At 35.3% G+C, this 72,089-nt stretch overlaps 2 protein-coding genes and 1 pseudogene across 5 annotated transcripts; 2 read left to right on the top strand and 1 right to left on the bottom strand.

Annotated features, from left to right (window-relative positions):
* The first annotated feature begins 3,715 nt into the window (after window positions 1–3,715).
* LOC114383244 (protein CELLULOSE SYNTHASE INTERACTIVE 3-like) lies at window positions 3,716–14,694 on the top strand. Of its 2 annotated transcripts, none has more exons than XM_028342869.1 (8): window positions 3,716–3,899; window positions 4,092–4,206; window positions 4,802–4,898; window positions 5,122–8,191; window positions 9,136–11,680; window positions 12,424–12,878; window positions 13,436–13,552; window positions 13,962–14,694. In XM_028342869.1, exons 3-8 carry the CDS (start codon window positions 4,840–4,842, stop codon window positions 14,121–14,123), a joined length of 6,408 nt encoding a protein of 2,135 aa, XP_028198670.1. In that variant the 5' UTR covers window positions 3,716–3,899; window positions 4,092–4,206; window positions 4,802–4,839; the 3' UTR covers window positions 14,124–14,694. The 2 variants fall into 2 exon arrangements, with proteins under 2 accessions (XP_028198670.1, XP_028198669.1); XM_028342868.1 differs by having other exon boundaries at window positions 3,991–4,206.
* A 5,630-nt stretch (window positions 14,695–20,324) lies between these two features.
* LOC114383979 lies at window positions 20,325–57,263 on the top strand (annotated as a pseudogene).
* Window positions 57,264–58,536: 1,273 nt separating this feature from the next.
* On the bottom strand, window positions 58,537–62,227 carry LOC114385470 (aspartic proteinase Asp1-like). 3 transcript variants are annotated; one of them, XR_003660879.1, is made up of 10 exons: window positions 61,865–62,227; window positions 61,168–61,285; window positions 60,853–61,079; window positions 60,122–60,355; window positions 59,878–60,016; window positions 59,569–59,763; window positions 59,415–59,487; window positions 59,226–59,313; window positions 58,715–59,142; window positions 58,537–58,632 (listed from the first exon to the last, which is right to left on the bottom strand). XR_003660879.1 is itself a non-coding variant. In XM_028345567.1 (9 exons), the coding sequence occupies exons 1-9, from the start codon at window positions 62,047–62,049 to the stop codon at window positions 59,043–59,045; spliced, it is 1,359 nt and encodes a 452-aa protein (XP_028201368.1). In that variant the 5' UTR covers window positions 62,050–62,227; the 3' UTR covers window positions 58,654–59,042. The 3 variants fall into 3 exon arrangements, 1 of the variants encoding a protein (XP_028201368.1); XR_003660878.1 differs by having other exon boundaries at window positions 58,739–59,142; XM_028345567.1 differs by lacking the exon at window positions 58,537–58,632 and having other exon boundaries at window positions 58,654–59,142.
* Window positions 62,228–72,089: the final 9,862 nt, after the last annotated feature.

The raw sequence follows: 72,089 nt of genomic DNA, 5'->3' as shown, positions 1-72,089 counted from the left end.
TCAATTTTTAAAAAGTAAGCAAATAGGTAGTAAAAAATTAAAGACATAAAAATTTTAAAGTTGAAGAAATTATAAAAATAAAAAATTTGAATTAACACACCTTTTTTACATTATTGTGTATTAAAATTCAAATTTTAGAAAGGAAAAATATATTTTTGTACCATGTTTTATCTTGATTTTTAGTTTTAGTCTCTCATAAATTATTCAGTTTCGTTTTTAGTTCCTGAAATTAATTTCAATATAGTTAAGTGATGTAGCGAGCCAAAATTGTGTGTCAATTTTTTTTATTTAAGTTTCTGGCAACTTTTAAGTGCTACAAAATTTTTGGCAGTCTTAATGTTTATTTTGTAGCACTTCTAGTGGTTTTCAAAAGATCTGATGTTCAAGATTGATTTTGTTTTGTTTCTAATTTTTGTAACATTTCTGGAAGTTTTAGTCTGGCAGAAAATTTGCAATAGTTAAAAATAGTGAGAAACTAAACAAAATCTTTTCCTTTAAACAAAAAAACTTAAACAAAATTTTTCAAGCACAAATTTTGCTCACCACACGTCACTTAATAGTTGAAATTAACTTCAGAGGAGTAAAAATAAAATGGAACGACTTATGAGGAACTAAAAACAGTAAAAAAAAATTGAGCAACTAAAAACTAAAATCCAAGATAAAGAAAGACCAAAAATGTATTTTACATTTTTAAAAATTAACTTTAAAATAGAAATGACTATATTTAAGAACTAATATTTGAGAAGAATAAAAATATAAAAAATAATATAAAACGTGAGGGACTTTTTTAATCAGAAATTACATTTCCCATTAATGAAAAAGAAACAGTATAGTTATACCAAAAAGAAAAAAGAGAAAAATATAGCTTCTACATATCAAAATTCTATAGTCCAATTTAATATACAAATGTTGATTAACTAATGTACTGTATAAAAATGTATAAAAGTTCTAGATATCATACACTTTCGGTATATAGAAATTAATAATATGATGTAAACTTTATTAAAAAAAATACAGTATGATGTAAAACTAATAATTAATAGAGTTTAATTATTATGTATAGTGTATATTTGTTAATTAATTAGAAATTATAATAAATATAATTTTTAAATTAGTTATTATAAAAATTAATAAATTTATTATATAGAACCATTTGTAATTGGATGCAAAGACTGCTTATGCAAAGACTATTTTTTTCTTCTAATTAATAGTATCAATATTAATTTAAAAATATATAGCGATTAAGTCATATATATATATATATATATAGAATTAAAGCACATAGATAAAGAAGATTTGGTGTAAACTATATGTATTATTTAATAAAGATAGTCTTGTTTAAATTGAATAAAATTATTGATGTCATAGAAATTTTATATATATGAAAATTAATGTTTTACGTAAAATGGTAGTAATTAACATTCTACGTGGAGTATTAAATATTGGATTGGGGATGTAAATATTACTAGTATTTACTATAATAAAGGTCTTTAATTCTTATAATCTGATTTTTTTCCTTTTAGTTCCTCCATAATTATTTTTTATTTTTAGTTCTTATAAATTATGTTTAATTTGTTTTGTTTTTTGTCTTTATGATGTTTTAGATAATATTATTTTTACTATTCAAAATATTACCAAAAGTACTTTAAGGATTAAAAACAAAATTAACATAATGACTAACGATAAAAAAATATGAAATTATGATAACAAAAAATATATTTAAACTGCTAGTGAATTATAAAAATTACCACGGTACCATCTAACTAAATTTAGATAGCGGCAGTGAATTTTGACAGTAAAAGTTGAAAGTGAAAGGAAAGAATAGCATTTTGTTGGTTGCCATAGCCAAGTACCTTTTTTTTTCTCCTTTTGTCAGAAATACTTGTTCCAATACCGACAGCAAGCATCTCATAATCGTGGAATGAAACTTTGACCGAAAAGGGATTCAGATCGCATACGATTTCAGACAAGCAGAGCTGCGTTTGAACCCACACATGCTTCTGGGTACAATTGTGGTATAATAGCTTATGTGACTTTTGCATGTTACAATCCAGTGCTACGTGCTACTATCTTTCTAAAGTGGGCTTCAATGTATGGTTGTGAATGTTGAAAATTTGAATAATCTCAATAAATAATCTAGATCTAAAAAACACGGGTGCATTTGTAATATGTACAAAATATAAGGGGTGTGTATGCAATTATGTAGGGATAATTTTGGGTTTCAACTTTTAAAGCTAAATTAACTTAACATTGTTACAGAGGGGTGCCAAAGAAATTGTTTCAAATGAAAGGGGTCCTTGTGTAATTCGAGTAAAATATAAGGTGCGTCGTTATAATTTGTTCTAAAAAAGGTTTTGTCAACTCACATATAAGTAAATTTTTAATTATTTTTTATCTTATTTAATAATGATATTATCTCAAAAATAATTTTCAATTAATTGATTTTCTATTTTCAATAATTATTTTTTATTCTTAATAATAAATTTTAATGAAAGACACTTTAGAAACAAATTATTATTTAAAATTTATTAATAAAATTAATTAGTATGTGCTCTCCCTAATCTCGATTATAAGCAAACAAAGAATCACTTTTATGCTTATTAAAAAAGTTACTTAAACGCCGTTTAACTGAACTAGCCTCATTAAAAAATATTTTTTTTTATATTATCTTTCATTTCATTGAAACTTGATGTTAAGAGTAAAAAAATGATAACTGAAAATACAACCTTAATTAAATGAAGGATATTTAAAAATAATATCACTAAATAAGATGAAATTAGTTAAAATTTGTCAATATTTAAAACAAAACAAACATGTGATTTTTTTTACTTGTATTCAAGATGGAGAAAGTATAAAATTTAGTTAATTTTACTTATATTTTAGTACAAAGGATTCTTACTTTTAATTTTAGACTTAAATATATTTTTGGTATTTTACTTATATTTTAGTACAAAGGATTCTTATTTTTAATTTTAGACTCAAATATATTTTGTCTCTTTTTTTAGATATTATTTTTTATTATATCCATGACATTGAGTGAAATATTTATTAATTTTATAAATGATTAATTCGTTGAAAAATATGATAAATCACTTTTAGTGTAATTTCTCTTTTAAAAGGATCTCTCTAACACTATTTGTACCAACAGTTAGTGGTTGAGTTATTATTGTTTGAGGTACATAAATTTTAAGTCTCCTTTTCTTTTAATTTAAAAACATGTTTTTTTTAAGTCTATCTTGATTGATGTTTTACGGTTTAAAAGTATAACTTATAACATTTTTTTATGCAGAAATGATTAAAAAAGAATATTTTTTGAAATTGAGAGAGAAAGAAAAAAAAACAAATTAAAATTTCGATAACAAAAAATAAACTTAAATTTTAAGAAAAAAATATTCGAATCTTAATTTTAATTGATGAATCTTGAATTATGTTCGTTCACACCCTGTCACTCTGATGTCTAAACCAATGAGGAAAAACACGAAGCAAATACTGAAAGTAAAAACCAAAAAACGCACAAATCCCAAGCAAGAAAAAAAAATGGTTAAAATTGGACTGATAGTCATAGATGCAATGCAAGGCGCAACAATAACATGGGCGAAGAAGCAACTGTCATTCAGACTTTCAGTACAACCAGATTCGGACACGTATTTTACCCCCCCAAAATGCTACACGCCGTCAAAAATATTATAATAAATAAATAATCCTCCATTCACAAACAAGGAGGAAGAAGAAAAACAAAAACCATGGAAAGGAAAGGAAAAGACTGAGACACACACTCACTCACTCTTGCGACGCACTCTTCTCACTCTCTCTCTCTCCGTTTTCCTCTGTTTCCATTGTGCCTCCATTTCGCGTTGCTCTCATTCATTCAGCTCCTTCTCCGCGTTCTGAATTTCCAGGTATAAATGTGTCGTGTGTGTGCCTATGCGTAGTTAATTTTCTAGTTTTCTAATTTCGATTTGTTCCTCTCTCTCTCTCGCTGTGCCCTAGCTTCTGCAACCGATCTCTGCTCGTTGGATCTGATTTTTTCCAATTGTTCTTCGCGAAGATCTGAACTCGGTCCCGTGTTTGATCCGGTGTCGGTTTCGCAGGGTTTTTCGCTCGGTCGGATCGGTTTCGCGGGAAATTCGAAGTGAATTGAGGATGCGGCGGCATTGGAGGTAGTGCGAGGAGGAAGGAGCTCTGCGGCATTTGCATTCCGGCGAGGTAGCTTCTTTTGGATCAGTTGATTTTTTTATTTTTTTTTTAACGTGTTCCTCTGTAGTATGATGAGTTGCGAAATGTGGCATTTCAACCAAGGTTTTAAGTTCTGGTCGCCGTCTGTCGCGCTTTTTGATATTGTGGGAACTTTCGAACAAATCAGCGTATACGGCCACAATTGTGGTCGTGGACACTAAAAAATCCTTGAATTTGCAGCCAAAATCACGGTTGTGGACTGTTTTCTAAAACCTTGACTTCAATGTAATGTGTGGAACTTAGGAATTGAGATATTGGTTGGTTGCTTTGGATTTTGGATCACTTAGCCTTAGCGTAAAATATTGTAGATTGTTGATTGCATCTTGATATGGCGCTATCTAGACAAATATTGTTGTTGTTGCAATTGGTAGCATGTGATTTGTTTTACTATAGTAGGTTTCGCTCAGGTATAAATGTTTTTTAAACAGCGGTTCTGTCAACTGGTCTTGCACGAGGAACTGAATGCATCTCCGTCTGATGTCTATGTGGCTTCTTTTTTTTTTTTGGAATTTTTGGTTGTATGTCAATTTGGGATGGTTAATTTTTAGAGTGTGTAAATTTTCAGGTGTCCTGCAAGGAAGGTAAACTGGCGAATTGGTGCAAATGTCAAAGTCTCCCTCTCATGAACAACGGCAGTCCAATTATTCTGCCTCCCAGATTGGGTCAGTAATTTAGTTTTTTTTTTTTTTTCTCGTTAGTTAGGAATTTATTGTTGATGTAAGTCTGATATAAAAACTAGAAATAACATTAGTGATGAATGAATGCTAAACATTTTAGCAAGTAGTTTATGGTTGGTTATGTCTTAGCTGAGTTTGATTGTACATCCTTCGCTTGCAAATGTGAAAGTAGTAAAAATACTAACTAGTGGAAGTTAAATATATGCAGGGAGTTTAACGAGGCAACAGGAATGGATGATCCAGAATCTACAATGGCAACGGTTGCTAATTTTGTGGAGCAACTGCATGCCAACTTGTCATCACCTGTTGAGAAAGAAATTATTACAGCACACTTGCTAGGTATGGCCAGGAGAAGAAAGGATGCTAGAGCACTCATCGGTTCTCATGCCCAAGCCATGCCATTGTTCATAAGCATTCTCAGAAATGGAACCCCTCTTGCAAAAGTTAACGTTGCTTCCACTCTCAGTGTCCTGTGCAAAGATGAAGACCTGAGGTTAAAAGTACTTCTTGGTGGCTGTATCCCACCATTATTGTCACTTTTAAATTATGAATCCACCGATGCCAGGAAGGCAGCAGCTGAAGCGATATATGAAGTTTCCTCGGGTGGTCTTTCTGATGATCATGTTGGTATGAAAATTTTTGTTACAGAAGGTGTAGTTCCAACCTTATGGAATCAACTAAATCCAAAGAACAAGGAAGACAAAATTGTGGAGGGTTTTATTACTGGAGCATTAAGAAATCTTTGTGGGGACAAGGACGGCTACTGGAAAGCTACATTAGAAGCTGGAGGCGTGGATATCATAGTAGGGCTCTTGTCTTCAGATAATGCTGTTTCTCAGTCAAATGCAGCTTCTCTATTGGCACGTTTAATGCTGGCATTCAGTGATAGCATCCCCAAAGTAATAGACTCTGGAGCAGTCAAAGCTTTACTTCAGCTTGTTGGTCAGGAAAATGACATTTCTGTAAGAGCTAGTGCTGCTGATGCCCTAGAGGCCCTCTCTTCACAGTCTACCAAGGCTAAAAAGGTCATTGTTAATGCAGATGGTATTCCAATCCTTATTGCAGCTATAGTTGCTCCTTCTAATGAGTGTATGCAAGGTGATGGCGGCCAGGCTCTGCAGGAGCATGCAACTCGAGCTTTAGCCAATATCTGTGGTGGCATGTCTGCTTTAATACTATATCTTGGAGAACTTTCACGTTCTCCTCGCCCTGATTCACCAGTTGGTGATATAATTGGCGCTCTTGCTTATACACTCATGGTCTTTGAGGAAAAAGTTGATGTTGATGAGAAACATTTTGGTGCAACTCAGATAGAGGATATTCTAGTAACTCTTTTAAAGCCTTGGGACAACAATTTAATTCAAGAGCGTGTCCTCGAGGCTATGGCTAGCCTATATGGAAATGTCTGTCTCTCAAAGTGGCTCATTCAGGCAGATTCAAAGAAGGTTCTGATTGGACTTATAACCATGGCTGCCACTGATGTGCAAGAGTATCTGATACTTTCATTGACAAGCTTGTGTTGTGATAAGATTGGATTATGGGAGGCCATTAAAAAAAGGGAAGGCATCCAATTACTAATATCATTGCTTGGATTATCCAGTGAGCAGCATCAAGAGTACTCAGTTCAGTTGCTAGCAATCTTAACTGACCAGGTCGATGACAGCAAGTGGGCAATCACTGCTGCTGGAGGGATTCCACCATTGGTGCAGTTGTTGGAGACAGGATCACAGAAAGCAAGAGAGGAAGCAGCAAATGTTCTGTGGAGTTTGTGCTGTCACAGTGAAGATATTCGTGCTTGTGTTGAAAGTGCTGGAGCCATCCCAGCATTTTTGTGGCTTCTTAAGAGTGGTGGACCAAGAGGACAGGAAGCTTCTGCAATGGCACTCACAAAGCTTGTCCGAGTAGCTGATTCTGCCACAATTAATCAGCTATTAGCATTGCTCCTAGGGCATTCTCCAAGCTCAAAAACCCACATAATCCGAGTTTTAGGTCATGTTCTTACTATGGCTTCGCAGAATGATCTCCTTGAAAAGGGTTCTGCAGCTAATAAAGGCTTGAGATCTCTAGTTCAAGTCCTCAATTCATCAAATGAGGAAACCCAAGAATATGCAGCTTCAGTTCTAGCTGATTTATTTATTACAAGACAAGACATCTGTGATAGTCTTGCAACTGATGAGATTGTACTTCCTTGCGTGAAGCTTTTGACTAGCAAAACTCAAGTTGTTGCCACTCAATCAGCTCGAGCCTTAAGTGCTCTGTCTCGTCCAACAAAGAACAAGGCTGCTAATAAAATGTCTTATATTGTAGAGGGTGACGTCAAGCCACTAATCAAGTTAGCTAAAACATCCTCTGTTGATGCGGCTGAAACTGCTGTTGCTGCATTGGCCAATCTTCTCTTTGATCCTTTTATTGCTGCTGAGGCTCTAGCAGAAGATGTTGTTTCAGCTTTAACAAGAGTTCTGGCAGAAGGGACCTTGGAAGGTAAACGAAATGCATCTCGTGCACTTCATCAATTATTGAAGCATTTTCCAGTAGGTGATGTTCTCAAGGGTAATGCTCAATGCTGTTTCACTGTGCTTGCACTTGTTGATTCCTTAAGAGCTATGGATATGGACGGAACTGATGCAGCAGATGCTTTAGAAGTAATTGCACTGCTAGCCAGAACTAAACAGGGTGTCAACTTCACTTACCCTCCATGGTCAGCTCTGGCTGAAATACCATCAAGCTTAGAACTTCTTGTCTGCTTCCTGGCTGAGGGGCATTCCCTTGTCCAAGACAAGGCAATTAAAATTCTATCTAGACTTTGTGGGGATCAGCCAGTTGTTCTCGGTGAATTGTTATCTGCTAGTTCCAAATCCATTGGTTCATTGGCTAATAGAATAATGAACTCCTCCAGTCTAGAAGTAAAAATTGGAGGTTCTTCCTTATTAATTTGTGCTGCAAAGGAGAAGAAAGAGTTTTCAATGGATTCACTTGATGCTTCTGGGTATCTAAAACCATTAATATATTCTTTAGTTGAAATGATAAAGCAGAATTGTAGCTATTCTTCATTAGAAATTGAAGTTGTCACTTCTAAAGGTTTTATGGAGAGAAATTCTTTTCAAGAAGTTGATGAATTTGATATTCCTGATCCAGCCACTTCCTTGGGAAGCACTATTGCCATGTGGTTGCTTTCAGTTATTGCTTCTTTCCATATAAAGAGCAAGCTCACAATTATGGAAGCTGGTGGACTTGAAGCTCTCTTTGACAAACTTGCAAGACATACTTCAAATCCACAGGTACATTACATTTAAGCTTATTATTAAAGCTGCCTTTATCAATTCTCTTTGTCTTCTGGCTAGCCTTTTCTTTACTGTAGGTACTCACATCTATACCTGTAAGTAGCAAATACTGAAATGTGCCATCTCAGGCTGTGTGATGGCATTGCTTATGCTTTCTGGAAACTGTCTATTTGCAAATGTACAAGCAACAATAACTTGGAGGCTATATGATTTTGCAATTTAGAATTCATTATCAGTGTATCAAATTTTGGATAGTGTGTAATAAAGAAGCAGATTTGGGAAGAAAGAGGAGAACAATGAAGAAAAATTGTTGTTTTTAATTGAACATCTTTGATGAATGGCATATTGAAGCATTAATTTAAAGTCATTCAGAAAACTTCAGTGCAAAGAAATAAATAAAGTTTTCACCAAAGAAAAAGAAAACTTAGAATTGGAGATTCACGAGCCAGTTTTTAGCAGGAAAAAGATTCCAAGCTAAGCCTAGCTTGACATGAATCAACAAAAATATGTACTGATTTTAGATTTTTTATTAATATGAATTTAAATTTTAATATAGAAGTTCCTTATCTCATATAATTTAACATTTGTGCTTTCTAAACTGTGTATTTTCTTTTAAATGCCTTTTTAGAGAATTCGTTTCCCTCCTTTTGAATTTCATTATAACTAATTTTATTTTAACTTGGACTTCAGGTCCTCTTATTTCTATTAAGCCTGAGCTAAGACTGAATTTTGAAATGACTAGTAAAGAGTGAAAAGATTAAAGGCTCAATTAATGTACGTTGTACATTCTGTTTTTTCCAAATACTAGATTTATGTCGTATGGTTGTTGATTTGTGTTGCTGATCTACATATCTGGATTGCACAGTTGCTTTTGTTTGTTTGATCATGGGATGAGTTAAGTTGATGAATTGAATAGATTTCCTGCCTACCGCTTTTGACAGGCAGAATACGAGGATACAGAAGGAATATGGATCAATGCCTTGCTCTTGGCCATTTTATTTCAAGATGAAAATGTCATTCTATCTCCTGTCACAATGCGCATAATACCTTCTATCACTCTTCTGCTAAGATCTGATGAAGTAATTGATAAATATTTTGCTGCCCAAACTATGGCTAGTCTTGTTTGTAATGGTAATAAGGGAATAGATCTTGCCATTGCGAATTCTGGTGCTGTTGCTGGATTGATAACTATTATTGGGCATGTAGAGTCAGATATGCCTAATCTCATGGCTTTATCAGAAGAATTTTCTTTGGTACAAAACCCTGATCAAGTTGTTTTGGATCACCTTTTTGAAATTGAAGATGTAAAAGTGGGGTCTACCGCCAGGAAATCTATACCCCTCTTAGTGGATCTCCTGAGACCAATACCAGAAAGGCCTAGTGCTCCACCAGTTGCTGTTAGACTCTTGTTATCCATTGCAGATGGAAGTGATAGCAATAAATTAATCCTGGCTGAAGCTGGAGCTCTGGAAGCTTTGAACAAATACCTGTCCTTGAGTCCTCAAGACTCAACTGAGGCAGCTATTTCTGAGTTATTGAGAATATTATTTTGCAATTCTGACCTTATTAAACATGAAGCATCAACTAATTCATTGAACCAACTCATAGCAGTTTTGCGTCTCGGATCAAGAAATGCTAGATATAGTGCAGCAAGAGCACTTCATGAACTTTTTGATGCTGGCAACATTAGAGACTCAGAATTAGCTAAACAGGCCATTCAACCATTGGTTGACATGCTTAACACAACATCAGGTAATGAGCAGGAGGCTGCTCTCATGGCCTTGATCAAGTTAACTTCAGGAAATTCTTCAAAAGTATCTCTTCTTACTGATGTGGAAGGAAACCCACTTAAATGTTTATACAAAATACTGTCTTCTGCTTCATCCTTGGAACTGAAGAGCCATGCTGCGCAACTCTGCTTTGCTCTTTTTGGCAATAGCAAGATCAGAGCAGATCCAGTTGCCTCAGAATGCCTAGAACCCTTTATATCACTGATGCAATCTAATTCTGAGACTGCAATAGTATCTGGGGTTTGTGCTTTTGAGAGATTATTGGAAGATGAACAACAAGTAGAGCTTGCAGCAGCCTACAATGTTGTGGATCTCCTTGTGAGCTTGGTTTCTGGTACAAACTATCAGCTTATAGAGGCCGCCATATCTACTCTTATCAAATTGGGCAAAGACAGGACTCCAATTAAACTAGACATGGTGAAAGCTGGCATTATTAATAATTGTCTCAATCTACTACAATTAGCACCTAGCTCTCTATGCTCCACAATAGCTGAGCTGTTTCGCATTTTAACTAATAGCAGTGCAATTGCGAGAAGTTCAGATGCTGCAGAAATTGTAGAACCACTTTTCCATGTTTTGCTCCGCCGAGATTTCAACTTATGGGGACAGCATAGCGCCTTACAAGCACTTGTAAATATATTGGAGAAACCGCAAAGTCTTGCAACCTTGAAGCTTACTCCAAGCCAAGTTATTGAGCCCTTGATTTCTTTTCTGGAATCCCCATCCCAAGCTATTCAACAGCTTGGCACAGAACTGTTATCTCATCTTCTTGCACAGGAACATTTTCAGCAAGATATTACAACAAAGAATGCAGTTGTGCCCCTCGTACAGCTTGCAGGAATTGGAATATTAAACTTACAGCAAACAGCAATAAAAGCATTGGAAAAAATTTCCACAAGTTGGCCAAAGGCAGTTGCTGATGCGGGAGGTATTTTTGAGCTTGCAAAGGTTATTATTCAAGATGAGCCTCAGCCACCACATGCGCTCTGGGAATCAGCTGCTTTAGTTCTCTCTAATGTATTACATTCCAATGCCGATTACTATTTTAAAGTTCCTGTAGTGGTTCTTGTGAAACTTTTGCACTCAACACTTGAGAGTACAATTAGCATAGCCCTTAATGCTTTAATAGTTCATGACAGAAGCGATGCTTCAAGTGCTGAGCAGATGATGGAAGCTGGAGTTATAGATGCTCTGTTGGAACTTTTAAGATCTCATCATTGTGAAGAAGCATCTGGTAGATTACTAGAAGCTTTATTTAACAATGTGAGAGTACGAGAGATGAAGGTGTCTAAGTATGCTATAGCACCTTTATCCCAGTATCTATTGGATCCGCAAACCAGATCACAGTCTGGCAAGCTTCTTGCTGCTTTAGCTTTGGGAGATCTTTCCCAGCATGAAGGACATGCTAGATCTAGCGCCTCTGTTTCCGCATGTCGTGCATTGATAAGTTTACTTGAAGATCAGCCAACTGAAGAAATGAAGGTGGTGGCTATATGTGCATTGCAAAACTTTGTCATGAACAGCAGGACCAATAGACGAGCTGTTGCAGAAGCTGGGGGCATATTGGTGATTCAGGAATTGCTTCTGTCTCCAAACACAGAAGTTTCTGCACAAGCTGCTTTACTGATCAAATTTTTGTTTTCTACCCATACACTGCAAGAATACGTGTCAAATGAGTTGATCAGGTCTTTGACAGGTACATCAAAATTGTCCGTATTGACAGTGTTCCCTGCTTTACACTTATGCATACTTTAGAGCAACTACTTTTGGCATGTCTCATAGCTCTAATCATGTCTGTTTTACATTCTATTAGTAGTCTTCTGTTTAACTGATTACACACAAATTCATTTAATTGCACATTTTTTAATGGATCAAGCTCATTCTTGTATGAAAGCTTCATGTTGATGTTTATTTAAAATTTACTAGGATCAGGTTTTGAGAAATAATTGTAGTTGTTAATTATGGGAAATGTTTTTTATTTTATTTTAAATGCTTCATTTAATCTTCTGTTTGAACCAATATTATTAGAATTTGAAAAGATGTCTTCAACTTGTGATTCGGCATCTGTTTCATTTTGGACTTTTCGGTAGTAGAAAGAAAAACAACCAAGTTTTGATTTGATGAGCTTTTCATTTTTCAGAGTAATTGGAAATTGTCAACGTGTACAAATAAATTAGTCTCCTTCCTGTTTTCTTTTCTCTCCTAGTATAAATCTTTAATTGAATGTATATTTCTGTTAGTTTCATTTTAGAAAAATGGAGGATGTCTAAAGATTTTCTGGTGTGTGACAGCAAGTCAAATAATTTTTTGTACCATATCAATCTTAAATTTATATTAATTAGAAAAATAATCACATATAGATTGGGGTGTAATTGTGACGCTTCTCTTTTACATCTATTAAAATTTTTTATTTCATTGAAAAATCATTTTGTTATGCAGCTGCACTGGAAAGAGAGTTATGGTCAACTGCCACAATCAATGAGGAGGTTTTGAGAACTCTACATGTGATATTCATGAACTTCCCTAAGCTCCACACATCTGAAGCAGCAACTCTTTGCATTCCTCATTTGGTAGGGGCACTTAAATCTGGTGGTGAAGCGGCTCAGGACTCTGTACTTGACACGTTTTGCTTGCTAAGACAATCTTGGTCAACTATGCCTATAGATATAGCTAAGTCTCAAGCTATGATTGCTGCAGAAGCCATCCCCATATTGCAAATGCTCATGAAAACCTGCCCGCCTAGTTTCCATGAGAGGGCAGATACTCTTCTGCACTGCTTACCAGGTTGTTTGACTGTCACCATTAAGCGTGGAAACAACCTCAAACAAACTATGGGAAGCACAAATGCGTTCTGCCGGTTAACAATAGGCAATGGTCCTCCAAAACAAACCAAGGTATTCTCATGAATAATTTTTGAAATCTGCAAAAGCACTAATATTATTTCTTCTGTTCTTTGCAGTCCTCTTTTCTTTTTATTTGAAACTATTTTTCTATTAATTAGAAGCTTCATGTTTCTACTATTCCTAGTTTTCATGTAAGTACCATACTGATTACAAATTGCATTTGATGACAACAACAACAACAACAACGCCTTATCCCACTAGGTGGGGTGCATTTGATGACAACCAAAATTTTAAAATCATCTTACTTAAAATATTCATAGATCAAGGAACCCTACTCTTAGCATTCCTGTCATAATTTTCAACTTCTCAAATTTCTGACAACTTAAAAAGGAGTCAGTTTTGATTATACAATTCCACTTAATTGAATATATGGGATGTAATTTAACCGTGAATCTTTCCAGTTTTACATATGAGAAAATTGCAGATGTAATTTTCATTGTCCAAAATTATTTATGAACTTATAAATTGATTTGTTTGCTATCTCTAGCGAGGATTAAATTTTCTTATACAAGATTACAGACACCGTTTATGGTTTTTGCTTCTATTAGGTAGTGAATCATAGTACTTCTCCAGAATGGAAAGAAGGATTCACTTGGGCATTTGATGTACCTCCGAAGGGCCAAAAGCTACATATCATATGCAAAAGCAAGAATACTTTTGGAAAGGTAACTGGATATTCATTCCGCAAGTGATTTACTCATTCTCTATTTTATGTGTGGTAAGTCGTGAGGGCTTACCTATTCCTTTTCTGAAAGGATGAATGATTACATTTCTTTGTATGATGGATACTAGTGTTATTTTGATGAAAACTGAAAAAGACCCCCCTGTCTATTTCTGTCAATAATAATTCTACCTTATTCTTTAATCTTATTGCCTTTGATGGTGACATACTAGTCTGTGCTCGTTTAAGTACGTGAAAATTGAGGTGGAAAATAAAATGTACTTCACTCTTTGTTAAAAAAAAAATTCACTCTCTCTCTCTTTTTTTATTCTCCTTCCCACTTACTCAATCAAGCATATGCTAAATCTGCATTGCTTTAAATACTGACTGCAAGTGTTGTGCTTTTTCTCCAGACAACACTTGGAAGAGTCACTATCCAAATTGATAAAGTTGTATCAGAGGGGGTTTATAGTGGATTATTCAGTCTTAATCATGATGGTAATAAAGATGGTTCTTCCCGAACACTTGAAATTGAGATTATATGGTCCAACAGGATTTCCAATGATGACATTTGAAAAGTATAGCAAGCTACTTTTTGGGTGGAAGCATAGAAAGGTAATCTGCAACATGCATGAGATGTTGGAAATGGTTTTGCTTGTAATTATCAGCACATTTGAATGATCCAATTTTGTAGTCTGGCAGATTAAGTTGCTCCTGTTGTAAGTGTAAATTAAATTATAAATGTCTAGAGGCAGCAAGCGTTTGAAAAGGATGCTCCCACGGTAAAGTCAAAAAATGTTTGCAATTGTACAGGTCAGTCCACAGGTATATTAGAAACTTGAATCATAGGGAAAAAATGGCATTTTAATTAAATTTGTCAAAAGTTTTTATTTTTTATTTTTTTATTTGTATTAGTCTCTGATGTTGGGATGTACACTAGCATCTGCTGTAAAGTGGCTTTGTTTTATGTTTGTAAGCCACAAGAGATGATAAACTGACAATATGTCATTGTCCCCTTGTGTCGGGAACATGCTCATTTTTCACCACCTTGGCCCCCACCCAATAAACAATTCCCTGTTTTTTCTAATTGATCCATGTAATTGTTGTAGGTCTAAATTCCATTTGAATATTTTTTCTTAGGGTTAAGCATAATTGTTTATTTTATTTTATTTTTTCATTTTCTTAAATCAATGGTTCGCATCCTCTTGCATTTCCTCTTATCATTTATCTCTCAACTTATGAGCCCCATACCCTGGCCATCATTATCTGTTGTCAAATTTTCATGCAAGACTTCAGCTACTATTATGGTTATGTGGTGTGAGGAAACGAAAAAAAAAGAATTAGTTATCTTTTCATACCGAAGGATCATAACTCTTTATAGCAGTTGTTTGATGCATACCCGTTTAATTATGATAGTATTGTTTTAAAATTGAATCAATCATTGAATTCGTCAAGACATTTATTAAAGGTCTAATGATTGAATCATAGTCAAGTTGTGGCCCGAATCGGTATGAACAAGAATTAGATAATGCATACAAGTAATATTAAAGAAACTTAATATCATAACTTTACATTACTAAAAACTATAAATAAAACACTATTATATAAGTTTTAAACATCCAAAGTACATACCTAGAAAATAATGTCTGGTAGCAATAGTAATAAGTTTATATCTAATATAATAAAAAAAATTGACAAATATTAATGGTATTTCATAAGGGTGATATCACTTTTAATAAATTATTATAAAAATCAATAATATTATCATATATAATATTTATAATTAGATGATAATATAAAATTATTATATACTATCAAATGTCAAATGTAATGTATAACTTGTTTTTAATTAGAATATCATGAATATGTGAAAGTATGTTTGCAATACGCATTTTACACTATTTTATAGTGTCAATGTAAGTGGTTAAAAGAAACTGAGACATTGAAGTATTGAATCACTACGCATCAATCGAAATGACAAACTTAATTTCCAATGCAATAGCTTTGATTCACGAGTTAAATATTAGAATTAGTATATTTGAGAAACTAAAAAGCATATGAATTGTTGATTTAGATATAAAGAAGAAAATAGAACGTGAAGAAGTATTGAACCACTCTTTGACACATAAATCAAAATGTTAATGTGGCAAAAAAAATTTAACTCAATTGTGAATGTAATAGTTTTTCAGGGTATGAAATTGCACATGTCCTAAAGGCAAGAGGAAACAGCACCCGAACGGAAGAAAGAGTGGGGCAAGAGGACAGTGGCAGACGGGGGCCAAGGCATTGTAATAATAACTAGAGTCCCATATTGCAGATCTACTACCACCTAATGGGTACCTTGCAGCATGAAAATGACAAAGCATAAATAAGTAGGTAGAGGAGACACATCACTGGTCATTTTGGCGTAATCATTCACAAGGAGAAAATAAAGAACTCCTGAACGAATTCAGCATTGAAAAGACTTAAATATCATCATGCATGGGGAGCAAATCTGAATAGATCTTCTCACTTCCTGTCATTTTTTTTTTTCAATTTATGAACAGGATACAGCTACTTATATCATATGTTTATTTACACAATCAAAACAATATGAAATTCAGTATCTTAGAAAATAGGCAGGGGAAGACAAGTTTAGCCAACTTATTGATTCCTCCTTTAATGTGCACAGGGCCACAGGCACAGCCATAAATACAAGATTGTAGTTCTCATAAATAGATTAAATTTACGAGATGCTTTAATTTAAATCAATGGATAATGGTGAATATACTCTTGTTTTCTCACTTTAGAGGAGTTCAATCCATAAATATGACCCATTGCCAGCACATCAATCAATGATTTATCACTTTATGTTCTTACCTTTATTGTTTTCATCGTCTATTTGAGGATCCTTTCTCTATATTTCTAATCCACATTAAATTTCACTGCAGATGCTGCTCCAATTGCAATGTAACCTTATCCTATCAGCATATTTTTTTTAACACGATTAAAATTTATTTAAAACTACAAAATGATAAAATCATAAATGAGATTCATTAATTAAGAAGTGAAACCCATAAAGTCGTAAATGAAATTCATTAATTAAAAAGTGAAATCCGTAAAGTTATGATCTTAAGTAAATTTCAGCCCATAGTAAAAAATGTTTAAAAAAGTGTGGTAAATAATATATTACTATCATTTCTCTATCATGCATTTATAAACAGATTGAAACAAGTTCTTCCAAATCAGCCAAATTAATTTATATGAGGATGTGAAGTTGATTAAAAATTGAAACACTATGAGTCTGTGAGGACTGAACGCCAATTTGTCTCAATTATTACTACTCACAAATTCCATTCCAAAGCTTCAGCTTAAGAATATAATTATTTGTGCACACTTATTTCTTACAGTAACATGCATAATTATTTATGCATTTATCCCCAATGCAAAAAAAAAATGTATAGATTTTTATTCCACATTTGAATATTAAATTAGTTATTAACTAGTTATTATTGTGAGAGCTTATACCCCAACATGCATATAAATAAAAAAAACATATAAAATATGAAATTTAATTAAATCAATTTTATTCAATAAAATCATATGTAAATTCACATAAGTAAAAGGTTCACATTCACTCCACTGTTATCAAATAAAACTTCTCAGAAACATCTTCGATTCAAAATAAGGTCATTCAAGTTTACAAAAGAATTCAAGTTAAACAACAAAATAAAATAAAATAACATGTTTAAAGCATCATGCAATTTAAAACAAAAACTGTGACACCCTCTACCCCTCACATATATATTAATAAAGGAATAAAAATTCAAATATTAATTAAAAGTATTTTTAAAACATTTTTAAATACAAGCCGTTCAAATGGGTAAAAGGCTCACATTCACTTTCTTCTACATCATATTCAAACTTGTCCAAATAAATAATAAAGTCATTTCAGCTCAAAGAAGGTCATCTAAGTTTCGTACAATTGATATAGAACTTATATCCTAATGTCACATCCTATCAGAGCGTGGTGTTCCCGTGTCCTCTAGCATGAGGTTCTTCATAGTCATCCACCTATTCATCTGCTCCCCCGAACACAAAGTTCAAGATCATCACAGGATCCAAACACAAACAACAAACCGGGAGTGAGTTATCACATTGCTAACTACTAGAGAGAAACAACACAACATATAGTAGTCAAATACAATTTACTTAGCATATCTCACATTATTTCATCACTTTGTCATTCATCAATCACACTTTTCATCCATCAATCACACATTTCAATCATCAATCATTATACACAGGAATCACACACTCCGATCAAGACATAATAACACATCAATTTCATAATAAACAATTAGCAAGCGTATGCGACAGTTATTGTAAGACTCAAGCCTATATGCAATTTGGTACCATGTCAGTGAAAAACCATCCTGGGGCGCTTAGGAGTACATAACAAGACACACCACACAATGGGTTTGTCAGGTCACTCTCACTAAGTAAGATCATAGGGAGACCAGTCAGGGTCACGATGTTTTGCGAGAATGCTCCAACCATATGGGATCAACATAGGCCTAAAGGAGCACTCAAACCCGGTGACCCCCAAGGCCTACACTCCGAAGAGTCCGTCAGGGCCTCTCCCTCCTGATTCAGGTCCAACCCCTAAAATTATTTTAGCACACAGACTCTATCTATGAACTGTACAAAACACACGACTCCTCAATTGTTCTTAAAATAATTTTAACTCGTCGCCCTTTAAGGGTCTTATCATTAACTCGTCGCCCTTAAAGGGACTTAACATTAACTCGTCGCCCAAAAAGGGACTTAACATCAACTCGTCGCCCTAAAAGGGACTTAACATCAACTCGTCGCCCTAAAAGGAACTTAGCATTAACTCGTCGCCCTTGAAAGGACTTATGATCGTGTGATAGTACAATTCATAGTTCACAACTCAATGCACATATATATCTCAATCATATACATACTCAATTTATCACATACACTTAATCCCAATCACAATGGTATAATCTCAATTTAACATGTTATCACACCTCATGAATCATATACACTTTACCTATGAACTATGCAATACACACATCTACTCAATTATTTTCAAAATCATTTTAACTCGTCGGGTTCCCACAGTGAATCCCATCACAATACTTGTCACCCTTAAAGGGTCTTACAATTGTGTGATTGCACAGTTCATAGTTCACAACTCAATACACATATCTCATCTCAATACACATGTATTTCATCATCCGTCACATGTTCAATTTATCACATACTCACAGTTTGAATCATCATTTCATAACCTCAACATAACAATTTATACAAAAGATTTTATCACAACATGGAATGTAAAACCTCTGAAATAGTTCCTCACAATTGTATCAAAATCAATTAATCAAAATCATGGGTTAACACAAAGACATCAAGAGCACTCAAGTTTATCAATCAATTCTCATCAGGACATCAATTGGTACATAGAACACAATAATATTGTATTCATAATCATAAAGAAAAATTATAATTCAATAAACATCCCAAAAAAAACCCAAATTTAGTCCTCTAAGGATCCCTACACATGTTTATTCTAACCCCCAATTGCGATAAACTCATCCCTTACCTCTAAGCGGACTCACGTGTCTTCCCATAGCGATAACGTCATCTCTAGCAGTTCCCTAAGATTTCTCCAGTTTTTCCTCCGACTGCTCCGGTAGAGTACCAAACGTCAGAGAAACGGAGAAAGGATTAAAACCTCCATTTGGACTATCTTCATGCGATTCCTTTTTCTTCCTCAACGAACATTATATCACAAATCCCAACGGTCAAAGCGTTTGCAATTGAATTTCGAACAACATATCCAAAATTCACGACAATCCAACGGTTAACGAAACCGGGATCATAGTTTTACCAAAACAGCTCTGGGTTTCTGCGGGAAAGAAAAATGCTACAATGCGAGGGATATTTCTCTTAGATCAGACGTGGTATCGAAATTCCCAACGGTTAACGTGCTCGGAAATGGGTTTTGAACATGCTGTTTAAATTTCACGACGATCCAACGGTGAATGAGTCCGAGATCGTGCTTTTTCTGAGACAGGTTTGGTGGCCTGCGGGAAAAAAGAGAGGGTTTTGGGAGGAGAAGGAGAAAAACGGAAATGAGGGAAAGAAGAGGCACCATCAGTGTGAAAACTGACCTAACGCTATTTATAGCTAGGTTTACTCTATTTATTTATTTATTATTTTATAAAAACAAACTTTATTTTATTTTCTAACAAACAAATAAATAAAATACCATTTTTATTTTCTCTCAAATAATTATTTTAATTAATAATTATATCTCTTTATTTATTTATTTATAAAATCTCACCATTTTTTTTAAACTCTATTTATTTATAAATAATAATCCTTTTTAATCTAGTTTACGAAAATTGGGATGTTACAAAAACTCATGTCCCAATATTCCATAATGAAAATTCACACTGTTGGAGAGTGATATGTAAGTACCAAGTAACTAACTATGAGTTATGTGGGCTAATTATATGCATCACCATGGACTAGGAGAGTAGGAATTAGGAGTTTAAGAAAACTATAAGTCATAAAATGAACACTATATGAACAAGAGCCAAAAACATACAATCACGGCAATAAACTCAAATTATGACGAGATATGTCTATTTTTGAACCAAATATTCCGCATCAAACAAAATGGTACATCTTCCATGGACAATGAACTTTTGTCAAATGATCCATTACTGGGAAGCAATATTGTTCAAAGCATATCTAAGTAGATGTCAGAAACAGAAATGTTAGGGATTAAAGATAGAGGTCAGGTCATACATATGGCAAGATAGTGCTAAATCATTAGTTACTTAATCTTGCCTCTTACTCTTACTCTTGTAAAACATAATGTCTTGTTCAAGTTTTCTTCTAGAATTTAGCATGAAGCTGTTTCCCTAGCAAAAAAGAAAAAATAAAAAACTTCTTTCAATTAAGGTGATCATTCTGCGGATCAATAGTCCTCCTTTGTCTTTAAGGACTATTGTTGGTATACTTCCTAAATTTGCTATATATTTTTCCCAGGGGGAGCAAAAATCACCTGGAATTATCCCACTTGCAGTGAAGGATGTCTTTAGTATTATACAGGAGGTAAAAAGTTAAGTTTTCCAAACTGGACTTGAGATCCATTCATATCCTTGACAGGTTGTGTTTGTCATTTCAGACTCCTGGACGAGAATTCTTGTTACGTGTCTCATATCTTGAGATATACAATGAGGTTAGCATCATGTAGTAATGCTATGTTTTATTGAGCTCTCTCATCTTTATTTACCTATATTGGGGGGATTCATCTTTGGATAAACAAGATTGATGACCAGATTAACTCCACTGTTGTCTGAGAATAGTCCCGGCAGAATGAGGGAAACAATCTAGATTAGTTATGACATCAAAAAGGATAAAAAGATGAAGTTTGTTTAAATGCAGGAATGACATAAACTCAATATGAAAAGATTGCAAGTGACAGTGGATGGCGGCCGTTGTCATCAAACACTTTCAGTGGAACATTATGTGAGAGTGATCCCATTATACAAGTAGAAGCGTGGAAGTTTGAAAACAGATTTTTAACAGTATGAATAGTATTAGTATAGTTATTTAGTGCTTGTTTGTTTAACGGATGAAATGGAAATTACATGTTTTCCTGCACGTAAAACCTCTGTTGGAACTTGGAACCCAGTTTTCCCAAAGCAAAAAAGAAAAATAAAATAAAATAAAATTGCTTTGCACAAACTCCATTGCAAATGGAGATGCAATCCGGCTCCTTGCGGTGGACTGAAAATAGTTTTGGCTAAGATTTATCTTGGTTGCATCAGTTGTTACTTGTTAGGGAATATAAGTGTTAGAATTGGTTTTACCTTAAACAATTGTTTCTGTTTTCTCCTTGTATTTTTGGAAAGGGCCGGGAGAAGTTGTTAGGAGTTAAGTAATTCTATTACTTCTCATAACAAAATTCCCTATCTGATTAGTGGAAGTGTAGTAGCCTTTATAAGACTTGTAACTAACACCATTGACAATGAAACAATACAGAAAAAGCTTCTCTCCCAATAATTCTCTCATTTTCTCTAAACACTATTGATTAGCCTAGGTGTTCCTTTCTTTTCAATATTCTGAAGTATCTGTTTAATTCATAACAGATTGGTATCAGTGCCCTGGTTGGGTTTTCTGGGGAAGTTGTTCTAGGTAAAATCAAGAATGTGTTATGCAAAGTTTGATATTGAGAATTTTACCGGCAAGAATGATTTCGGGCTATGGAGGATGAAGATGAGGGTGTTGCTGGTTCATCATGGACTAGAGCAGGCTCTTGAAAGAGAAAAGGGGTTGCCTGCAACAATGTCAGAAAGGGAGAATAAGGAGGTTCTTGACAAGGCTCATAGTGCTTTGATCCTGTCTCTTGGAGATAAAGTATTGAGGGAAGTTTCAAAGGAGAAATCAGCTGTTGTGATTTGGAACAAGTTGGAAAACCTGTACAAGACCAAATCGTTGGCCAACAAGTTATACTTGAAGCATAAATTGTACACCCTCAAGATGACAATAGGGAAGTCGCTGGAAGATCATTTGGATGACTTCAATAAAATCATTCTTGATCTGGAAAATATTGAAATCACCCTAGAAGATGAAGACCAAACACTCTTGCTCTTGAGATCATTACCGAACGAGTTTGACAACCTCTCTGATACTCTCATCTATGGCAGGGATACTCTTTCACTAGAAGAAGTATAGGCAGCTTTGTTTACAAAGGAGTTGAGGAGGAAGTCAGAAAGTAAGGGTGATCAAGATGCAGAGGGATTGTTCACTAGAGGGAGGCCTGGAAAGAAAGAATTTAAGGGCAAGAAAGGTATAAGATCCAAATCGAAAGAAGGCAAGAAGAGGTGATGTTTCATCTATGGAAGTGAAGAACACTTCAAGAAAGAATGTCCTAAGTACAAGAAGAAAAAGAAATAGAGGGATCAGAACAATCACAGTGGTGATGCAGACGCTGCCCCAGAAGGGTATGAAAGTGTTGATGTCTTGTGTGTTTCAGAGGCACTAGTCAAGCTAGATTGGGTTCTTGACTTGAGTTGCTCATTTCACATGTGTCCTACAATGGAACAGTTTAGTTCTTATAAGAAGATTGGTGGAGGGAAGGTTTTACTTGGCAACAATGAAACTTGCAAAGTAGTGGGAATTGGTAATGTTACTCTGAAACTTAATGGAGTAACTAGGACACTGCACGGGGTTAGGCATGTGCTAGAATTGAGGAGGAATCTGATCTCTATAGGGACGCTTGACAAGCAAGGTTTTGTGCCCAGGGTTGAGGGTGGAGTTATCAAGATCACCAAAGGTTCCATCGTGTTCATGAGGGGCAAGCTAGAAAATGGCCTGTATCTTCTGGCAGGAAATGTTCAAAAAGGGATTGTGGCAATTGTGACTGAGGAAACTGATTCACATGCAAACAAGAGGCTTGGACACATGAGTGAAGGAGGGTTGAAGGAGCTCAACAAGCAGAAGCTACTAGGAAAAAATAGTGTTGAGTCACTAGAATTTTGTGAACTCTGTATTCTTGGCAAGGCAAAGAGGTCAAAGTTTGCCACTATTGTGCATCACTCCAAAGGTACACTTGAATACATCCACAGTGATGTATGGGGTCCAACAAGAGTACCATCACACAGTGGAGCAAGGTATTTCCTTTCTATGATTGATGACTTATCTAGGAAGGTATGGATCTATATACTCAAGTAGAAGAATAAAAGCCTTTGAGAAGTTCAAGGAGTGGAAGGTACTGGTTGAAACTCAAACCAACAAAAAAGTCAGGAAACTCAAAACTGATAATGGTTTAGAGTTCTACTCAGAAGAATTCAATCAGTTTTGCAGAAAACAAGGGATTGAGAGGCACAAGACAGTAAGAGGCACTCTGTAATATCCTATTTTTCGTAAACTAATTTAAAAAAGATTGTTATTTATAAATAAATAGAGTAAATAATAAGTTGTAAGTAACCTAACTATAAATAGAGACATGTTAGGTCAGTTTTCAAATTGACGATGCCTCCTCTTCCTCTCAATTTCGTTTTCCCCTCTCCTCCTCCCAAAACCTTCTCTTTTTCCCGTATACCACCAAACCTATCTTAGAAACTCGATGATCTTCGAATTATTCACCGTTAGATCGTCGTGAAATTTGAGCAACAGGTTTGGAAATCATTTTCGAACATTCTCACCATTAGGAAATACGAAATCATGTCGGAGCTGAGAGAAATACCCTTTGCATCGTAGCTTTTTCTTTTCCCGCAGAAACCCAAAACAATCTCAGTAAAACTATGGCGCCAAACTCTTTAACCGTTGGATTGTTGTGAAATTTTGATATTTGGTTCATGATTCAATTTCGCACACCTCCACCCTTGGGATTTGGGAAATAATATTCATGGAGAGAGAAAACTGAATCGCTCGAAGACAGTACAAAATTGAGGCTTCAATCCTTTTTCCTCCTCTCTAATGTTTGGGAACCCTATCAGAGTGGTAAGTGGAAAAACTTTGAGGAATCTGAAGAAATTTCTAGAGATGACACTATCGTTGTCGGAACACACATGAACTCGCTTAGAGGTAAGGGATGGGTTATTCACAATTGGGGAGTAGTGAGAACATGTGTAGAGATCCTTAAAGTATCAACTAAAATGAGTTTTGGGGTGTTTCTGCAAATTTTGATTCTACCCTTACAATTATAACTGTGAATTATATATGTTTGACAAACCAGTTGATGTCCCAATGAGAAGTTGCTATGAAATTGATGTGTTCATGTGTTGAGTGTAAACCCTTAAAAAAATTGAGTTCTTTTTATTAACATGAATTATATTCTAAATAATATTCTTTAATGACTTGTTTTATACAAATTATCATCTTGTTCTAATTTTCCCAGATGATGATCAACATGTTATTTGTATGTATGTGTATATATATATATATATATATATATGTCATGTCATGTAAATATTATTTCTGTGTGATGCGTATATGAGTTATGAAGCGTGATAAATTATTAAATGAGATTATATTATTGTTATGAAGATTGAGTAGTGCAAAGTGAAATGTGTCAATTTGTGAGATACATGTAAACATGATATGGTTGATTGTGACATAATGAGATGTGAAATTGTGAACATGAGTTTTAGTTGTGAGTAAGTGTGTGGTTAACACTTGATGTGATATTACTTGTATTGAGAGCTGTGAATTATACAATAACCCGACCAGTGTTTAATTTGAGAAAAGTTTTGATGCGCAATATTAAAGGGAAAGTGTAGGTTTCTTATTTAGAAACCAGTGTTAAATTGTAGCACAATGTGTTAAACGTGTTTGAAATACGAGTGTGAGGTCCTGGGTATTGTATAATTCATGAGCAGTGTCTATAAATTGAATATGTGATGAATTATGGAATAACATGTTTGTGAATGTATGAATACATGAATTTTGATGATGTCAAAGAAGAATCAAACAAGGCCGCTTCAAAGGATAAACATTTGCTTCAAGATTAATTTAAGATTGCTTCAACAAACAAAGCCTTGTTTCAAGATTCACTAATGATCAAGCATTGCCTCAAAACAAAGGGTTTCAAAGTCATGCAAGGCTCTAGTAATCGATTACCAGAAGGGGAGAATGAAAAAGAGTTGTTGAAAAGGGTTTTGAATTTGAATTTTGAACATGTAATCGATTACCATATGTCTGTAATTGATTATCAGCAACAAAACTCTTGAAATTCAAATTCAAAGGTCATGACCCTTCAAATTATAACTGTGTAATCGATTACATAAACATTGTAATCGATTACCAGTGGAGAGTTTTCAGAAAATCTGTCAACAGTCACATCTTTTGATTGAATTTGTGAATGACCATCAAAGGCCTATAAATAGGTGACTTGGGCACGAATTTTGAAGAGAGAGTTTTGTTTGTTCAAAATGTCTTATCCTCTCAAAAGGAAATGAGAGAGATTCCAAGAGAACTTCATTGTCAAATGCTCTCTCAAAAGAAACTCTTGGACAAACACTTGCAAATCCATTAAGAGTTTCTCCATGGACTTCAATTGTGTTGGATCAAGTGGCCTTGGAATAATTAAGAAGGGGGGGTTGAATTAATTATTAATGTGTCTTGACTAATTAAAAACTTATCCTTCTTAATGTTACTAGATTCAATTAGGATTTACTACTAAGTTATTAGAAAGTAAAGAACAAAATCAATAACTTAGACAAAAGTAAAGCGGAAATAAAAAGTACACAACAGAAATTAAAGAGTGTAGGGAAGAAGAAGACAAACACAAGATTTATACTGGTTTGGCAACAACCCGTGCCTACATCCAGTCCCCAAGCAACCACCGGTTCTTGAGATTTCCAATAACCTTGTAAAATCCTTTACAAGCAAAGATCCACAAGGGATGTACCCTCCCTTGTTCTCTTTGAACAACCAAGTGGATGTATGCTCCACTTGAACTGATCGACAAGAGATGTACCCTCTCTTGTTCTCAGTATCACAACCCAAGTATGTTGGATCGAGTGGCCTCAGAATAATTAAGAAGGGGGGGGGGGTTGAATTAATTATTCCTAAACCTTTACTAATTAAAAAATTACTCTTCTAAGGCTTTTACTTAATTGTTAAGAGAATGAGGTGTAGAAGAGAAACTTAACAGAAAGTAAAAGTGGGAATTAAATGCACAACGGAAAGTAAAAGAGTAGGGAAGAAGGAAACAAACACACAAGATTTTTTATACTGGTTCGGCAACAACCCGTGCCTACATCCAGTCCCCAAGCGACCTCTATTTGTACCACAAAGGATGTACCCTCTAATGTGTTAAGACAAAGATCTCAGGCGGTTAAACCTTTGATACTTTGTGAATAGAGATACAAAAGAATTCTCAGGCGGTTAGTCCTTTGAACACTTTTGTATAAGGGAATGGGAAGAATCAAAAGAATTATCAAACTGTGTCGTTTTGAATTCTTTGACAATGGAGAAGGGAGACACAAAAATAATTCAGGCGGTTAGTCCTCGGCGAATTCTTTTTGGAAAAGGGAGAAGAGAATGAAAAGATGAATAGTACAAGTTTTCAAGGTTTAAAAAACTAGAAAACTTCTGAAAGCTTTTGGTACAAAGAAGAAGAAGAAGTTCAAAGAGATTCAAGGTTTGTAAAGGATTGTATGAAATAAGTGTTCAAGATTGAATGAATGAATTAATGAAAAGCAAATCAAAGCCTTGCTTTTATAGACTCTTCATGTCTGGCTAAAAGGACCATTTAGAAGAGTTACAACTTTTAGAAAAACTTAAAACCAATTTGAAAAAGTCAAAACATTTTTGAAGAGTTACATCTTTTGATTTATTCAGAAACATTCACTGGTAATCGATTACCAAATCAGTGTAATCGATTACACAAGGCTTTTATGTGAAAGGATATGACTCTTCACATTTGAATTTGAATTTCAACGTTCAAAGGGACTGGTAATCGATTACCAAAATATTGTAATCGATTACAGCTTTTTGAAATTAATTAGAACGTTGTAAATTCAATTTGGAAACTTTTTCAAAACAATTTTGCTACTGGTAATCGATTACAACAATCTGGTAATCGATTACCAGAGAGTAAAAACTCTTTGGTAAACATGTTTTTAGAAAAATCCATGTGCTACTCAGTTTTTGAAAAATCCTTTTCATACTTACCTTGATTAAGTCTTCTCTTGATTCTTGAATCTTGAATCTTGATCTTGATTTTTGAGATCTTGAACCTTGAATCTTGATTCTTGAATCTTAACTTTCTTCTTGAGTCTTGAATTTTTCTTGATTCTTATCTTGAACTCTTGAATTGTTCTTGATTCACTTGAGTTGTTCTTTGATTGATCTTTGAGCTTTTTGTCATCACCTTTGTCATCATCTTTTGTTATCATCAAAACACCCTTGAATCACCTTTGATTCACCATGAAGCCTTGCTTCTACAAAGTAGATGTACACTCTACTTGTACCACAAAGGATGTATGCTCCAATGTGTTAAGACAAAGAATTCTTAGGCGGTTAGTCCCTTGAATCTTTGTAAGGGAAAACAAAAGATATCTCAGACGGTTAGTCCTTTGAAATCTTTTGTAAGAAACAGAAGATATTTCAGGCAGTTAGTCCTTTGAAATCTTTTGTCAAGAGGGAGAAGGGAAGAAAAAAAGAATTCTCAGGCGGTTAGTCCTTTGAATCTTTTGACAAGAGAGAAGGAATGAAGAAGAAGAATAGCACAAGTTTTTGGACAATGAACTTTTCTTAAAAGAGAAATTATTGAACAAAAACTCTATGAAAGAAATCTATTATGCATGAAAGGAATCAGTCTTTTTAAATTCGTGCCATGGTCACATATTTATAATCATTTGATGACTCAAGTTAAAGTTTGTGACTCTTGGGAATTTCTTTAAAACTAGTCACTTTTTAAAAGTTGTGACTCTTTTGAAAACTTGTCACTTTAAAAGTTGTGACTTTTGAAAAACTCTTCAGAAACAAGTCACTTTAAGAATTATGACTTTTGGAAATTTATTTTTCGAAATCAGTCACTGGTAATTGATTACCATCAAGGTGTAATCGATTACACATCAACAGATGTGACTCTTCATGTTTAAATTTGAAAATCAAAACGTTTAGAAACTCTGGTAATCAATTACAAGTATTATGTAATCGATTACACAAGTTTGAAATGATTTTAAAAAGTTTTATCACAAGTTGTGACTCTTGAAATTTGAAATCTAACGTTTTAAAAACATTGGTAATCGATTACATGATTATGGTAATCGATTACAGCTTTGTAAATCAGTTTTGAAAATAATACTGGCTACTGGTAATCGATTACTGCCTTCTGGTAATCGATTACCAGAGAGTAAAACTCTTTAGTAAAAGATTTTGCTTTTTGAAAAATTCTTGTGCTATTCAATGTTTTGAAAATCTCTTTTAATATTTATCTTGATTGAGTCTTCTCTTGATTCTTGAATCTTGAGTCTTGATTCTTTACTTGAATCTTGATTATTCTTGAATCTTGAATCTTGATCTTGATTCTTGAAACTTACTTGACTCTTGATTCTTTGGAACTTGCTTGACTCTTGATTCTTTGGCATCATCAAAATAATCTTGGAAGGCATTGCTTCCACAATATCCCCCTTTTTGATGATGACAATCCTGAAATCAAGAGAATACATACAAGTTTTGTTCTATCATTCACTCATCTCTTTCTCCCCCTTTCTTTTTGAATTTATGCTTAATTTTAAAGCTTTGAAAATATAATATCTTGATTTTTAAAATACCCATTTTCTCTCCCCCTTTGGCAACATTGAAAAGGCCAAAGTTCGTAAAATAAAACATACATGAATAATTCTAAAACATACATACAGCACAATACCAAATGTAATTACATACCACTAGACATATATATCATAAAAAATAATTAAGTTTAACACACATAAACATAAACAACCAAAAGCAAGTAAATATAATCATCATGTTCAGTCATACTAAGCAAATATAAGAAATACTAAGTGTTCAAATGTCATAAACATATAGCCAAATACAAGACTTTAGAAACAAAGTATAATAATCTAAATCTATGAGGATGGTGGTGGAAGGTCAAAGCACTGACGAACATAACTAACATCCTCCTCAAGTTTGGTGATACGTGTGTCCATTCCTGCAAATCGTGCATCCATGGCATCAATACGACTATCCAATGAGTCAAAGCGTTCACCGACGAAGGTGTGGAGTCCATCCAACCTGTCAAGAATGTTGTGCATAAGAGATGAAGAGTCATCTCTATGAGAATGTGGTGATGGAGAGCGGTCTTCAGCGGCCTGTACTGGAGCATCCTTCTTCACCCAAGAGCCATCCCTCTCTTTGCGGTATCCGAAAGAGGAGACTATATTCGCACCGATAGAGAAGGATCTCTTGATTTGACAAAGGGCTCAGAGTCAAGAGGGACATTAAAATGTTGTAGAAACAAGGTGATCAAATGAGGATATGGAAGTGGATCATTTGATCGCAATGCCTTATGCATGCGATATCTCACAAGATGGGCCCAATTGATTTGACGACCAGTTAAGAAAACCCACATGATTATCAAATCTTCCTCAGAAACCTGTGCAAGGTTGGAAGATCTAAGGAGTAGGATGCGCATAATTAAGTAGTGCATGATGCGGCATTCGAATGCCAATGAACCGACAAGAAGCCTTCCGGTCATATCCGTTTGGTTGGTGCAAAGCATCTGGCGGGCATCAGAAACAGAAAAATCAAACTTCCACTCATCATCAAGTGTACCCTCAAATGGTACACCGTCACTGGATAATTGAGTGAGTTCAAAGAAAAGGGACTGGTCTATGACCATCTTAATCCCATAAACTTCAAAAATCAAGGAATCTTCTTGAATTTCCAAGTTAGAATAAAAGGCTTCAACCAATTCAGGGTAAAAAGGAAGTTTCATGGAGATAAACTGAATTAAACAAGAATTTTGAAATGCTTGAAAGCAATCAAACACTTCATCATCAAAGAAAGCTAAGTCTACGAACTTAGGGTCGATAATGGAACGAGAAGAGAAAAGAGAATTGTACCGGATACGTTGTTCTTCTGAGGAAAACAATGTAGGAGATGATATGGAGGGAGGAATTTGAGATGTCTGCGATTTGGATGTTTCGTGGCTTCGAGTTCCGATGACTGCGGATGAAGTCGCAACCCCCTTTCGCTTCTTTGATGGTTCTGCCATTTGGAGGAGTTCTTGGAAGTTTTAATTGGTGGAGATGAAAAAAAATGAAAAATGATGAATTTTGGGCTTTGTGGGACGTGATTTGGTTGAGAATTGAGAGAGAAATCGAGTTCTGAAGTTTAGGGATTTTAGAGCCGTGTTGCTGCAGAAATCGCGTTCTCGCAGTTTCTTAAATTTCGAATTTATAGATACAGACACTCTGTAATTGATTACAGGAATGTTGTAATTGATTACACTTAGCCTGACTGCCTGTAATCGATTACATGTGAAGGTAATCGATTACTAGACACTTTTTCTAAAAACTAAGGAAAAAAAAAATATCAACACTTACCAAGATGAATTTTTGTTTAACATAGAAAGTTTTAATATATCAAAATAATTTTATTTGAAAATAGAATATAATAGTTTTGAAAAACATGAGCAATCAATAAAATACTTTTAAACATATCATACAAGTAATCATACAAAAATTGAAAGATATAGATCATGGCATCATCAACCATTTAGATTTATTTTAATGATAAGCTTCATACTTCGAGAAAGAAAAATAACTCAATTAAACATATGAGCACAAACTCAATATAGCAATCAAACAAGACAAACAAATAAAATTTTGTTAGTCATCATATAAACAAGTTAATTGAAAGGAAAGTTTCAACCAACTTAATTTAAAAGATAATGGTTTTGATGTTACCTTTTTCATGATTTAAGTGCTTAGATCTTTAAAGATGGAAGTCAGACTTTTGCTTTTCTTGCTTAAACTTCTTGAGAAATGTTCTCATCACTTTCATAGTCCTTGGATAGAAGATTGATCTCCTTCTCCGAACCATCGGATGAGTCATTGTCATCCCAAGCAATATACGCCTTCTTGGATCTTCTTTCTTCATGGCTTTTCTTCTCATTCTTTTCTGGCCATGATTCATTTGTGGGGCAGTGTGCCTTTATGTGACCGGGTCGATTACACTTATAGCATTTAAGTGTTGGGGAACCTTCTTGAGATCTCTTCCTATTGTCGAAGTTATGGCGTCTCTCCATTCTTCTATTTTTGATGAATTTATGAAACTTCTTCACAAAGAGTGAGAAGTCCTCTTCATCATCAGATTCTTCTTCTTCTTCTTCTTCTTCTTCTTGCATTGAGGAGGAGGCTTTGAGTGATATGCTTTTTTTTTCCTTTTTTCGGTCTCTTCATTTTGGTTGAGATGTTGAAGTTCCATTTCATGTTCCTGCAGTTTGCCAAAAAGAGTGGCAAGAGACATAGAAGAAAGATCTTTACTTTCAGAAATGGTAGTTACCTTGGGCTGCCATTCCCTACTTAAACATCTCAAAAATTTATTAATTAAATCTTCATTAGGAAAGGTTTTTCCTAAGGAGGCAAGGTGATTGATTATGTGTGTGAATCTTTTCTGCATGCTTTGGATGTTCTCATTAGTGTTCATCCTAAATAATTCATATTCATGTGTAAGGGTGTTGACTCTAGATCTTTTCACATCAGTGGTGCCTTCATGTGTAAGTTGGAGAGTATCCCACATCTCCTTTGCATTTGAACAGTTTGACACTCTAAAATATTTATCTATTCCTAGGGCAGAAGTAATAATGTTTTTGGCTTTAAAATTATATTGGATTCTTCTTCTATCCTCTTCAGTCCATTTATATCTAGGTTTTTCTGTTGTTGTGCTTGTGCTTGCATCTACTATGGTGGGTACATAAGGTCCTATTTCTATTGCTTCCCAAATGTTTAAATCTATGGCTTCAATAAAGATTTTCATTCGAGTTTTCCAATAGTGGTAACCCTCACCATTAAAGATAGGTGGCCTATGGATGGAGTTTCCCTTGGGAAACAAAGAATTTGAGGAGGCCATGAATCTTGAAGTTGTGAAACTTTTCTCAAGAAACCTGCTCTGATACCACTTGTTGGATCAAGTGGCCTCTGAATAATTAAGAAGGGGGGGGTTAAATTAATTATTAATGTGTCTTGACTAATTACAAACTTATCCTTCTTAATGTTACTAGATTCAATTAGGCTTTACTACTAATTTATTAGAAAGTAAAGAACAAAAGCAATAACTTAGACAAAAGTAAAGCGGAAATAAAAAGTACACAGCGGAAATTAAAGAGTGTAGGGAAGAAGAAGATAAACACAAGATTTATACTGGATATAGGCACAGTTTGTTGCCGAACCAGTATAAATCTTGTGTTTGTCTTCTTCTTCCGTACACTCTTTAATTTCCGCTATGTACTTTTTATTTCCGCTTTACTTTTGTCTAAGTTATTGCTTTTGTTCTTTACTTTCTAATAACTTAGTAGTAAAGCCTAATTGGATGTAGTAACATTAAGAAGAATAAGTTTTTAATTTGTCAAGACACATTAATAATTAATTCAACCCCTTATTCTTAATTATTCCGAGGCCACTTGATCCAAAAATTGTAATATCCTTCTCTTCAAGAGAGAATTTCTCTTCTTTCTTCTTATACAAAGAGATTGCTTAAGGGACCGAGGGTCTCTTAAGTTGTAAGAATTCCTGAATACAAGAGATGGGTTGTCCCTGTGTGGTTCAGACTTTGTAAAAGAGTTTTACAAAGAGAAAGGAAAATCTCAAAGGGGTTGCTTGAGTACTGGACATAGGCACGGACTTTGCCGAACCAATATAAAATTGTGTTTGCATTCTCTCTTCCCTTATCTCATTTATTTTGTTGCAATCAATTTTGTCTTGCATGTTTAAAGAACATTATTAAATTGATTGCTACTTCTTCTGCATTCTAAGCCTATCCCTTTTAAGTTATTGAGGCCGCTGGTCCAACAATGTTGCTTTGAGATTATAATATTGTTATTGAGATTGAGTATAAGTGCAAAGTTGAACATGTGTTAATTTGTGAGATACATGTAAATATGTGATGGTGGATTGTACCGTTATGAGATGTGAAATTGTGAACATGAGTCTTAGTTGTGAATACGTGTGAGTGTTTAATACTTGATGTGACAATAATTGTGTTGTAAGTTGTGAATTATACAATAACCCGACCAGTGTTTATATTGAGAAAAATGTTTATGCGCAATGTTAAAGAGAAAGTGTAGGTTCCTATTTAGGAACTAGTGTTAAATTGTAGTGCAATGTATTGAACGTGTTTAAAATACGAGTATGAGGTCGTGGGTATTGTATAATTCATGAGCAGTGTCTGCATGCAAAAATTGTTTTAGGGGTTGGACCTGAATTAGGAGGGAGAGGCTCTAACGGACTCTTCGGAGTGTAGGCCTTGGGGGTAAATACACCCGGTTTAAGTGCTCTTTTAAGTCTGTGCCGATCCCACATGGTTGGAGCATTCTTGCAAAACAACGTGACCCTGACTGGTCTCCCTATGATTTTACTTAGTGAGAGTGACCTGACATACTCATTTTATGGTGTCTCTTGTTATGTACTCCTAAACACCCCATGGTGGTTTTTTACTGACATGGTACCATATTGCATATATAGGCTTGAGTCTTAGCATAATTGTTGCATAACGCTTGCTAATTGTTTATTATGAAATTGATGTGTTATTATGTCTTGATCGGATTGTGTGATTCATGTGTAATGTGATTGATGATTGAAAAGTGAATTTTAAATGACAGTGGTGGAATTACATGAGTTATGATTAAGTTGTATCTTATTTATATGATATGTATATCTAGTTGTTTTGTTTCTCTATTAGCTAAGAATGTGATAACTCACTCCTCGTGTGCTATTTGTGTTTGGATCCTGTGATGATCTTGAACCTTGTGTTCGTGGGAGCAGATGATTAGGTGGATAACTATGAAGAACCTCATGCTAGAGGACACAGGAACACAATGCTTTGATAGGATGTGACATTTGGGGTATAGGTTTCTATATTAATTTCATGAAGTCTTGGAAGACCTTATTTTGAGCCAAGATGATTTATTATTTATTTGAACAAGTTTTATTACGATGTTAGAAAAGTGAATGTGAGCCTTTTACCCTTTTGAAAGGCTTGTAACTAAATGTGTTTTAAAAATAATTAATTAATTATGAATTCTTGTTCCTTTTATTATTAGTACATATATGTATGGGGTAGAGGGTGTCACACACTCCCCAACAGAATGGACTGGCCAAAAGGATGAACCGAATCATTATGGAGAGGGTCAGATGCATTATATTTGATGCAAACTGTTTTGCACATTTCCGGGCTGAAGCTTTGATGACCATAGCTTACTTAATAAACAAAAGTCCATCCACTGTTATTGATAAGAAAACTCCAGAAGAAAAGTGGAGTGGTTACCCTCGAAATCTTTGACCTTTGGTTGTGTGTAAGGCAGGGAAAACTAGAACCAAGGGCTCTGAAGTGTATGTTCCTAGGATATCCTCAAGGGTTCAAGGGTTATAGGCTGTGGTGTATGGAGAAGGGCCAGCCTCAAGTTCTGATCAGTAGAGATGTTGTGTTCACGGAATCTAAGATGTATTACACAAGGAAGGCCTCAATAGATCAAAAATTAGGATCAAACACTTATGATAGTGTTCTGATGGAGGTAGAGCCAGTACAAGAAAGACTAAGACTAGAGATCAAAGTTAAGAATCAGAAGAATGAGCCTGCACAGACTCAACCTGATCTACAGAACTATAAATTGGCCAGAGATAGGGAAAGAAGAGTCATTAACCCACCAATAATGTTTGGCTATGCTGACATGGTTGCTTTTGCGCTGAATGTAGCAGAAGAAATGGAGACTGATGAGCCTAGGAATTATGTTGAAGTCATCAAGAGCAATCAATCTCAAAATTGGATTACTGCTATGTATGAAGAAATCTGTTCACTTTAGAAGAATGACACTTGGGTTTTGGTGGAGAAACCGAAAGGGACTAGACTGGTCAACTGCAAGTGGATCTTTAAATTGAAGGAAGAAATTGCAAGGATTGAAAAAGCAAGGTTCAAGGCAAGACTAGTTGTAAGAGGGTTCCCTCAGAGGGAAGCAGTTAACTACAATGAGGTATTTTCACCAGTTGTAAAACATTCTTCAATTAGAATGATACTTGCACTAGTAGCTCAAAACTATCTAGAATTGGAACAATTAGATGTGAGAACAACCTTTCTACATGGAGAACTGGATGAGAAGATTCATATGACTCAACTAGAGGGATTCATCAAAAAAGGTGATGAGAACAAGGTGTGTTTGTTAAAGAGGTCACTCTATGGCCTCAAACAATCTCCTAGGCAGTGGTACAAAAGGTTTGACACCTTCATTATGGAGAATGGATTCAAAAGTTATGTCATGTTGATAGTTTGCAAAAGCAAAGTGGAGATTGTAAAGGTGAAAGAAATGCTTAAGGGTGAGTTTAAAATGAAGGATATAGGGTCTGCTAATAAGATTCTAGGAATGGAGATCCTGAGGGATAGAACCAAGGATATCTTGATTGTTAATCAGAAGAGCTATATAGCCAAAGTGCTGAAGAAGTTCAATATGGAGAAGTCCAAGCCAAAATATATGAAGAATGTACCATATGCAAATGCAATAGAGAACTTGATGTATGTAATGATATGAACAAGGCCTGATCTAGCCTACTCAATAAGTCTAGTCAGTAGATACAAGGGGAAACTAGGAAAACTACATTGGGAGGCTTTGAAGTGGATCCTAAGGTACTTGAAGGGATCCATTGAAGCTGGATTGCTGTATAAGAAAATGAAGAAAGTGCAGGGAATGTGACAGGATTTGTTGACCCAGATTATGCTGGACATATTGATACTAGCAAGTCATTAACAAAATATGTGTTTCAGTTCTGTGGAAACACTGTTAGCTGGAAATGCAAACTGCAAAAGGTGGTCTCATTGTCCACAACGGAAGCAGAGTTCATAGTTGTGACTGAGGCAGTGAAAGAGGCAATATGGATGAAAGGAATGACAACGAGTTTACAGGCTCAGAAAGAAGGTGCTAAGGTCTATTGCGACAACCAAAGTGGCATATATTTGGCTAAAAATCAAACATTCCATGAGAGGACTAAGCACATAGATGTCAAGTTTCACTTGTGAGAGAAATCATTGAAAGTGGGGAGGTGAACTTAGAGAAGATTAGCACCGATCATAACCCAGCAGATGCTTTGACTAAGGCTCTACCTGGACCTAAGTTTCTTCATTGTATACAGATTATGCAAATAGTGTAGATAGTTGAAGGTTTAAACCAAGGTGGAGAATTGTTAGAATTGGTTTTACCTTAAACAATCTTTTCTGTTTTCTCTCTTGTATTTTTGGGAAGGGAGAGATTGTTAGGAGTTATGTAATTTTGTTACTTCTCATAACAGAATTCCCTATGTGATTAGTGGAAGTGTAATAGCCTTTATAAGGCTTGTAACTAACACCATTGATAATGAAACAATACATAAAAAACTTATCTCCCAATAATTCTCTCATCTTCTCTAAACACTCTTGATTAGCCTAGGTGTTCCTTTCTTTTCAATACCATTGTGTAGTATCTGTTTAATTTATAACAATAAGCATAAGAAGGCATGCTTTAAAAAAGAAATTATTTCAAATACTACTATCTTTTGGCACAATGTCTTCAATTTGACTTGTAAGTACGAGCCTGATTTTCGGAACTATTTATTTTATTTTTTGCTTCCCTTCCCTCAAATTTCTATGTAGATGAGGCCTACAGACATGAATCTATCATCTATCCTTGGTCATATGTATCTGTACCTATATCTTAATGAGTATCACTTTTCAATTTCATGTGCTCCATTTGTAGGTCATTAATGACTTGCTGAATCCAACTGAGCAGAATCTAAGAATCCAAGAGGATGCTCAGGTATTTATATTTATTGCTTAATATTGGAAGTCAAGAATGGGTCATACTATCATTATTTATTTTCTCTTTTTCTTGTCAACAATAGCTTATCCAACAATCTTTTGGCTTTCCTTTCCTTTTCTTAAAGCACAGTATGTTGTTAGCTCCTTGTTCTCATTGTAAAAAACTTCGCTCGGTGAATTGTACAAGATGAATTTCTCTTCAACTTTGAATGTCTGAGTGTTTGCTTGTTCGAATTATAAGGTTTAAATAAGGAAGGGGGATAAGAGAGAATTGAGACTCTAAATAGTAGGATATCATATCAGTATGGTGTATTCTAATATGATTGTGACTACCTTAGTTCTAAAAGTTGTAAGGTCCATGCACTTCTAATTCTAGAATGAACATAATTTCCAAAGCAATCCTAATTCTTCCGAAAGAGATCTCGATTCAATTCGATATCAACATTAAACTATAATGATTGCAATACAAGACAAACCCATAGCAGGCCCAAGAGAACATCAAAGAAGCCCACTTACCTCCAGGACTTTGTGTAGCTTGCCTCTAGCAGCTAAAGAATATTCCCTTAGCAGTTGGTTATAACAACTACTGATATTTTCCTAATTCTGTTATGTTGTTGCAGAGTTCTGATTTGCTAAATTCCTGGTGCTTGTCTTCTAGTGCAGCTGGCCTTTGAGTGATCGTGCTCATCTTGCTGCTGTTATCCTATAAATACCATTGATTATGAATAAAAGAGGCAGAGAGAAATTTCATTACAATTTTATCTTTAGTATTACAGTAGTATAGAACTTATTACCTATCAATTTGGTCTGACCTGCCTTCTCCATCATGCCCTAGCATTACACCCGCTAGACCACCATGGATCGTCTTGAAGAAGCAGTGGCACGCTTGACTCAGGGCCAAAACACCCTCACCCGTACCACGCTTCTCTGTCCCGGCCTAAACTGCCATCAACAGCAAAATTGATTCCATCATAGAATGATTGACTACCCTAACCACGGCCCCACCCGCTCCGAAATCCCCTCCGTCACCGTCCCTACCTTCACCTCCACCCAGCCAGCCTCATATAAAGCTAGATGTTCCACGATTTGATGGTTAGGATCCATTGGGATGGATTTTTAAAATCAGCCAATTTTTCGATTATCAAGGTGTGCCCGACAACAAAAGGATGACCGTCGTATCCTTCTACATGGAGGGTCCCGCCCTCTGTTGGTAGCAATGGATGTCCAAAAATGGCTTCCTTACATCATGGACTGCCATGTTGCAGGTTCTCGAGTCCATATTCGCATCGTTATACTATGATGACCCTCATGGTGCTCTTTTCAAAGTGCAATAGCGAGGTTCGGTGAACGATTGCCTCATTGAGTTTGAAAGGCTTGTAAACTGAATTGTTGACCTCACTCTGACATTTCTGCTAAGCTGCTTCATCTCTGGCATAACTCTTGAGCTCTATCGTGAGGTTCAAGCCCTTCAACCCCTATCGCTTCCCTAGGTCGCTGCTTTGGCCAAGCTTTAGGAAGATAAGTTGCACAATCACCATCATGTTGGTCGTGGCTCATATTTTCCTCCGCAACCTACTCTATCTTAACCAACCCCTCCTCCGTGAGGTTCAAGCCGGCAGAGCTCGTATTGACCTCGCTCTGCCATTTCTGCTAAGTTCTTTCATCTCTGGCATAACTCCCGAGCTTCGCTGTGAGGTTCAAGCCCTTCAGCCCTTGTCGCTTCCCCAAGTTGTTGCTTTGGCCAAGCTTTAGGAAGATAAGTTGCACGATCGTCGTTGTGCCGGTCGTGGCTCGTATTTTCCTCCGCAACCTACTCCGTCTCGACCAACCCCTCCTCGTTCACCCAGAGTCCCCGTCAAATGCCTCTCATCGGAGGAAATTGCGGTTCACAGAGACAAGGGTCTCTGTTACCACTGTGATGATAAGTGGACGATGGGTCACCATTGCAAGCCTCACATTCAACTATTTATTGATAATGATGACAGTGACGATCCTTATCCGTCACCTGATTCTGAATCACCAGATGTGTTACCTACTCCAACACCACTTCCAAGAGACCCTCCTCATTTAAGCCTCAATGCCTTGTTGGGAATGTTGACACTCGAGACAGTTTGCGTATACGGGTATATCAACCACCACCGTGTCACGATTTTGGTTGACGATGGTAGTACCCATAATTTCGTGCAAACCAGGATTGCCAAATTCCTCGAACTTGCTTCCTCTCCGATAACCCCCTTTTAGATTATGGTTGGCAATGGCGGGGTCCTTGATTGCAGCTCCGTATGTCCCCAGGAGCCTATCAGAATCTAGGGCCATACCTTCATCTCTGATTTGTATGTCCTAACCTTTAGCGGCGCTAACATAGTCTTGGGCGTCCAATGGCTTAAATAGATGGGCCCGATGACTACTGACTACGCCTCCTTCATTATGTCTTTCTCCCAATTGGGCCTTCCCGTCCAGTTGCACGATGATGTCCCTTTTAGGCCAGCCCTTGCTTCAGCCTAAGAAGTTAGACACCTGTTGCATACCCAGAGCATCTCGGCCTTGTTCTATCTTTCACCCATACCCGAACCGACCCACATCCCATCATCCCCTTCCCTTCCCGGCGATGTCCCTCTTCCTTCCTCTATTACCAACCTCGTCTCTTGTTTCACTCCCCTATTTCAAGAACCAACCAATTTACCACCATAACATTCGATCACTCACCACATTCACCTTTTTCCCGGCTCGAACCCAGTCAATATCAGACCATACCGTTATCCTCATTGTCAGAAAACAGAGCTCAAAAACTAGGTGTCTACTATACTTGATGCTAGCTTGATCCAATTAAGCCAGAGCCCTTTCTCCTCCCTAGTCCTTCTAGTTAAGAAGAAAGACAACAACCGGAGGTTTTGTTTGTATTATCGTGCACTGAATGTGATCACAGTGAAGGACAGGTTTCGCATGCCTACAATAAATGAACTGCTAGACGAATTAGGCAAGTCCTCGTGGTTTTCCAAACTTGATCTTTGCTAGGGTTTTCACCAAATACGCATGGTGGAGGAAGACATGCATAAAATGACATTTCGCACACATTAGGGGCATTATGAGTACAAGGTAATGCCATTTGGGCTCTGTAATGTGTTGGCCACTTTCCAAGCTACCATGAATGAACTCCTCAAACCTTTCTTACAGAAATTTGTTTTGGTACTTTTTGATGACATTCTGATTTACAGTCCTTCATTGGATTCTCATTTAATCCCTTAGGAGGTAGTTTTTACCACCTTATCCTGGGAACAATTCCACTTGCAAGGTTTGAAGTGTTTGTTTTCCAGAGCCCTTTCTCCTCCCTAGTCCTTCTAGTTAAGAAGAAAGACAACAACCGGAGGTTTTGTTTGTATTATCGTGCACTGAATGTGATCACAGTGAAGGACAGGTTTCACATGCCTACAATAAATGAACTGCTGGACGAATTAGGCAAGTCCTCGTGGTTTTCCAAACTTGATCTTTGCTAGGGTTTTCACCAAATACGCATGGTGGAGGAAGACATGCATAAAATGACATTTCGCACACATTAGGGGCATTATGAGTACAAGGTAATGCCATTTGGGCTCTGTAATGTGTTGGCCACTTTCCAAGCTACCATGAATGAACTCCTCAAACCTTTCTTACAGAAATTTGTTTTGGTACTTTTTGATGACATTCTGATTTACAGTCCTTCATTGGATTCTCATTTAATCCCTTAGGAGGTAGTTTTTACCACCTTATCCTGGGAACAATTCCACTTGCAAGGTTTGAAGTGTTTGTTTTCCAGAAAGACTCTCCAATACCTCAGACACATTGTGTCAGCTTCCAGCTTTGCCCCAGACCTTGCCAAGATTAGTGCCATGAGGGAGTGGCCATCCTTGACATCCACCATTGAGCTCTGTGGTTTTCTTAGTTTGACAAGCTTTTATCGCCATTTCATCCACGACTACGCTCTGATTTCGGGACCATTAAATTCACTTTTGAGGAAAGATCGATTCTCTTGGTCCATGAAGGCTCAACAAGCTTAAATAGGCTATGATGACTTCGGTACTGGCATCCCCTGATTTTGATTTTCCTTTTACTCTTGAATCTGACATGTCCGGCTCATCCATGGGAGCAGTTCTCCTCCAGCAATGACACCCCATCGTGTTCTATAGCAAACTCTTTTGTCCTCGACTGCAGCAGGCTTCCACATATGTCCGTGAATTGCATGTTATCACATCCACGACCCGCAAGTGGAGACACTACCTCTTGGGTCATCCTATTGTCGTCATCACTAACCACAAAAGCTTAAAAGAGCTCAAGTCACAAGTCATCTAGACACCGGAGCAATAGACTTATTTATCCAAGTTGTTGGGCTATGATTACTCGATCCAATACCGGCCAAGTTCTGGCAATGTCACGACCGACGCATTATCACACATTCCCAACCCTAGCAGTCAATGGTGGTCTTTATCTCTTCTGAATTTTGCTTTCTTGGACCAACTACATTGCTTACTTTGAGACAATGTTGAGTTCAGAGATTTACTACACAATGTCTAACACTAGCTCGATGTACACCCATGTTTTACAATAACAAATGAGCTCATCTTCTTTCAAGGAAAAATTTGGCTTCCCTCAAACAGCCCCTTCACTTCCATATTGTTTGGGGAATTCCATTCCACCCCTTTGGGCGGCCACATGGGAATTGCAAAAACCCTGCAACGGCTCCAACAAAATTTCTTCTGGACTGGAATGATGGATGATGTCCACCGTTATGTATCCCAATGCCTCATCTGTCAACAGAAGAAATACAAGACCAAAAAATCGGTCGGTCTCCTTCAGCCTCTTCCAATTCCCTCTACGATTTGGGAGGACCTTTCCCTCGACTTTATCACTAGTCTCCCTCAATCCCATGGTTTCAATACCATTTTAGTGGTAGTTGATAGATTCTCTAGGGGAGCCCATTTTGGTGTCTTACCACCCGAAACACACAACGTACAAAGTTGCTATTTTATTCATTGATATAGTGTGCAAATTACATGACTTCCCTCACAGTCTCTTATCCAACAGGGACCCACTATTTATAAGCAAGTTCTAGCATGAGCTTTTCCGGTTGAGTGGAAGCAAACTAAAGATGAGCACCTCGTACCAATCGGAAATTGACGACCAAACCAAGGTCTAGAACAAAGTGCTTTTGCAATACCTTTGCTCTTTTGTTCACAACAGATCCGTTGTAGTGGTCTGCCTTTCTTTCTCTAGCGGAATGGTCATATAACACCGCGATTCACTCTGCCCCTGGTTTATTGCCATTTACGACAAACCACCTCCTTCCATAGCTCATTACCTACAAGGAACTTTCTCGGTCGAGGCGGCCGATTCTCTAATTGCATCACGAACATAGCTCCACACCACACAGCAACGCCGTTTGGCTAAGGCCCAGGACGCAATGAAGTAGGTTGCAGACTCCCACCGCCAAGATGTTTCGTATTCAGTGGGTGATTAGGTCTACGTACGCCTTTGTCCTTACCGCCAAACATCACTCCGGTCAACTTACCCTAAGTTGTCCAAGTGGTTTTATGGTCCCTTCTGGATCCTGGAATGTGTCGGCCCTGTGGCTTATCGATTCCAGTTGCCGGACTCTACCAAAATCCACTTGGTGTTTCATGTCTCCTTGCTGAACCTACATCATGGTACTCCCTGTGACTGTTGATACCATTCCCCCTACAAATTCTGACAACCACCCGGTGATTGAGCCTTTATATATCCTAGATTGGAAATGGGACAACACTACTACACCCGCATCCAAGCTGGTTTTGGTCCTGTGGCTAGGCTTACCGCTAGAGGACACAACCTGGAAATGTTGGGACATTTTGTCCACAATCCACAACCTTGAGGAAAAGGTTGTTTTCCCAGAGGAGGGTGTTGATAGCAATACAGGACAAACCCATAGCAGGACCAAGAGAACATCAAGGAAGCCCACTTAGCTCCAGGACTTTGTGTAGCCTACCTCCAGCAGTTGAAGGATATTCCCTCAAGAATATTCCCAATTTTGTTATGTTGTTGCTAAATTTCGTTTTGCTAAATTTCTTGTGCTTGTCTTCTAGTGCAACTGGCCATTGAGTGGTCGTGCTCATCTTGTTGTTGTTATCCTACAAATACCACTGATTATGAATAAAAGAGGCAGATAGAAATTTCATTACAAATTTATCTTTAGTATTACAGTAGAATAGAACTTATTACCTATCACATACTTTACCTAAAACCAAATTCTTATAGACATTACTAAAGTTGTAATAGCTTGAAGCTAGCCATATTTGGTACTCACCCAATAATGAAGAGTGTTAAATAGAGTGTGTTGCTAGCTCTTCTTTGGTATGCATAAACGTCTATTGGTTGTTATTTTTCTTATCTTAGACATTGCATAAAGAAGGCTTGATATGTATTTTAATTGAATCTTATAATGAGACTACAAGGTATATATAATGGTGATATGGTACTTATGTAGAAGGAATCAAAGAGGAAGTTGTGCTATCCCCTGCTCATGCCCTTTCTTTGATTGCTACTGGTGAAGGTATAATAAACTTTATGTTTGCCTTCCCTTTCTTCTCATTTTAAACCATTGGTAGCATTCATTTCTAAGATTTTCCTTTACAATGCTTTACATTGTGCTCCAACTGAAGCATGACCATCTTTTGTACTTAAATTTCCTGCCTACTGCAGATTTTATGACCTTCTAAGAGTTATTTATGGTTGTTACATTTTCTTTGGTCTTGATTTGTTAGATCACTTAGATGCTTATTTCTTCTAATTCATGCATTTTAATGTCTAGTTTTTGAAATAATGCAGAGCATAGACATGTCGGTTCAAATAATTTCAATCTAGTCAGCAGTCGAAGCCACACTATTTTCACCTTGGTATGTCAAGATAATCTCCATATGTTTTATATTTTAATACATGCTTCTTTGTCATTTAACACTCCAAAATCCAGTTTAGTGGGATTAGATTTAAAATGTGTTCAACATTTGATGGTTTGCTAATAATATAATTTTCTATTTGTTACCAAAAGTCCTTGTTAGAAATTTAGAATATATGTCTTGATACATTAACATTGTATTCTAGCAGTAGCAACTGAACATAGGTGAATGTGGTTGGATTTATAGTCATCTTCTACCTCTTATCTATTTTGTAGCCTCTGGACTCAATGCCAACACCTGTTTTCTGAATAATTGATCAGAACATGGTGAAATGGTGGCAATAGAGAGGAAAGCGCAGATATGGTAGTGCACATACATGAACATGAGATATTTAAAAATTCACAGGAAACAAGACATCACACAACTATGATATAACATAAAATTAATTGGATGAGTAGCTATATGTTAAATGACATCATTAAGAATGTGTTTTCATCAATCATTACTTACTGGGTTGTACTTTTTGGTTGTTTCTATTTCTTTATATGGCTCATGCTACTTTACTGATTACATTATTTCTTTCAGACTGTTGAAAGCAATTCGCGAGGTGAGAATATAGGGGAAGAGGATGTGACATTGTCCCACTTGGTAATACTCATAAGACTGGGATTATTCATTACTATATTGCTCCAGTAAATGTCTCCAGCATTTTGTTTATTACACTTCTAAAAGCTCTTCCCTGCTTTTCCAGCACTTAATTGATCTTGCAGGGTCTGAAAGTTCTAAAACCGAAACAACTGGTTTGCGGAGGAAAGAAGGTTCTTATATTAATAAAAGCTTGCTTACCCTTGGAACGGTAATATTATACTAAATTTGTGATTGTCTTAAATTTTTTTGAACTCCTTTTACTAGCTGTTATCCTAGTTTTAAATGTTAGTTTTTCTCTTCCTTTGTTTTGTGCACAATATCATTGTAGTCATTTCAAATGTTTACTCTTGAGGTTAGTTGCCTATTTAATATAACAATTTCTTTCCCTCTTCAGAAATAGCTTTGGTAATAATTTGTTCTTGAGTTTTATGTTTGATTTTCTTCATCAATCATTTCTTAGCCTTTAAAAATCTATATTTGCCCCTATACACTGTGATTGATTTAATGAGTCCCTTCATCTCTTAACAATAGTTTGGAGGGCATCACTATAAGTGCAGTAAATCTATACCATAAGGCTATAAGTGACTATGTGACACCCTCTATTCCGACATACATATAAATAAACAAAGCATATAAAAATACTGATAAATAAATTCACGTGGGTAAAAGGTTCACATTCACTTCACTATTATCAAATAAAACTTATTAAAAGCATATTCGGCTCAGAACAAGATTGTCAAAGTTTAAAAAAGAAATTTTGTTAAATTAATGAGGTAAAATAAAATAAAATAACATTATGTAATTAAAATAAAACTCATCCCCAATGTCACATCCTATTAGAGCATTGTATTCCAGCGTCCTCTAGCACGAGATTCTGCATAGTCATCCACCTAACCATCTGCTCACACAAACACAAAGTTCGAGATTATCACAGTACCAAACACAAATAGCACATGGGGAATGAGTTATCAAATTCCTAACTAATAGAGAGAAACCACACACACACACACACACACACACACACACACACATAAATGAAATACAACTTACTTAAGCACAACTCATGTCATTCCACCACTTGTCGCGTAACATCACATCTCAACACAACAGGTCTCATTCATTTTCACATCATTTACATACTCAAGGATCAAACAAAATATCACTCAACCAATCAATATCGATCAATACACAAGCGTTATGCAACAAATATATTAAAACTCAATCTTATATGCAATGTGGTACCATGTTAATGAAAAACCTTGTCGGGCGCCTAGGAATACATGACAAGACAGACCACACACTGGTAAGTCAGGTTACTCTCACTAGGTACAATCATAGGGAGAATATTCAGGGTCACTCTATTTTGTGAGAACACTCCAACCATATGGGATCAACATAGTGTTGGACAAGTGGCCTCAGAAATTTTAAGAAGGGGGGGGGTTTGAATTAAGATTTCGTTGACTATTCCTAATTGAAAATTTTCCTTTCTTAGATATTCCCTAGATTCAATTATTTCTTTAATTGTAGGTTACTCGAATAACAAATAAGGAGAAGTAAACTTAAAGAAATATAAACACAATAGAAAGTAAAATAGATTAAGGAAAGAGAGAGTGTAAAACCAGATTTATATTGGTTCAGCCACAACCCGTGCCCAGTCCCCAAGCAACCTGCTTGAGATTTCCACTATCCTTGTAAAATCCTTTACAAGCAATGAACCACAAAGGACTTCCCTTCTTTGTGTTCAGTGATTACAACCAAGAAGTTATTCCAACTTCTTGCAATGAACCCCAAGGAACGTTGGTCCCTTGTGTCCAATGATAACAACCAAGAAGTTATACCCACTTCTTGCAATGAACCCAAAAGACGTTGGTCTTTTGTGTCCAGTGATCAACCAAGAAGCAAATCCTGCTTTTTGCAATAAACCCAAGAAACGTTGGTCCCTTGTGTTTAGTGTTTGTAACCACGAAGACCTTCTCTTGAAAACAGTCACCAAGAGTAGGTCTCTTGAAAAGCTTTTTGTAAGAATGAAGGAGAGGAAGAAAATAGAATAGCACAAGTTTTTGCCCAATGAAATTTTCTTGACAAAGCAAGTGTTGAACAAAACCTCTTAGAAAGATGTTGAAAATTCTGTTTGAAATTCGTGCCATGGTCACATATTTATAGCCATTTGATGGCTCTTGAAAGCACCATGCTAAAAGTTGTGACCCTTGACAATTTCTACAAAAACCAGTTACTTTAAAAGTTGTGACTCTTGGAATTTCTTTAAAAAAACCAGTCACTTTAAAAGTTGTGACTCTTGACAATTTTTCAAAACCAGTCACTTTAAAAGTTGTGACTCTTGGCAATTTTTCAAAACCAGTCACTGGTAATCAATTACCATAATGGTGTAATCGATTACACAGTTTATTTTATCAAAAGTTGTGACTCTTCATGTTGAGGTTTGAAATCCAACGTTCAAAAACCACTGGTAATCGATTACTAATATTGTGTAATTGATTACACTATTTTGAAAATATTTTGTCACATGTTGTGACTCTTGAGATTTGAAATTCAACATTCAAAAACATTGGTAATCGATTACATACCCATGGTAATCGATTACTACTTTGTAAAACAGTTATAAAACTATTTTGGGCTTCTGGTAATCGATTACTGCCTTATGGTAATCGATTACATGAGAGTAAAAACTCTGGTAAAAGATTTTTCTTTGAAAAATTCTTTTGGAGAAATTGTGTTATTCAATCTTTTCTTTGAAAAATTCTTTTTATACTTATATTGATGCTTTTCTTGAGGTTCTTGCATATCTTGAGTCTTCTCTTGAATCTTCACTTGAATCTTGATTCTTGATTGAATGACTCTTTGATTCTTGAAAGTTGCTAGAATCTTGATTCTTGACTTGAGTCTTTGGAATCATCAAAATAAGCTTGGAAGCTTTGCTTCCACACATAGGCTTCAAGGAACATTCAAAACGAGTTTATTTACCCCCAAGGTCTACACTCTGAAGAGTGTAGAAGCAAGCTTCATGATGATGAATCAAGTATGAATCAAGTAGTTTTGATGATGACAAAAAGCCCAAAAGAATGATTTCAAGATTGAGTCAACAAGTTCAAGATCAAGATTAATTTCAAGATTCATTAGAAGAAATCAAGAAGATTCAAGATTCAAAAGAAGTTGATTTCAAGATTCAAGAAAAGACATCAAGAAGAATCAAGATTCAAGAGAAGATGAAGTCAAGATTCAAGAGAAGAAATCAAGAAGCAACAAGTCAAGACTTCACAAGGGAAGTATTGAAAAGGATTTTTCAAAAACCAAACATAACACAATTTTGTTTTACACAAGAGTTTTCTCAAATTTTCTAAGTTACCAGAGTATTTACTCTCTGGTAATCGATTACCAGTTTCCTATAATCAATTACCAGTGATAAAATTTGATTTCAAAAAGTTTTTAGCTGAATTTGCTGTAGAAGAAAGCTTCATGATGATGAATCAAGTTGATTCAAGTAGTTTTGATGATGAAAAAAAGCCCAAGAGAATGATTTCAAGATTGAGTCAACAAGTTCAAGATCAAGATTAATTTCAAGTTTCATGAGAAGAAATCAAGAAGATTCAAGATTCATGAGAAGTTTGATTTCAAGATTCAAGAGAAGATGAATTCAAGATTCAAGAGAAGAAATCAAGAAGACTTCACAAGGGAAGTATTGAAAAGGATTTTTCAAAAACCAAGCATAGCACAATTTTTTTTTACACAAGAGTTTTCTCAAATTTTCTAAGTTACCAGAGTATTTACTCTCTGGTAATCGATTACCAGTTTCCTATAATCAATTACCAGTGATAAAATTTGATTTCAAAAAGTTTTTAGCTGAATTTGCTGTAGAAGAAAGCTTCATGATGATGAATCAAGTTGATTCAAGTAGTTTTGATGATGAAAAAAAGCCCAAGAGAATGATTTCAAGATTGAGTCAACAAGTTCAAGATCAAGATTAATTTCAAGTTTCATGAGAAGAAATCAAGAAGATTCAAGATTCATGAGAAGTTTGATTTCAAGAATCAAGAGAAGATGAATTCAAGATTCAAGAGAAGAAATCAAGAAGACTTCACAAGGGAAGATTTCCTACTCATCTTTCTTCTTCTTCCTTTGCCAAAAAGCTTTCTAAGTTTTCTGTTTTCCAAACCTTGTTCTTCTGCAAGTGAAAATTCTGCAGAAAACAAAAGTGTGTTATATTTTTTCATTCTCTTCTCCCTTTGCCAAAAAGAATTCAACAAGGACTAATCGCCTGAATTCTTTTTGTGTCTCTCTTCTCCCTTTTCCAAAAGAATAGAGGGACTAACCGCCTGAATTCTTTTGTGTCTCCCTTCTACCTTTCCAAGAGAATTCAAAGGACTAACTGCCTGAGAATTCTTTTGATTCTTCCCTTTCCCTTAAACAAAAGATTTCAAAGGACTAACCGCCTGAGAATTCTTTGTCTTAACACATTGGAGGGTACATCCTTTGTGGTACAAGTTGAGGGTACATCTACTTGGGTTGTTGTAACTGAGAACAAGAGAGGATACATCTCTTGTGGATCAGTTCAAGTGGAGGGTACATCCACTTGGTTGTTCAAAGAGAACAAGGGAGGGTACATCCCTTGTGGATCTTTGCTTGTAAAGGATTTTACAGGGTTGAAATAAATCTTAAGAACCGGTGGTTGCTTGGGGACTGGATGTAGGCACGGGTTGTTGCCAAACTAGTATAAAATTCTTGTGTTTGTCTTCTTCTTCCCTACACTTTTTAATTTCCGCTGTGTACTTTACTTTTACGCTTTACTTTTGTTTAAGTTACATAACTTAGTAGTAAAGCCTAATTGAATCTAGTAACATTAAGAAGGATAAGTTTTAATTTGTCAAGGTACATTAATAATTAATTTAACCCCCCCTTCTTAATTATTCCGAGGCAACTTGATCCATCAAAGAGTTCATCAGGGTCTCTCCCTCTTGATTCAGGTCCAACCCAGAAAACATTTTAGCACACATACTCTATCTATGCACTGTACAAAACACACGACTCCTCAATTGTTCTCAATAATTTTGTCTGGTTGCGCTTGTGATTAAACTCGTCGGGTCCCCAAAGTGGTTTCCATCACAATACTCGTCACGCATTAACTCGTCACCCTTAAAAGGTCTCACAGTCGTGTGACTGTATAGTTCATAGCTAATAACTCAATGCATATAACATCTCAATACACATGTATATTCAAATTCAATACATACTCAATTTATCACATACACTCAATCTCAATCAAAATGGTATAATTCCAAAGCAACATATTATCACACGTCATGAATCATATACATGACACACACATAGACTTTACCTATAAACTATGCAAGACACACAACTACTCAATTGTTTTCAAAATCATTTTAACTCGTTGCACCTCAAAGTGATTCAACTCGCCGGGTTCCCATAGTGGATACCATCACAATATTCATCGCACAAAAACTCATCGCCTTTAAAGGGTCTTACAATTGTATGATTGCACCATTCGTAGTTCAACTCAATACATACAATATCTCAATACACGGGTATCTCACAATTTATCACATATCCAATTTATCACTTACTCATATTTTCAATCACAATTTCATGATCCCAATATAATAATTTATCATGCTAATCCAGTAAAATCTTGTCTAAAATACAAACAAATTATACAAAAATGTTTCTCACATGAGGAGTAAAACCCTTCAAACAATTTCACACAATTATATCAAAATCAATGAATCAAAATCATAGGTCAAAAACACGAAAATACTAAGAGCACTTAATTTTATCCACTAATTCGCATCAGGACATTAATTGGTCCATCAAACACAACAATATCGTATTTATAATCGTAAAGGAAAAAATATAATTAAATAAACATCACAAAATAAACCTCAATTTAATATTTTAAGGATCCCTACACATGTTCATTCTAACTCCAATTATGATAAACTCATCCCTTACCTCTAAGTGGACTCACGTGTATATTCCAGCAACGATAACGGCATCTCTAGCAGTTTCTTGAGATTTCTCAAGCTTTCCTCTAGTTGTTCTTCTAGGGTCTCCAAGCATTAGAGAGAAGGAGAAAAGATTGAAGTCTTCATTCCACTATCCCCGTGAGAGCAAAGTTTCTCTCACCACAAACATTATTTCGCAAATCCCAATGTTGGGGATGTGTGAAAATGGGTTTCAAAGATGGTGTCCAAATTTCACGACGATCCAACGGTTGACGAGTCCAGGATCGTAGTTTTACTAGGACAGGTTTTGAGTGTTTGCGGGAAAAGAGAAAGCTCAGTGCGAGGGATATTTCTTCCACCATAGACATTATCTCGGAAATCCCACCGGTAGGTGTGTGAGAAAATAAGTTCTGAACCACACTTCAAATTTCACTATGATCCAACGATTAACGAGTCCCAGATCGTCGTTTTACTGACACAGGTTTGAGTGTATGTGGAAAAAAGAGAGGATTTTGAAAAAGGAAGAAGAGAGAACGGATTTGAGAGGAAGAGAGAACGTAGAGACATATTGTAAATATAAAGAGTGACCTATTACGTCTCTATTTATAGCTAGGGTACTATGTACCTTTTATTTACTTTATTTTTCTTTATTTATTTATTTTATTAAATGAACTCTATTTTATTTTTTATCAAAAGAATAAATAAAATATTTTTTTCTAAAAACATATATTTATTTTATTTACCTAAAAACTATTATTTTAATCAATAAAACTATTTCTCTTATTTATTTAATTACAAAAAGCTTATTATTTTCCTAAAATTCTATTTATTTAAATAAAATTATTTTTAATTTATTTTATGAAAAATGGGATGTTACATACTCATCTTGGTTGCATTTATATTATTATGCTATGCTGCCAGCTTGTAGTTTGCTCTACAATTAAAGAACTATTCATGGATGCACTGATGTTGTTATGGTGTGTAACATTCCCATTCTCAAATTTTGTTAAGTGAAGTAATTAAATTTCTCTATCTTATTTCTGCATTGCAGGTGATTGCTAAATTAACAGATGAAAATGCAACTCATATTCCTTATCGAGATTCAAAGCTCACTCGGTTGTTACAATCATCCCTTAGTGGCCATGGACGGATTTTTGTTAGTACAATTTCTCTTCGAATTTTGTGCTAGTTGTAATTTGTAAAAATTTGTATGGCTAACTAATGTTTGAAAATGACAATATGGTTTGGTTGTTGAAGCTCATATGCACAGTTACTCCTGCTTCTAGCAGTAGTGAAGAGACACGCAACACATTAAAATTTGCACACCGGAGTAAGCATGTTGAAATTAAAGCTTCTCAAAATAAGGTTATTATATGTGAAATAGTGTTAATGATAACCACTTGGCACAGTGATTTCAAGCTATTAACTTTTAGCTGATTCCCTTGTGCTAGATTATGGATGAGAAGTCTCTGATCAAGAAGTATCAGAAGGAAATTTCTGAGTTAAAGCAAGAGCTGCAGCAGTTGAAGCATGGCATGGTTGAGAATCCCAATATGGCCACATCTTCACAAGAAGATCTGGCTAATTTGAAGCTTCAGGTTTGTGCTGATGCATATATCTTGGATCATCTAATAAGTATCACTGTACTTGGTGGGAGACTTTATAATATGCCAGAATAAAATGTTGTCTTGAATCTTAACCCAATGATATTTACTTTTCTCACTGCACATCAAAACTGGTATCTTTATTTGGTATGGTGTTTCTTCACTTCCCCATAATAAGCATTTTTTCATTAATAGCTTGAAGCTGGCCAATCCAAATTGAAGTCGAGATTGCAAGAGGAAGAACAAGCTAAAGCAGCATTGATGGGAAGAATTCAGCGACTAACCAAATTAATCTTAGTTTCTACAAAGAATGTAATGTCATCAAGCATTCCTGAAAGGCCCAGCCATAGGCGAAGGCATTCTTTTGGTGAAGATGAGGTGTGTTTTTCACAAGGGTACTCTAGTTTGTGCAGCAGCCAGTTATATGCTTTGGAATTTGATCTTTTAATGTCCTGACTTTTAATTAATGTGCTGTTTCTTGGAATGGCTAGTAAAATTGTAAATACTATGTGATAATGACAAATGCTTGTCTTTCTCTGAATGCAGCTAGCATATTTACCTGATAGAAAACGTGAGACCTGGATTAATGATGACGCAGGGAGCCACGCTTCAGTTCCTTCACCGGAAGAAAAGGATGACATTACCAATTTAGATGAATTGGGGAAGGATTATAGAAGAAGCAAAAGGCGTGGAATGCTCGGTTGGTTGAAGCTGAGAGTAAGTTGGTTTCCTTTTCTATTTGAACTATATTCTATATTATGTTAAAATAATTGTCTAACTAATTGATAAGTACAGAAGTTAATATTAATGCATATAATAATAATAATAATACAAAAACCCCAATGCATAAATAAAAGGCCACTAAAGATTGGGGACTTTCTGGCAAGCTGAGTTTTGTGTGGATTAGGATTTGACGATTGGTATTGCTCTATCTAAAATTTATGTGAAAATTAACTCCAAATGGGTCACCTGCATCTGCTTCAAAATTAACTCCAAACAGAGTTATGGTTTACGACATGAAAGATTCACGCCGGAATTCAGTCAGCAGAAAGGATAATGCTTCAGCTCTCAATTCTTTTCCAGGAAGAACTCAAGCTGGTGACTTGTTGAGTGTAACTGTTGGAGGTCGTCAACTTCCTCCGGTGAGATCTCAAATACTAGTGATCCATATTGCTGGAAAGACACATGATACATGTATCTTGTAACCGGGGAATCTTATGGATGTGAACCATAACTGTGCGGAATGACTATCTTGCAGACTGGAACTACTGTTACAGATCAAATGGATCTTCTGCGTGAACAAGTTAAAATGTTGGCCGGAGAGACTGTCTGAACAGGCAGCTAACAAGCCTGAAGATCCAACTACAAGTGAGCTTTTCATTTATAATTGACAAACGGAGAACAATTTTAATATTTCATAATAAAACTGGGCGGGTTATTTTGGTGATAATGACAGGAGGACATGCATAAGTTGAAGGGTGAAATTAGCCAAAAGAAGAATCAAATCCGTATCCTAGAGCAACGGATGATTGGATCAATAGGACCTGCACCACGTAACTGCGAAATGTCTCAGGTAACTGAAACTAAAATCTACTTTAAGCCACCTCTAATGAATACGGCTATATTTGGTCAAAGAGAATTAAAAGAATTCTATCTCTAAACTTGTAACTTCTTGCTGTTCTTTCATGCTATATAAATTTTCATTGTGATAAGAAGTTTAATACCACCAAATATCATTATAGGTGTAATTGTTAAAATTCCAGAGTATATATTTCATATTATCATGCATCATGATGGACAAAAACAGAATTATCTCTAATGCAGTGTGCTACAACCCATGGGGAACAGGTATATATAATTCAAGAACGGCAATAAAGAAACACCAAAAAAAATTGACCAGATCATTTATCTTATTTAAGCTTCTTCATGGATTTTTTCTTTCCACCACATTCTCATTTCATCCTTGCTTTCTCACATCCATTATTAGGTTTTTTGGCCCTCAATCTCCTCTTTGTACTGACTTGTCCCCTTTTTTTACGACATCTCTTGCTCTGGAGTCAAGTCTTTGAACTTGTTTTTCCTTTTTAACACTTCACTTCAGACTTGTTTATTTATTATTTCAGTATTTTTTTTTGAATAAATTGTTATATTGCGGCTTAACAGTACATAATCTTAAACATCAGTTTAAAGTTGAACAGGAAGAAATATTGGGGAGTTCAGATTCGACTTTCCAACACTCCCCTGCTCCGTGGATGCCTATTGAACTGGGCAATACACAGTGGAAGTGGTGGAGATTTCCTCACAAACCACAGAAACAATAAAAATGGCCTTTATGCCATGTTATATCATATTCCATCTTAAAAACCAATTTGGAATTAAATAAAGTTGCCCAACAAACATCATGTTGAGATTATGGGTTTTAGGGATAAAGGGAGAAAGAAGAGTGGCACTCTAAATCCTTATTTAATCTTGGATAGCGGTACATAACAACTGACCCCAAAAATGCTACAGCGGTCTAGCGCATAGCAGAATGGCCACTATTTTGGAAATTTTTATACAGTTTATATAATTCATATTAAATACATCTAAATGCTCAATTTTTTTATAAAAATACTAAAGAAATCTTGGCATGTTGTTCATAATTAACAATAAAAAGTTATAGGTAAGGCTCTTAAGCAAACATACAAATTTATAATAGTAAAAAAGGATACCACGTCTAACCAGAGAGATGGAGAAAAAAGGAGTGAATGAGTTTGTGGCTTTAGGAAATAGATGACCAAAATTACCTCCTTAAAAAGCCCCAAGTCTCTAACTGTACTCAGGATTTTGGACACCGTCAGCATAGCGATGATATAATAATGCCAATAAATGCCACTATTGTGACCCTAACCCTTATTTATATTAATCACAATCCTAGCTAAGCTAATTAGGGAAACAAATCATGATAAGGGAATGTGACCAATTCTAAGAAATAAAGAGGAAATAGGGAAATTAATCCTTGAGCATAATCTAAGATATTTTCATATATTCTAACAGATTGCACCCTGGTAATTGAGGTGGGCAATGGGGACTTTCCAACAGAGAGGGCGTTACTGGACAAATGAGAACCTAACCTATCATTTGATTTTGTCTTCTCCCTTGTTGAGAGATTCTTCCCCACTTTTTCTTTTGGGTGAAAAATAAAACCTATTGGACCCAAGGTTTTAGTAGAATTTTCAGACTTTCAGTAATTTGGGATGACTCTTCTTTTTGAATGGTTCTTAATGATAGCTTATATTGCAAATTTGCTATGTATTGACGAACTTCCTTTGTTTTATCTAAAATAAATAAAAATTGGGGTATATTTTATGGGTAAACATCAACTAACACATTACTTAATCTCTAATGTAGGCTCTATCCAAGCTTACCACTGAGCTCAATGAGAAAATTTTTGAACTTGAGGTTGGTTGTCTTGTCTTGTCCTCTTGATAGTTTCAGTATGGTTTAAATTGCATTTAGCTAGCATAAATCTGAGTATTATACTAAGGTGTTCTCTCATATTGATTGAGCATTCAAGATCAAGTCTGCAGATAACAGGATACTTCAAGAGCAACTGCAGTTGAAGGTATATTACACAATTGTATGACCTTTTAAGGGAACATGTTGGAATTCCTGACATTTGCTAAAATTCTACAGAATTCAGAGAACATTGAGATGCAAGAGACAATTATTTCACTAACGAAACAGATAAATTTGTTGCTGGATAAAACCTCAACTAATCATCAGCATGTTGCTGATAATGAGACTAACTGTTCTAGAGACATATTGGGAAAGAATGATGAAGCACAATCACTCAAAAACTTGAATGCATTAGTTTCTCAATCGCACCCCAAGCAAGGAAGTAATGATTCAATTACAAATTCTCAAATTCTTGTGCAGGTTATCTCTCTCCCTCTGGCACCTTCTGCAGAAGGAAACTTAAACTATAATTGGCATAATAAATAAATTTGAGAATTGATTCCTGGATTTTTGCTTCTTTGTGTTTCAGTAGGAATGATTTCTTTTTTACTGTTAAATTCAATTGTGCAGGCAGCTGAAATAGAGAATTTAAGGCAAGAAAATGTGAGATTAGTGGAAAAGAAAGGTGGGCTTGAAATTCAAAGCCAGAAACTTGCAGAGGAAGCTTCATATGCAAAAGAGTTAGCAGCAGCTGCAGCAGTTGAACTTCGAAACCACGCTGAAGAAGTGACTAAACTTACTTATGAAAATGCAGAACTAAGTGGTGATCTGGCAGCTGCAAAGGAAGCCTCCTGCAAATCAAACTTTTGTCCAGCATCTTATGATTGCAAGCAAAATATTATTAATAGTTTTCAACGAGATGGGAAATCAAAAAAGCTGGGGAATGAAGTTTCTTATTGAGGAGTTGCAGAAGGACCTTAATGCTAGACTCCAAAGGGAAGCTGCATTAGAAGCAGCTCTATCTGTGAAAGTTGAAATAGAGGCTGACCTAAGAAGTACACTTGATGAAATAAAACACCAAAAACAAGATTTGGAATATGAGCTTACAAACATGCGGATGCTGGTGTCAAAGATGAAAAAATCTGGCATTAATGTTGAGGACAAGTCAACTGTTTATGTTCCTAATGATGTACAAACCAAGGCTAAAAATGGACATCCAACATCTAATGGTTACTCTCATAGAAAACAATACCAAGAGGGTGAAATTTTAGAAAGCATGGATATGATTGCATTAGAAGAACTGAGGGCTAATTATCAAAGAGAAAGAAGATGCAAAGAACTAGAAAGTCATATTTCTATATTAAAAGTATCTCATTCTCATGATCACATTTCATATTTCATCTATGTTCCATGATAACATGAATCATGCTCATAACTGCATTGATTGAAGTTTCTCATGACTTAACTAAGGTCAAGGGTGAGAAAATGAGTTTAGGTGACTGTTTTTTAGAAGAGGGATGGTGAAGAAAGAGAAAATAGTGATAAGGTAGACTGGAAATGGAAGATCAATGAGATGGACTCTGATGATATGATTAACTAAATAGCAAGTTCTATAAGACTATAATTAATACAAATAGTATTTTTTTTTAAAAGAAATATAACTAGTAAAAAAAACATGGATAAACCTTTCAACAAGGATAGATCAGACTTCAAGCACAACATATGGGTCTGAAAGAATTGACCTCAAAGTCAATACTGGCTTAAGGATTCTTCTTTTTTTTTTTTTTTTTGCTGAATACTGTCTTAAGGATTCTACATATTTTTATTTTTATTTTGTAATTTAGACATTGAATTAGGGAAAGCAGGAATTTAAAAAGTGCAAAACATAATTGTTTAAATATCTGAAATCTAATAGCTATAGACAGGTAGAAAGATCAACTTCTGAGAAGACTTGAAAAAGGAAATTCATAATACCGTTCCACTGTGTAGAAAGATCAAATTCCATAGAGAATAGTTATAGACAGGTGATAGTTAATTGGTTTTTCGAACCTGATCTCCCTGGTTGCGATCTTCTATCTGCACTCAATAGATTTGCATTTTGGAGAGTAGAAATCATAAATGGCACAGAAGGGTTATCGTAGGTGGTCATTTATCTTGCATCACGTAAGCCTAGACTTGTTTTCTGATTTCTCAACGTGAAGACAAAGAATTGCAAATGATAGCACCTTTAACTATGTAATAGGGTGAAGATATCGCTGGTTTGGATGTTATGTCCCTTGAAGAACTTCAAAACCTTAATATTGAGGCTATAACTAAGATTTGCCATGCAAAGGTGACATTTCTCACTTGCCTGCCTTTCAACAATAATTCTCCATTGTCAAGTACTAATGAAAGGGGTCATTTTTTATGTTCATTTATATCCTGGAAATGTAAACATTAACTCCGTCTTAGATGCTGTTTCTGATGAGTTATTACCTGCTTGATGCTAGATATGTTTTAAAATTGGCTTTCTAACTTTATATCAGAAATCACGTTTCTTGTACAAGGGTTAAGTTCCATTTAACTCCTGTATGCCAGGACATTTTCTTAACACTGGTTACTGAATTTGCAAATCTAGATGAATGTCAATATTAATTTTCAATGTGATAAGAGGCTGTATATGCCAAGACAAGTCCTATCAGAAGTTAAATTCCAAATTGTAGATTTTTATTTACCAGTTAATGAAAAAGGAAGTGGTACTTCTGGAGGAAGTAAAACGAGCAACATGCTATCCTTTTTTCTTATTCAACTTTGAGCAGCATACTTACGTGTTTGTTATCTTCTGCCTAATATTATAATCTCTTGCGAACAAACTGTCATGACTGATTAATGTTATTATACAACTTGCAGTATGCAAATCAAAACTTGTAGCATCATGCTGTTGGCTGCTGCGAGTGTTGTAAACAGGGTTTCCGAAGTTGGTATCAATTCCTGAAATACAGAGTCATGGAATTATGTTCCTAATTCAAGGTGTTTTAATTTAATATGTACAATTATTGCAGGTACATTATACTTTGTAACTTAACAAAATACTGACAATCATCTCTCAATCATCCTTGTGCTGGTGCAGGAAAGCAGTGAAAGCCTATCAGCTAGTTTAGGTGAATAACAACTTTCTACTGATGGGAATCGAGGCTCCTCAACTTCATGAATTTTTCTCTAGCAGGGATCAGTAACTGTAGCATGTATCGTTTGGAAATTTACAAATTCACAAAATGTAGCTTATGAAGCATAAAATATTGTAAGGTGACAAAAGATCTGTGTATATATATGTTTGTACTGTATGGAATTGTAGATGCTATCTAATGTACATCCAAGCATCCTCCTTCCCAACAATTCATTCAGTCTGTTTCTTCATAAGATGCAGGACAACGGTCCCCAAAGATACCCAAATTCGTTGCATACGGGTGTGGAAAATCACCTTCCAAATCACGATCCACACTGTTGATGAACATGGAAATATTTACTTGTAAGACTTATTGACGTTCCCAATTATATAAGAAATGATAAGAGAAATTTGTTACTTGGGAAGCCTATCACAATTTGAAGAAACCCATCCAATCTGCTGTTTCTCGTTGTCATAAATCACCATTTTATCTTGTAAAGAGATGTCTGAGAGCAATAAAAGGTGTATTACCATCAAAATAATCAAATAAGAAAAGAGAAACAAGCATGGAATTTTTTATACTCTGTTGACATTTGGCATGCCTTACCTCCTATTATGTTCAGATTTTCTAGTCCTACTTCAGTGCCATCTAGAATCCCCAAGCAGACATTGCCATGTTTCTGGAAAAGGACAGCACGTTAGACAATTTCATTTGTTTCCTTAACTAGAGGCAGAGTTGTTCAGTCATAAAAGGTACTCACAGTGATAATAAGATAAGCTTCTGGTGGTAGGTGCATCTGCAAAATCTTGGTTTTTGTGAAGCTCAATGCTAGGGGCTTGAAGTATTTCTTGACATCACTTAACGATTTGAAAGACTTTGCACCCTTCCAACAAATTGGAAGTGATGGATCATCAGTAGCTCTTTTCAACTGTTTTCCCTTTAAATCTTGAGTTACCTGAATTATGGATCAAGGAATTATTAACTTAAGATGGCTGATTAAATATCTTAGGCCATATAAGACAATGAAATTGATGATGAAAATTGAGGCTCTCTCTAGTTTCCATCTTACTAAATCAACAACAGCTTGATAGGCTTGTGAGTTGAAGTATGTGTAAGAGCTCCCACTATCGAAGATAAGTTCAAGACCCTTAACAACAGTAGCCTTTCCATTGAAAACCAGTTCTGCTGGTCCTGAGCTGTAGTGTTTTCTGAAGCAATGATTGTTGGCAAGTTTTCATGAGTGGCAACAGATGATGCAGGTGTGAAACAAAAACATCTCAGAAGGAACAAATGACATCAATTTTAAAACTTACTCTGAAGAACTCGGCAACATGGATGTCCAAACAATTCCTGAAGAGGGAATAAAATCATCTCCAAAGAATAAAAACCCTCCTCCTCGTGCACTTAAGCAGTGGCCAACCACATTGTGGATCAGACCCAAAGAATGAAGCTGAGATAAGATGCTTGCTCTTCCATTTCCAAGGCCAAGAACTCCTGATGTAGCAGGTGGGGAGTTAGAACCAGAATACTTTTGATCATATCCACACCTAGCCATGCATCAGACAAAGAAACTCAATTATTCTCAAAGGTGAACGGAAAACTTTAGCTCCAAGTTGAAGCCATGGTAACCTTTTTCCTATGAGTAGATCAATTCTGTCCTGTTGCCCTATTTACTGAAGCATAATTTCACCATCTTTTTTTTTTTCTTTTGACATCACAACTTCAATACAAATTATATAATTAAGTCCAATTTGAATAAACTTCACCATAAACACTTGTAAAAGAAGAAAATAAGAAGATAAAATGAATTGAGCTTCTCTCAAGCTAAAATCAACTTATGCAGTGTTAGATGAGAGAGCTTATATTAAAGTTAAGTGCATAAGTTTGTTTTAGCTTATGGGAAAAATTTAATTTGTTTTACCAGTTTACCTTCTTATTTGCTTCTCCTATTAATACTGATGGGTATGTTTATCCAAAACAGGCCTTGGTAGTTGATACCACCAATGTCACTCATGAGGATAAAAATGGGAAACAAAACACTCACCCAAAGGCTACCCTAGGGCGCACCACAGAGCCATTGGTGAATTGAAAAGGAATGTAGTCCCGGACTAGCACACCAAGAGATGATCCATGATCTGCATACTCAACCTCATAGTCACATTGGTCATCTGGGGAAGCACAAGTATATTCCATTGATAATTGCACTTCAGAACACAACTGGTCCACACATTGCACAAGGTTGTGATTGGGTTTATAAAGTTGATCGCGAGGCTGCAAAGATTGACACCAGGTAAATAACAGGATAAAATTATTTATGGTTCATACTTCAGAAAAAGGCCTAATATAAGTTTAAGCATACCTTGGTGCAACCTTTACATGGTGCATCACACTGAACCCAAGTGAGGTCACTACCCGAGTCAATGTCAAGGTCATAAAGCTTGGGGGGATAGCCAATGTTGAGAGACACTGTGTAATGCCTGCATAAAGAGGAATACAGATATTTTTCATGGAACCAGTATAATCTAAACTTAATAAAAACCAATTCACTATAGAAATTCAACTACCATATTTCCTTTTCTTCCAAAACATAAGCAAAAAGTAACTTTTGGTGGGATGGGGTCCAATCCCCCCAAATAAAAAAAAACAAACGAGAAGAAAAAAGTTACGAGCCTCAGTCAAACCTAACTTTTATTCTTTCTCTAAATAAATTAGATATTAATGGAAGGTAAAACTCAATGAAACAGCAGATATACTTGATAATAAGCGATATTAACAATCTCAAAACTAGATCAGGAACCAAATCTATAAGAACTGATCAAAAAACAAAATTCCATTTTACGAAGTATAGGAGACAGATGAAGAATGTTTCAAAAACTTGCTATAGCTCAACTCAGAAGACTAATATAATTACCAGAACAAAGTTATCCCAAAAAAGAAACATTCAATTGCACAAAACAAGAACTGAGAGAAAAAAAATGAACAATAAGCAAGATGATACTATTACTACTTGATGATGAAGTTTGAACAAAACAATTCATTATAGAATCACAACATACCCAAGAGGGTAAACATTTCCCTGAACTTTGAAAACAGCTGAGGAGGAAAGGCGATGATGATTATCAGAAGATAGCTTCTTGGCGTTGCGGGGTTGAGCTGAGAAAGAGAGTGGGAAAATGGCAGAAAACAGAAGAAATTGCAAAAGCGTGTGCAATGCTGTTATTCCCTTCATTTTAACATCCATAGTTGGAAAACAAGAAAGAAATTTATTTATGAGAGAGGGGCAAAAAGGGTGCAATGATCCAAAGAAAGGTTTATAAGTGATGAAATGGAAAGGAAACGAAAAAAAGGGTAGGAGTTTCGGACACTGAAATAGAGCATTCTCTCCGTGTCTATTTTCTGGCTTTTGTTTTAGTCGAGGGGCAGTTGGCAGATACCAACGTTATTTAATGCTTTATTTAAAAATGGCTAAGGCTACGTCGGACAAGTTATTATGGTTAATTTTTAATTTTTTTATTAGTTGAAAAATTTGTTTGACGGTTAATTCGGTAAATAAATTTTTTTTATTGACTTTTAGTATTTTTTGAAATATTTGAAATATCATTTCTTAACATGTTGACTTTTAATTTTTAATTTTTTATATTGGACAAATGATCTTATTTAGTTTCTTATATTAATTTTTTTTATTTAATTTAATCATTTATCTTTTAGAAAGTTCATTTTGGTCCAGTGTTTTAAAAAATGACCAAAATGGTCTTTTTGTGTGTGTTTTTTATACATGAGAAAATAAAAAAATAAAAGAGGAAAGAAGAGCTAATGTTTGATGTATTGCACCCCTATACTATTAGCCAAAACCAGCTCAGCTATGAAGGGGGAGGGGGGCAGTCATCAAACAATTGGAGATTACATTGCAAGGAGGAATCTCTTTTAGTAAGTTCATCTGCACACATGTTTCCTTTGCAAAAGGTATAACTAAAGTGAAGGTCCCAATCGAGGAGCTTAAAGTCTTGAATCTTCTGTATGATTGAAGCATAAGCATGAAGTGAATTCCTTCCCTCTGAAATTAATTGTAAAACCAATCTTTTTGTTTGTTTTGACCTAACACCGTTAGTTATTTTAAAAAATTGGTAGCTAAAGATTGTTGCAAAATGCATGTTTTTTTCCTTCATCTTCCTCCTCTTATTCTCCTTTCTACTTCCTCTTCCCAGCTCTTCACTAGACAACACACAATCGAGAAAGGAGTGAGTGTTCGAGAAAGGATTAAATCTCCTATGGTCAAGACTTGAAAGACGTCTTGAGCGAACACGAGAAACAATGGTGGAAAACAAAAACCCCAATTTTCTTAATTAGGATTCAATCTAATTTCATATTTGAACTTATTGTGATGGGTGTGCTTCAATTTTCTCAACTAGGATTCAATCTAATTTTAGAAGTTGAGGACGATGCGCTAGAGCACTATGATGGAGAAGGACTGTGAGCAACAAGGAAGTTAAAGACAATGGACTCAAATCCGATGCACAGAAGGTTCTAGAACCTATGTCAGTGGTATAGGGAAAAAGCAACAATAGGATGAGGGTTTTGCTTTGCTGCCTTCGCCACCAGTTCTCGCAACCCTCGCCGCTGTAGGTGTGCCAATTTGGCTGGCCATGATGGTAGCTCGGGAGTATCATAATTGGGTTGTCTCTGATGATGAGAGATCTAATCATGGGTTCTTGTTGGGTATAGAAAACCACTAACTCCTCAACCATAAGTTTAGTCACAAACACAAGTACAGTCACAGACACATGAAGTAAATAAAATGACATAAGAAGGGGGGTTGAATTGTCTTAAATAATTTTTTATTACTTTTGAAAATGTTTCTTTACTCAGAAAGAGATTGTTCAAAATAAAGAGACTTTCTAAGGTTAGAAGGAAACTTCATTCATTTTTGGAAAAAAAGTTAGTTCATAATGAAACTTCAAATCTTTTGGTTAAAGACGCAAGTCTTTCTTTGAAATCTTCCTTGCAAGATTTTCTCAAATAGTTCTTTTGCTTAACTTATAAAAACATTGTTTAGTAACTGATAAGAAAATAAATATGAGTGTGAAGGAGGAAGAAGATAACACAATAGATTTATATTGGTTCACCCCAAATCATAGGGCTACATCTAGTCCTCACTCAAACTAGTGTGAGATATCACTATCACAACTCCAATTAAACTGGCACACAATACCACAACACCTTAACTCAAGGTGTCAACAACTCAGAACTTCACTCAAGTCCTAGAACAACATCTTAGACCTTAATCAGTGACAGTCCACTGACTTAAGATATACATAGTTTCTCTTGTAACGCCTTGGAAGAATCACATTGGAATGAGAGGAATCCAGGGGTTGTGTAGGTATGTGATGCATAGTTGAGGATGACTTAAATGAATTAATTGGTACTAACTATACCAATAAGATGCATCTACTTTTAAGTAACCTATCACTTAAGAACTTTATAGTTAAGCGTTTTTGACCTGGAGTAGTTGTGGGATAGGTGACCTTTTAGAAAGTTTACCAGAAAACGTGTGAATGAGGACAAAGTACGCTAAAAAGTCTCATGTTGGTTTGTGAGGACAATCATTGATCCTAAAAAAGCAACTGAAACAAATTATTAAGGTCTTGGAAAGGATTACCTACGGAGTTTTTAATCTAAATTATTTATATATTTTACCCAAATTACAAAATACTTAATATTTATGTACAAAACATTTTGTGGAAGCAATGTCTTTCAAGATTATTTTGATGATGCCAAAGAATCAAGAGTTAAGCAAGTCCCAAAGAATCAGGAGTAAAAAAGCTTCAAGAATCAAGTTTCAAAGAATCAAGATTCAAGAATAATCAAGTTTCAAGAATAATCAAGTTTCAAGATTCAATCAAGTTTTAAGAATCAAGATTCAAGAATAATCAAGATCAAGATTCAAGACTCAAGATTCAAGAATCAAGAGAAGACTCAATCAAGATAAGTACTAAAAAAGTTTTTCAAAACATTGAGTAGCACAAGAATTTTTCACAAAATCTTTTACCAAAGAGTTTTACTCTCTGGTAATCGATTACCAGAATGTAGTAATCGATTACCAGTAGCCAACATTGTTTTCAAAACTGATTTACAAAACTGTAATCGATTACCATGAGCATGTAATCGATTACCAATGTTTTAAAACATTAGATTTCATATTTCAAGAGTCACAACTAGTGATAAAACATTTTCAAATCATTTTAAACTTGTGTAATCGATTACACAATACTTGTAATCGATTACCAGTGTTTCTAAACGTTTTGATTTTCAAAATTTAAACATGAAGAGTCATATCTGTTGATGTGTAATCGATTACACCTTGATGGTAATCGATTACCAGTGACTGATTTCGAAAAATAAATTTTCAAAATTCACAATTCTTAAAGTGACTTGTTTCTGAAGATTTTTTCAAAAGTCACAACTTTTTAAGTGACTAGTTTTCAAAAGAGTCACAATTTTTAAAAGGTGACTAATTTTAAATAAATTGCTAAGAGTCACAAACTTTAACTTGAGCCATCAAATGATTATTAATATGTGACCATGGCATGAATTTCATAACAAGTTCTTTACAGAAATTTTTTATTCATTTCTTAACTTCTTTCTAAGAATTTTTGTTCAATACTTTCTCTTCCAAGAAAAGTTCATTGTTCAAAAACTTGTGTTATTCTTCTTCTTCATTCACTTCTCCCTTTGCCAAAAGAATAGAAGGACTAATCGCCTAAATTCTTTTGTGTCTCTCTTCTCTCTTTCCAAGAGAATTCAAAGGACTAACTGCCTGAGAATTCTTTTGATTCTTCCCTTCCCTTAAGCAAAAGATTTCAAAGGACTAACCGCCTGAGATATCTTTTGTTTTCCCTTACAAAGATTCAAAGGACTAACCGCCTGAGAATTCTTTGTCCTAACACATTGGAGGGTACATCCTTTGTGGTACAAGTAGAGGGTACATCTACTTGGGTTGTTATACTGAGAACAAGAGAGGGTACATCTCTTGTGGATCAGTTCAAGTGGAGGGTACATCCACTTGGTTGTTCAAAGAGAACAAGGGAGGGTACATCCCTTGTGGATCTTTGGCTTGTAAAGGATTTTACAAGGTTAAAAGAAATCTTAAGAACCATTGGTTGCTTGGGGACTGGATGTAGGCACGGGTTGTTGCCGAACCAGTATAAATCTTGTGTTTGTCTTCTTCTTCCCTACACTCTTTAATTTCCGCTGAGTACTTTTTATTTCCGCTTTACTTTTGTCTAAGTTATTGTTTTTGTTCTTTACTTTCTAATAACTTAGTAGTAAAGCCTAATTGAATTTAGTAACATTAAGAAGGATAAGTTTTTAATTAGTCAAGGTTCATTAATAATTAATTCAACCCCCCCTTCTTAATTATTCTGAGGTCACTTGATCCAACACATTTATATACTACTTTCTCCATTCCAAAATTATAAATGTGTTTAAGATTAGTCCATATCTATTAAAAAATTATTGATTTTTATTTTCTAGACTAAAATACTCTTTTTTAATGATGATGTTGGAACCTTCATAAGCCATCATTTGAATAGTGGAAAGTTTATAAACTGTGTAATATGGACCCTTTTCATTCATTAGTAGTTAGCTATTGGCTTTAAGGGTAAGCACCAACCCGCGGACTAATCCAAAATCGTCAAAGCCGAGATGATTTTAACTCACACAAGTGGGTTTAATTGGATTATGGGTTTTTAAAGATTGAAAATCAGCTTAAATGATTACGGTAGGGTGGGTTCGGGTAATTGAAATTGCATCAGTCGAAAATTGAACCTGCCCATACATATGACAAAGACTCCTCTTTTCCCTTTTATAACATCCCATTTTTTGTAAATAAATTAAAAATGTTTTTTTTAGTAAGAAAAATAGATTTTTAGAAAATGGTGAGATTTTATAATTAAAAAAATAAAGAGAAATAAATGTATTAAAATAATGATTTGAAGGAAAATAAAAATTATATTTTATTTATTCATTTGATAGGAAATAAAATAGAATATTTTTTTATAAAATAATAAACAAAGAAAAAATAGAGTAAATAATAGGTTGTGAGTACCCTAGCTATAAATAGAGGCATCTTATGTCAGTTTTCAGACTGACGATACTCTCTACGCCTCCTCTTCCTCTCAATTTCATTTTCCCTTCTCTTCCTCCCAAAACCCTTTTTTTTCCCGCATACCACCAAACCTGTCTCATAAAACCAAAGATCTCAGACTCATTCACCATTGGATCATCGTAAAATTTGATCACTAGTTTAGGAACTCATTTATGAACATTCTCAACGTTGGGAATTACAAAAACATGTTGGAGCTGAGAGAAATACCTTTTGCATTATAGCTTTTTCTTTTCCCGTAGAAACTCAAAACCGTCTCAGTAAAACTACAATTCCATACTCGTTAACTGGTTGATTGTCGTGAAATTTTGATATGTGGTTCGTGATTCATTTATGCACACCTTCACCGTTGGGATTTGCAAAATAATGTCTGTGGAGGGAGAAATACGCATTGCACGTAGATAGTGGAATGGAGGCTTCAATCCATTCTCCTCTCTCTAACGCTTGGAAACCATATCAGAACAATCAGAGTAAAAGCTTGAGGAGTCTCAGGAAAATGTTAGAGATGTCGCTATCACTGCCAGAATACACACGTGAGCCCACTTAGAGGTAAGAGACGAGTTTATCGCAATTGGGGTTAGAATGAACATGTGTAGGGGTTCTTAAATGATCAAATTGGGGTTTATTTTGGGATGTTTATTGTATTGAAATTCTTCTTGTATAATTATGTGAAATTATTTGAGGGGTTTTACTCCCCGTGGATTGAGAAATATTTATGTATAATTTGTTTGTGTTTTGAATAAGATTACCGTAATAAATAGTTATATTGGGATTATGAAATTATGATTGAAATTGTATATAAGTGATAAATTGAATATATGATGAATTGTAGAATAATATATTACTTTGAGATTATAATATTGTTATGGAGATTGAGTATGAGTACAAAGTTAAATATGTTAAATTGTGAGATACACACAAACATAAGATGGTTGATTGTGACATAATGAGATGTGAAGTCGTGAACATGAGTTTTAGTTGTGAATAAGTGTGTGGTTAACACTTGATGTGACATTACTTGTATTGTGAGCTGTGAATTATACAATAATCCGACCAATATTTATCTTGAGAAAAAAGTGTTGATGCGCAGTGTTAAAAGGAAAATGTAGGTTTCCTAGTTAGGAACCAATGTTAAATTGTAGCATAATGTGTTAAACGTGTTTGAAATATGAGTGTGAGGTCGTGGGTATTGTATAATTCATGAGCAGTGCCTGCTTATAATATTATTGTTGAAATCGAGTATAAGTACAAAGTTGAACATGTGTTAATTTGTGAGATACATGTAAACTTGTGATGGTGGATTGTGACATTATGAGATGTTAAATTGTGGACATGATATTTGGTTGTGAATAAGTGTGTGTGTTTAACACTTGATGTGACAATAATTGTGTTGTGAGCTATGAATTATACAATAATTCGATCAGTGTTTATATTGAGAAAAGTGTTTATGCGCAGTGTTAAAGAGAAAGTGTAGGTTCCTAGTTAGGAACCAGTGTTAAATTGTAGCGCAATGTGTTAAATATGTTTGAAACACAAGTGTGAGGTCATGGGTATTGTATAATTTATGAGAAGTGTCTGCTTGCAAAGAAATTTTTAGGGGTTGGACCTGAATCAGGAAGGTGAGGCCCTAACGGATTCTTCAGAGTCTAGGCCTTGGGGGTAAAGACACTCAGTTTGAGTGCTCCTTTAAGCCTATGTTGATCCCATATGGTTGGAGCATTCTTGCAAAACAGAGTGGCCTTGACTGGTTACCTTATGATTTTACTTAGTGAGAGTGACCTGACATACTCATTGTATGGTATGTCTTGTTATGTACTCCTAAGCGTCCCAGGGTGATTTTTCACTAACATGGTACCACATTGCATGTAGGCTTAAGTCTTAGTATAATTGTGTTGGATCAAGTGGCCTCGGAATAATTAAGAAGGGGGGGTTGAATTAATTATTAATGAACCTTTACTAATTAAAATTTACCCTTCTTAGGCTTTTACTATGTTGTTAAGAATGTAAAGAACATAAATATAAACTTAACCAAAAGTAAAAGCGGTAATTAAAGTGCACAACAGAAATTAAAAGAGTAGGGAAGAAGAAGACAAACACACAAGAGTTTTATACTGGTTCGGCAACAACCCGTGCCTACATCCAATCCCCAAGCGACCTGCGGTCCTTGAGATTTCTTTTCAACCTTGTAAATTCCTTTACAAGAAAAGATCCACAAGGGATGTACCCTCCCTTATTCTCTTTGAACAACCTAGTGGATGTACCCTCCACTAGAACTGATCCACAAGAGATGTACCCTCTCTTGTTCTCAGTCACAACAACCCAAGTAGATGTACCCTCTACTTGTACCCCAAAGGATGCACCCTCCAATGTGTTAAGACAAAGTTCTCAGGCGGTTAGTCCTTTGAAACTTTGTGAATGGGGAAACAAAAGAATTTTCAGGCGGTTAGTCCTTTGAAATCTTTTGTTTATGGGAAAGGGAAGAATCAAAAGAATTCTCAGACTGTGTCATTTTGAATTCTTTGACAAGGGAGAAGGGAGACACAAAAGAATTCAGGCGGTTAGTCCTTCTTTCTTTTGGAAAAGGGAGAAGAGAGACACAAAAAGAATTCAGGCGGTTAGTCCTTGGCAAATTCTTTTTGGCAAAGGGAGAAGGGAATGAAAAAGATGAATAGCGCACTTTTTTTTTCAAGGTTTGGAAAACTAGAAAAAATTTAGAAAGCTTTTGGCAAAGGAAGAAGAAGAAGAAATTCAAGAGGATGTTTAAAGAGATTAAAAGGATGTAAAAGATTGTAATCAATGTCTGTAAAATGCAAGTTAAGGTCTTGCTTTTATAGACTCTTCAAGTCTGGTCAAGAAAACCATTAGAAGAGTTATAACCTTTAGAAAAACTTGAAAACCATTGGAAGAGTTACATCTTTTGATTTTTGTTTAAAACTTATCACTGGTAATCGATTACCAATTCATTGTAATCGATTACACAAAGCATTTTTGTGAAAGGATGTGACTCTTGACATTTGAATTTGAATTTCAACGTTCAAACACACTGGTAATCGATTACCAATATATTGTAATCGATTACACCATTTTGAAATTGATTGGAACGTTGAAAATTCAGTTGAAAGCTTTTTGAAAACAAAACTTGCCACTAGTAATCGATTACAGTAAACTGGTAATCGATTACCAGAGAGTAAAAACTCTTTGGTAAAAGTTTTTGTGAAAACTTCATGTGCTACTCAATGTTTTGAAAAACTTTTTTTGTACTTATCTTGATTGAGCCTTTTCTTGATTCTTGAATCTAGAGTCTTGAATCTTGATCTTGATTATTCATGATTCTTGATTCTTGAAAACTTGAAACTTGAAAATTCTCTTGAATCTTTCTCTTGATTCTTGAATTGTTCTTGACTCAATCTTGAAATCATTCTCATGAGCTTTTTGTCATCATCTTTGATATCATCAAAACACCTTGAATCAATCTTTATTCATCATCATGAAGCAATGAAGCTTGCTTCTACAAATTGTTGCATAATGCTTGCTAATTGTTTATTATGAAATTGATGAGTGTTATTATGTCTTGACTCGAGTGTGTGATTCATGTGTAATGTGATTAGTGATTGAAAAATGAATTTTAAAGATAAAGTGGTGAAGTGATGTGGATTGTATTAAGTTGAGTTACGTTATAAATATTTCCATAATTTATTTTGATTATGTTTTGTTTATTTGTTTTGTTTTTTTTGTGTGTGTGTGATAACTCACTCCCTGTGTGCTATTTGTGTTTGGATCCTATGATGATCTTGAACCTTGTATTCGTGGGAGCAGATAACTAGGTGGATGACTTTAAAGAACCTTGTGCCAGAGGGCGTTGGGACACAATGCTCTGATAGGATGTGACATTGGGGATGAGTTCTTATTTTAATTTCATGATGTTATTTTATTTCATTTTACCTCACTGACTTAACAAAACATTTTTTGTAAACTTTGATGGCCTTGTTTTGAGCCGAATATGTTTTTAATAAGTCTTATTTGGTAATAGTGAAGTGAATGTGAACCTTTTACTCATGTGAATTTGTTGATCAATATTTTTATATGTTTTATTTATTTACATGTATGTCGGGGTAGAGGGTGTCACACCTCTCATCACCTTGCTTGTTTCTTTGAACCCTAGCGTCGTCCTCCATCTCTCGCCGCTTTCTGCCTTGGCAACTCTGAGATCTCACAATCTTTTCTTTTTCTCTTCTCCTAATCCATAAACATTTTTTTCTTCTATTATGTGATTTTGTAATTGCAAATTTGAATGCGTAATTGTGTTGTTTAGGGCTAGGATTGAATTGTGATGTGCTTATGTGTCTGATGGTTATGCATGTCACAAAATGTTCATCCTCAAAGATCCAATTATAGAAAAAAGGAATATGATGGTGTCATGTGGTGCTTTGGTGATGGCTTGTAGTGGTCGTGCTTGGCTAGTGGCTTGCAGTGATGGGCCAACGGAGTGACTAAAACAGACAAGGAAAAGGAATTTTAGACAAAGCCATTTCAAACCACCTAACCCAATCTTTAGGGTTTAACCTACTGCCATGGTTTCCACCTAAGTTTCCTTCTATAATTCTGGTGTATTGGTTTCTTCTTTAAGTACATCCCCAACCCCTAAAAGATATGTGGAACATGTGCCAAATTCGTTTAATAAGATAAATGCAATAGGAAGAAATAAACAAGAACAAGATTCACACAAAGGAAATTGGAATTACTTCATTAAATAATTATAGGGGTAGTTCCCAATCCCAGAAGAAAAAGAAGACTTCTCACAGGTAGCCATGAAAGAAATACAAACAAACGAAAAGAGAAAGCTTAACCAAAAGAGGGAGAATGATCAAGAACCCCAATCCATTCTCCTCAAATTCATCTCAAAACAAAGTTTGGAACCCTAAAATAGTGTCTAAAAGGTTTTTCAAAGAAGTGGCTCAAAAAAGTTCAAGCCCAAAGAAGTAAAAAAAATGCAAATGCAAGTTTTGTCACAAAGTTTGTTGCACGATCATGCAATTTATCTGCACGGTTGTGCATATTGTCGTCCACCAAAAATCAGCATATAAGAAATTTGGCACGGTCATGGAATCCCTTCAAGGCTT

The sequence above is a fragment of the Glycine soja genome, chromosome 14 (assembly GCF_004193775.1).
Source record: "Glycine soja cultivar W05 chromosome 14, ASM419377v2, whole genome shotgun sequence".
NCBI classification, from domain to species: domain Eukaryota; kingdom Viridiplantae; phylum Streptophyta; class Magnoliopsida; order Fabales; family Fabaceae; genus Glycine; species Glycine soja.
This window is presented reverse-complemented; position numbering and strand designations above follow the sequence as displayed.

Excerpts from the sequence above, each read along its gene's own strand:
- LOC114383244 (XM_028342869.1), top strand. The coding sequence starts at position 4,840 with ATGTCAAAGTCTCCCTCTCATGAACAACGGCAGTCCAATTATTCTGCC. Across the intron at positions 4,899-5,121 it reads TATTCTGCCTCCCAGATTGG|GGAGTTTAACGAGGCAACAG; the intron begins GTCAGTAATTTA and ends AAATATATGCAG. Across the intron at positions 11,681-12,423 it reads GTTGATCAGGTCTTTGACAG|CTGCACTGGAAAGAGAGTTA; the intron begins GTACATCAAAAT and ends TTTGTTATGCAG.
- LOC114385470 (XM_028345567.1), bottom strand. The coding sequence starts at position 62,049 with ATGGATGTTAAAATGAAGGGAATAACAGCATTGCACACGCTTTTGCAA. Across the intron at positions 61,286-61,864 it reads GGAAATGTTTACCCTCTTGG|GCATTACACAGTGTCTCTCA; the intron begins GTATGTTGTGAT and ends CTCTTTATGCAG. Across the intron at positions 60,356-60,852 it reads CGCCCTAGGGTAGCCTTTGG|GTGTGGATATGATCAAAAGT; the intron begins GTGAGTGTTTTG and ends ATGCATGGCTAG.